This window comes from Cynocephalus volans, chromosome 14 (assembly GCF_027409185.1).
Source record: "Cynocephalus volans isolate mCynVol1 chromosome 14, mCynVol1.pri, whole genome shotgun sequence".
Taxonomy (NCBI): domain Eukaryota; kingdom Metazoa; phylum Chordata; class Mammalia; order Dermoptera; family Cynocephalidae; genus Cynocephalus; species Cynocephalus volans.
This window is the reverse complement of record NC_084473.1, coordinates 87,336,094-87,408,182: the sequence shown is the minus strand read 5'-3', so window position 1 is coordinate 87,408,182 and position 72,089 is coordinate 87,336,094.

Here is a 72,089-nt window from a genome sequence, read left to right as displayed (position 1 = left end):
CTTTACTTCCTCTGACTTTTGTCAAGGAAAGCCTTTGTCAACCAACATGTCTTTGCTCTCACCGTGTCCTGGGTGCTTCTCTATGCGTTAGTGGGGTACTGTAGTGACTGCAGGTACTCTGCCTTCATGGAACTTATACTCCAGTAGGATGAAGGACAGTGGTCATATTGACAATCCCATGAGAAGGACCCATGAGCAGGTGGGAACATGAGGAAAGATGGGCTGAGAACTTCCCAGTACCCTAAAATCCCTCCAAGTGGGTGGCCATTGTGGGGACACCCAGAGGCCACCCTGCTTTGGACTGTGGGAAGAGTTAGTCAATGGCACTGAAAAGGCTCCTTGAGCCCAGGTGAGGCAAGTGGAGCCAGCCGGGTGGGGAGCACTAGAACTTAGTGGCTCTGAGAGAGGTTGCAGCTGGCTCTGCCACAGCTCCCTCTGCCCTTGCCAGCACCAAGAGTGCTGCCTCTCCCCTCCCCTAAAGGAGCCTGCTCCCAGCACCTCACTGTTCCAGCCCATGGACCCCTAGGTCATGCATCTTGGGGAAAGTCAAGATTCTGCCCTGGACTCAAATGTTTTCCCATATTGTGTTATGGAAATTTTTAAATATTCAGCAAAGTTGAAAGGATTTTACAGTAAGCATTCAGGTTCATGGAAAAATAGAATTAAAAGGTAATACGAAACTTTCCATGAACTTCTTTCAGTACCTTCAAATCTCTCCACCATGGAGATTCTGCTACTAACATGTTACTGTGCTTGCTATGTAACTAACTATCACATATACATATATAGATATGTAGATATATATCTCTCTTCATGTATCCCTCCCTCACCTCACCCGTCAATTCACCTTCTTTCTCTTTTTTTAAGTTAGCACACAATTCTGAACACCTCTTTTTGATGCATTTCATGGTAAACTGCAGATATCAGCATACTTCTAGGTAATTCAGCATGAACATCATTGACTTCAGTTCAATATTTGGTTACAGTTCTTTTACCTCTTATGTAGCATTTACACATAATGAAATTCATAAATCTTAAGTGTACATTCACTGAGTTTTGACAAATGCATGCACCTGTATAACCAAAACTGTTATTAAGATATAGGTCATCACCATCAGTCCAGAAAGTTCTCTCATGTAACTTCTCAGTCAATCCCTGTGACCACCACCCCAGATGCAGCCACTGTCCTGATATTTTTCCACCACAGACTAGTTTCTCTTTTTTCAGAATTTTGTGTATATGGAACCAATTTGTACCTTTCTGTAGCTGGCTCATTAACTCGGCATAATGCTTTTTGAGATTCATTCATGTTTTCATGTACAATAGTTTGTTCCTTTTTGTTGCTGAGTAGGAGTTTATTTTATGGATACACTAGGGTTTGTTTTTCTTTCTCTTATTGATGAATAGACACCTGGGATGCTTCTTGTCTTACATTCCTATGAATAGAACTGCTATGAATATTCTTATACAAGCCTTTTTGTGAACATATTTTTTTTATTTCTCTTAGGCAAATAGTAGGAGTGAAATTCCTAAGTCATAGGGTATGTGTTTGTTTAGTTTTGTGAGAAACCGTGAGAACTTCTACCAAAGTGATTTTGCCATTTTACAGTCCCATCAACAAGGGTGACAGTTCTGGTTTCTCCATATCCACAGCAACATTCGATGTCAGTGTATTTGATTTTAGTCATTGTAGTGGATCTATAATGCTACTTCATCATGACTTTCATTTGCATTTCCCTAATGACTAAGGATGTGCATTTTAATTTAATGTAAATTTCATTTAAATATAGAGTTATTTGGACCTTTTTGTAAAATATACGGTTACAAGGAGGTTGCCTTTAGCTGTATTCCTATTTTTAAGAGAGTATGCAGTCTTCTACACTGAGTGGGTTCCTAGAGCTACATGGTGTGGTTGTGCCTGACACATACAGGGGTGGGTGTGTGGGTGAGATCCGCTTCCTATTGCACAGATGGTTTACAACCTCAGGTGGACAGACAGTATTCTGTGATAAGCACCCCAAGAGAGGTATTTTCCAATAACAACATTCACAACCTCCAGGTTTCCTAGTATGACTAAAGCATACTTTTCAACAAAATATGAAAGTTCTTTATACCCGTTGTTAAATAGATTGAGGCAGAATCTCGGCCTTCTCAGCACTGGGCATTCTCAAAAGCATTGAGAATTGCTCATCCATTGCTTGTTAAAGTTTCTCTTGTGCCTTCTGATTAAGTAACAACAGCTACTTGGGTTTTTAATTTTTAGTTAGTGGGAATCTAAGTTATTTGAGTCTTAAAATAATTTGCTTCTCCAGAATGTGGGGTACGAGGAGAGCAAGAGGTGGCTGCACTGTGGGAAACCCTATGTGTAAATTAACCCTTCACCTGTTTGTCTAGTTTATCTAAAGGTTCATGGTGGGGAGGGCCCAAAATTAGCACAAAAGACAGAGCTGCATGATGAGAAGCCCTTGGGGTTTTGAGGGAGACTGGGGTTTTTAAGACTGTTTGTGCTTAAGTCTCTTAACTCCCTAGAGCCTCAGTTTCCTTATTTGTCAAATAGGGAACGTGGAAATTACTACCTTTTGCAGAAAGTCACCACCTCTGTGGCACACCATACCCTGTGCCTGCCCCCACCCTTCCTATCGCCCTCTGGGGCTTCTCTTCCCTTAAATGCTGCTGTCCCCAAGGCAAAACCCAAGCTTGACTGTGTTCTGCTTGTGTGACCTTGAGCAAGTTACCAAATCTTGCTGAGCCTCAGTTTCCTGAAATATACATTAGATAATTACATTATCTGCATCCTAGAATTATTGAGAATATTGAATAAATCACAGCAAATACTTAACACAATTTTTGATACATCATGTATTTAATAAATATTATTCATTGACAAGTACTTTGTAACAGATATATTCAACTATTAATATTCATTCATAATAATTATTATAATAAATGTCCAACAGTAGTTGAGTAAATTATTATAAACTCACTTGATGGATATTATATAGCTGTTAATGAAGAAAGACTATGTAAAATATTGAACACTACTTATAATACAGTAGTAACTGAAAAAAGCAGAAAACCATATTATCTCTGTATCACAATGACAGGCACCTAGAATGGACTAGAGCAAAACATTCATCAGAAAAATACTGAAAAGAAGCATGAATACAGCCAGTGAGAGGTGTGATGGGGAGATCATGTGTATTTACACTATTTTTCTAGGGAAACAAAATTGTTTTCTGAAAAACAAACCCTCTCTATTCCTTTTAAATGCAATTCTTTGGTGAGGCCAAAATAATAATGATGGCCACTCTGTTTTTCTTTCAGTTTCCTGGCATTTAACATGGACACAGTCGGTAATCTCACGTTTCTGTTGAAAGCAGTTAATTTTCGTGAAAGGGTTCTTCAGCGGGGTTTGATGGCCAGAATTTATTATAAGGTAAAGACACATTGTGTTATATTTTTCCTTTTGATATGGGTCTAATGCATATCCTTGCTGGTGAACTATGTGGTGGCTTTAGTAGACGATGAGTCAGCTTAAATGCACGCTTTTTGGAAATGGCTGGAGTTCTCACACGCTATTTTGCATGACAGCTTTCCTTCTCTGGAGACCAGGATGCTACTGTTTAACCCCGTTTATATCATCTTTTAGAATTCCTTCCACAAGCATCATGTGGCTGCCATGGGAGTTGATGAGTGGAGTAATTTTTATCCATTATTAGAATTGAAAAATCATTGCTTCATACGAATATGTGTAACACATATACTGTTCTCTGGAGGGAAAAATGTGCATCAGGCATATGTAAAAATTAACATTGGGTTAGTCTAAGATACACTCTATTATCTACTAAAATATCCACAATGCTTTGCAAAAACATAAAACCTTGTATCAGAATTGATAGAAATCTAGAGGGAATTTCCACCAACTACAGTGTCATTGGGGTTGGTGTGAGGAAACACCTCCTCCCACCCCGGCAATATTTGTTTCATCTTCTGATTCAACGAGGAATAGCCAACAAGACCCCAGAAGCTTTTACTCATCCCACTCTCTGTCCAAGCTGAGGGGCTCGGGGCTCAGGGCTGCTGTAACCAGAATACAGGCTGCTGCTCTCCCTCTGTGTGAGAACTAGGTTCTAAGAGGGCCAGAATTGGATCCTGTAACTCTCCCCCTCCAGTTCATCTCTTTTTATGTCAATTTCAAGGTCATGTCTGCCAGTATAACACAGAGGGGGTTGAAGGTAAGCAGATGCATATACATGGGGATGGGTATTCTTTTAGGGAATGACCTGGAGGCAAAAGAGCCCTGGCAAGCAGTAACAGTCAAGACTCACCCTTGTGGAACAGGAGCCACACCGGATGAGAGCCTGTTGGAGGTGGGGCCAGGGGCTGTGAAAATCTATCCATTATCCAGGCGTAGATATGAGGGGAGGTTCTTCTAGACCCCAAGGGCATGTTCAGGTGGGTTTGAGTACTCCACATACCCTGCCCTTCTTATTGAGTATGGAGCCAGCCAAGATAAGGGTGCAACCAAAAGCAAAATGCTGCAGACGAACTAGAGAGCAGAATTAACAGTGGAGAAAATGCAATCTGTGAACTAGCTTTCCAAGACTGCAGAGGAAAAGGCTAAAGAGGAAATGTCAAGAGAAGATAATAGACACAGAATGAAAGTGGTAGAAATCTAATCCACGGACAACAAATACTCCTGAAAATGCTGGGACAAAGGGAGCAGAAATAATAATTATAGACATAATAGAAAAGAATTTCCTTAGTGTAAAAAAAAAAATCCAGATATTAATGGGAAAAGAAGTGCCATACCTGGGCATAACCTGAAAATCTATAATGAAGAGAATATCATATAAGCAACCAGACAGAAAATAATAGTTTTCTCAAAAAGAGGAAAAAATTAGGCTAGTTTTAGTCTTTATTAACCAGCTCCAAATGGAGTGATAGGTCCTCCTCTAAAGAGGAAACTTCATGATCTAAGCATACTATTCCAAGCCAAATGTGATTCATGAGTACAGGCAATGGAAAAATATTTTCAGATATTTAAGAATCAGAAGCAATTTCACTCATATGGTCTTCCTTAAAAATTATTTAAAGAACTACTCCACAGGACATTAAAAAGGATCCAAATTAATAACTCAAAAATAAGGAAGTCAAGATTTAAGAGGATTAGTGTTTCCTGTGAAGCCAGAATGTATGTATTTCCAGAAAATAGTTGTAAAATTAAATGCAGAAGCTAACTGTATTAACTGTTTAACTGGTTAACTGGTTCCATCTATAGTATATTGGGTGTAAACTATTTTTTAAATTTATTTTTTAATTGACACATATTGATTGTTCATATTTATTGGGTACCGAGTTACATTTCAATACATGTATACAATGTGTAACAATCAAATCAGAGTAATATATTCATCATTGCAAAAATGTATCATTTCTTTGTGATGAGAGCATCTGAGCTCCTCTCTTCTAGCCATTTGAGAACATACAATAAATTATTGTTAATTATAGATGCCTAGAACTACTGTCTACCACTAGAACTTATTTTTCCTATACTATTTTTTAAAGGTGAGATGAAAGATAAAGTAAAAACATGCTGAATTTCTTATTTTAATTGCAGGGTAGTCAAGAGACCTTGTTTTGTTCTGATTTTGATAATTAGAGAAGCTGGGTTAAAATACATGTTTCATTAAACCGAAAGCTAACATGAGTACCAAACACTGGATGCTTGTTTTCCAAATCACTGTAGAAGACAAAGCAAAGGAGATACATAAGTGGCCAGATGTGTGATTAATCAGAGGCAGAGCAAAGAAGAACAAATCAGAAAGCATGTTCCGAGGAACGCTTACAGGAATGGCACTGGAGTGTCTTCTAGGACTGGGAGAGCTGTTTAGAGAGCTCCCGCTGCCAGTTGCTCCTTGGTTTGAAAATTTCTCTAGGTTTGCTTTCCAAAATCTGCTTCCCATTAATTGCAATATCCCCTTTGTCTCTGTCTAGTTTGACTCAGCACAAAACCCTTTGCCCTGGCCCTGGAAAATTAGTCCTTTGATCTTGAGCTGGTTGATCTTGTAATTGCTTGAAAACAGCATTTCCATTACAATATGATCCATTAACTCAGCCCATAATAAGTTCCGGAGAGGCAGCTTCTGATCCGTTTATGTCCTAGGCGGCCATAAATCCCTCCAGCTCCCACTTCTGAAAGATGGGAGTATAGATTTAAAATGGGCTCTAATGTAACATGAGATGAAAAAGGTTTCAATCCTCCTAGTGAAAGCGTGGACTCTCAGATCAGATTAGAAACAAATCTAATGATATACATTTTGTATAGAAACAAACCTAATTATATACATTGATATTTATATACATCAGAATAAAGACGGTTTTTAAAAAGATTTCAAGTTAAAAATAGGATTAGAAAATGTATGTTGGCCAAAAGCAAGAAATTTTTAGGTGTCTTTCAGAAGGCTGGAGTATTAGTTAGCTCAGAGCACCATAACAAAATACCACACACTGGGCGCCTTAAACAACAGGAGTTTTTCTCCCAGCTCTGGGGGCTGAAAGTGCAAGATCAAGGTGTCAGCAGAGTTGTTTCCTCTGAGGCCTCCCTCCTTGGCTTGCAAACAGCCACCCTCTTGCTGACTCCCATGACCATTCCTGTTTGCATTTGTGCCCCTGGTGTCTCTTCTTCTAAGGACACCAGTCATATTGGATTAGGGCCCCACCCTCATTTTAACTTAATCACCTCTTTAAAGACCTCGTCTCCAAATATGGTTATATCCAGAGGTACCAAGGTTTGGAACATCAACTGAAGCTTCCTGCCGACAACGCTGAGGATAAAGCCAAGAGCCGTGGAGAATGATTACCCCTGGGTACGAGTAGAACTGAGTACTAATCAAGGAACTTCCAACATTTGCCTAGCTGGATTTCAGAATTTCTATGAACTACTAACTCCTGTGTTCCTCCCATTTTCCTCCTTTTTGAGCAAATGTGTATACAGTAGTTATCCTATGTTGTCCCACCATTGCATGTTGGCCATGTGGAGGACAGAAAACTTGTCTCTTTAGTTTTCAAATCAAGAGGATCCGTAGTTAAGGAACAACACCTGAGGAGCCTTATCGGCACCTAAACTGCATTTAGATGATGAGATTCTGGACTTTGAGCCAAGGCTGCAATGGGATGAGACTTTTGTAGGCCGTAGGAAGGGATGAGTGTGTTTTTGGAGGAATGTGAATCATCGGAGGCCTGAGGAAGGGCCGTGACATCCAGGCTCGAAGATGGCCCTCAGTGATGCCTGCTTCCTGGTAGCCACACCTTCAAATTGTCCCCACATTGCACCAAAATTGGTCTGTGTAACCAACAGGATACTCCAGAAGTGATGGTATGTCTCTTCTGTGATTGGGTTATGAGAGATACTGTGGATTTGCCTTAGTTTCTCTCTCTTTCTCTCCCTCTCTCTTCTGTAACTCACTCTGGGCAAAGTCATGTCATGAGCAAGGAACCGAAACTTCTTGCTAAAAGCTATACAAATGAGCTAAGACATGTTCCCTCTTGCCCTAGTCAAATCTAAAGAGACTGCAAGGCCTGGGACAGTTAAATCCTTGACTGAAACCTTGTGAGAGAGCCTGAACCAGAGCCCTCAACCCAGACATGCCCAGATTCCTGACCCTTAGAGACTGTGCGAGATAATAAACTTTTTTGTTGTTTTAAGATGCTAAACTTAGAGATAATTGGTTGCACAGCAATGGATAACTAATACAACATTCAAAACCAGAAGCTCTTCAGTAGTTTTGGCATTGATACATTTTTTGAAACAAAATATGAAATTATATTCTTTTTTAACCAATATTTCCATTTAATAATACAAGGTGACACTATTTCTATGTCAATAAGAACATGAGTACACAGGATTCTGGTGCTTCTAGTCTTTCAGTTATTATAGACAGTGCCATAATGAATATTCTTAATCGTGTGCAGTTATTAGACTTAACATACTGCAAAATTGTTCTCTATACATGTTGAACCAAATTGTACTTCCCCAGCACTGTTTCACAGTACACATTTCTCCATGCTTATCTTGCTAACACTTTACCTCTCCAACTTTCTAATTTTTATCTTTAGGGTTTGGGAGTCTATCATCTTTTATTTTCATATTTTCATTTTATTGGTATTAGGAAAATAGTCCACTGTAAAATACTTACTTTTAATTCTGTTTTCAGCATGGTATTAGATGCTGTCTGGTACTTATTAAATATTTAGAAGTATTTTCTACTTGTAGTTGTTCTCTGCCAGAGAACAAATTATTGATTTTTGCATAAGTATCTATTTTCTGATTTTGAGAGAAAAGAAACCTTTACACACACATGAGTGTGTTTTCCAAACATAAAATAAACATTAGGCATGTGGTGTGGTAAAAAGAAAAACAAAAAACAAGAGTTTTAGATCAGACAATTATATTTTTACCACTTCTGAGTTTCAGCTTCCACATCTATAATTTGACATTATAAGAGCAGGTACAAAACAGATTTGTTGTAAGGACGGAATAAGATAGAATGTGTCAAAAAGCATTAAAAAAAAAAAAAAACTATAAACCTTGCACTTGTGTTATCTTAGTTATTACCATTAATGCAACCATTTTTATGGTCAATTCAATTAGATATTCGTTGGCCACATACAGTTTTGTAGGGCTAGGCAGAGAAGACCATAAAGATTATTAAGATATGCTCCTGCCTTGGGATAAGTCCACATCCAGTTTTAGCCCAAGGCAAAATGAAATATGTGCTAAATTAAGACAAAACCTATAAGCTTAGAAGAAATAATATAAACTTTTTATAATTTAGTTTGTATTTTTGGCCTAGCTTTTTGTTCAGCTGCCTGCATTAGTGTGGTGTATCTTGAAATAAAATGATTCTGTTCAGCAATTTGAACATGTGACCCAAACAGAGTCTGGACAATAGTGTTTGGACGGTGTCCAAGGGAGGGTGATTTCATCTAGAATTCGAGGATCTTCTAAAAATAGCCCTGTAATTGGGCTCAGAATCTTTAAGTAAAAGGGGCAAAAAAGACTAGTGGGCTTTAGAAATCTGCTTTTCTTCTCGATTCTTCAGTAATGCTCTTTAATATTCTTCAAAAGTACATTTTACTTCAGAGATGCTTGGCCACTCCTTCTCAGCACAGTGGATAGCCCATCTGCCTCTTACACTGGAGTGACCACTGGGTTGCTACCATCTGACAATGCGTTCCCCTCCTTGGAGCAGCCAGAATTTCACTCCAAGCAGGGCTAGGAGATGCCCTTTGGTGGCCGGTGGCTATGGAGGGAGCCCAGCCTCCTAGCTTCCCTGGGAAGCCCCACTTCTCCAGATTTCCCAAATCATGTTGCAAATGACTGCTCATCTTGGTCACTGTGTCATTTCCCCATTAGTGGAAAGTCCTCTTGCCATATACCCAAATCAACTCAAAATGTAGTAAAAACTTAAATATAAGACCTGAAACTATAAAATGCCTAGGAGAAAACACAAGGAAAATACTTCAGAATATAGGACTGGGCAAAGACTTTATGAAAAAGACCTCTAAAAGCACAGGCAACAAAAGAAAAAAATAAAGAAATGGGATTATATCAAACTAAAAATGTTCTGCACAGCAAAGGAGACAATCAGCAGGGTGAAAAGACAACCTACAGAATGGTAGAAAATATTTGCAAACTATGCATCTGACAAGGGATTAATATCTGGAATATACAAGAAACTCAAACAACTTAATAGCAAAACCCACAAATAATCCGATTAAAAAATGGGCAAAGGAGCTGAATAGACATTTCTCAAAAGACATACAAATGGCCAACAGATACATGAAAAAAATGCTCAGTCTTACTAATCATTGGGGAAATGCAAATCAAAACCACACTGAGATATCATCTCACCCCAGTTAGACTGGCTATTATCAAAAAGACAATAATAAAAGCTGATGAAGAGGCAGAGAGAGGAGATCATTTATACACTGTTGGTGGAACAGTACAGCTGTTATGGAAAACAGTATGGAGGTTCCTCAGATGATTATAGATATAACTGCTGTATGATCCATAAATTCTGCTGCTGGTTATATACAAAAAGGAATGGAAATCATCATGTCGAAGGGACACCTGCACTCTCGTGTTTATCATGGCTCTGTTCACAATAGCCAAGATATGGAACCAACGTAAATGTCCATTGACAGACGACTGGATGAGGAAAATGTGGAATACATACACAATGGAACACTACTCAACCATTAGAAAGAATGAAATTCTGTCACTTGCAGCAGCGTGGATGAGTTTGGAGAAAATTATGTTAAGTGAAATAAGCCAGGCACAGAGAGAGAAATACCACATGTCCTCACTCATAAGTGGGAGCAAAAGAAAGAAAGAGAGAAAGAAAAAGAAAGAAAGAACAACCATAATAATACATGGAACTTTCAGAAGGGGAGAGCAAAACTGGTTTCTAGAGACAGGAAAGGGGGACAGCAAGAAATGGGTTAACAGACAAAAAACAGCTAATTAAGAAACATAAGCTGTACTGATGTACAGTCAAGCTGGGCACCTACAATTAGCAATAATTTACTGCATGTTACCAACTGACTAGAAGAGAGGAGATCGAATGTCCTCAACACAGAGAAATGATTGCACTCTGTAGTGATGACTATGCTAATTATGCCGACCCGATCATCGCACATGGCACACAGGTACTGAAACTCAACTCCGTACCCCACAAATGTGGATAATCAATTACATTTCAATTTAAAAAGAAAAAGAAAAAAGAAACTAGTAAACAATGGCTTGTCATTCTGGGAAATTCTGTTAGGGACTTCTACCATTCTATGGAGAAAATCTATGTAGTCCTAGTTAACCAGGAGTTCATTCCTGTCCTGTCTCTCCTCACCTACAACATTCTCCCTCCACACTAGTGGTGCTGCCACTTCAGGGTGTGTGAGAATCACTTGGGAAAGACTCATTTAGAAAGTCTGCTGCAAGTTGCCTTCCACCGCGCCACAAGGCCGAGTCGCAAGAAAAAAAGAAATGGTTTGCAAATGAACATCATGAATCATCCTCAAAATCCAGGGGCAGTATGCTAGTAAGTAGTTTGGGAACTACTATCCTAAGTTATTTTCCTTTTTTCAGAATTAGAGATTTGGAAGGCAGATTGGTTAAGGCTGGAAATAAGATTAACTAGAAACGTAACTTTCTAGAGCTTTCTATATAGAAAAATTACGGTCGCCTACAGTTTTTATTGTTGTGGTCAATGTGCAACCTGACTACTCTTTGAGTGTTACTTAAAAGCTGTTAATTTAGATCTTTAAAACATAATAGAACCATAGTACTTCTGTAAAGGTTGTCTTTCTAACAGACCATGCCAGCTATTCTGTTGGCTGTAATTATAGGCTGACAGCATCTTTGCTCAGGTCACCTGGCTGGGGTTCGGGATCTCTTCTAAATTCTTCTGTGTGGAAAATGCAAGCTGTCTGTGTTGGCACTTGTATGGCACACACATGGCACATGCCCGGGAAAAGGGCCATCAGAATGTCCATCAATCATGGGTCTCAAAGAGCTCTGGTCAGGTGGCAGCTGGTAGCCAGAGAAGAGCTGGGAAATGCCATTACAATGAATCCAGAGAGAAAACCCAGTGCTGGTCTGCTCGTACTGCACTGAGAGTTTGAGGGAACGGATAGGGAACAGAGAGTGCTGGCAGCCAGTCTGTGTTTGTTAGATTTCTAAAAAACCAATACAGTGGCCTGAACAGCAGATGTTTTACTGAAAATCTCATGGCACAGAAATGTCAAGAGCTTTGTTCCAAAGACAGATCATCCAAAGCAGGAAGTAGGATTAGAAACCAAATTTCTTGAGTGCATAATTTGCATTGAGCTTGATGTAACTTCTTCCTCCTGTGGTTGAGTTGGGTTGAGAAGACCGCCTGATGGAGGGACCCTCTTTGTATCTGCAGAGCATGGGTGGCCTGTGCAAAGGCCACCTTGTGCAAAAGTGAGGCTCCCTTGCTGCTGGCTGGTGTTGAAAAGCCCTATAATGGGAACATATTTCCATTGCTCAGTGAGAAATAGAGCTTAAAATTCTGAAACTCCAGAGAGAGGAAAGGGTGACATCACCATAAGCTATGCATGGTGGCTCAGGAAGGGATAGATGGTGGTCTGGAGAGACCCAGGAGTGGACAGGCAGGAAGATCTGAAGTCAAGTGTGCCCACCCCCAAGGGGTACAGTGTCCCCGAGCCTTGGCAATTCTTTCTGTCATGGCTAGTCTTAGGAAATGTTCTCATTTTGTATCATTTTCCTCTCTCTTGCTTCCTTCCCACCCCTTAACAACCAAGACATTTCTCTTTTTCTTTTACTTCTAACTTTCTCCATCTTTCTCTCATATAGAGAACCCTTAAATTTTCATCCTAGGGAAACCTACTATGGAAAGGAATGGAATGGAAAGGAGGAAGGGGAAAGCAAAGGTAAGGGGAAGGAAAAGGAAGTCATATTCTTGATAATTACTCAGGACATGCTGCTGTTTTCATAGGAGCATGACAACTTAAAAGGACCACTGGAGTCATTTAGTTGAACCCACTCATTACATAGGCAACCTGAGGATCAAGAAAGTTCATGGTTTCTTCAAGGTAACACAGTCACCAAGGGCAAAGCTGGGACTGATATTTGACTATGCAAAGTCCTATTTTTCCTTAAACTTTCACCTACTATTTTTAGCATCCATCAATGGATCTTCCTGGAAATAATTAATACTGTGGTGTTTGCCCAGTAGGGATTTTCTATTTTCTTCCTTCTTACTACATTTATAATTGGAATCAAGAGTTGTCCCTTCTTTCCTAATTAGTTATTTATTCAATTAATTATTATTTATATCTGTATGGATTCATAGATATCTATTTTATGCTTTGGGTTACAATCCAATACTATCAAATTATTTATTTTCTTGCTCAAATTGTTCCAAGCTTTGGCCGTGGAGAGCTCCTTCACGTTGGCCCCCGTGTCCCTTTGGTGTGCCTCCATCCTTTTGTGAGAACTTTTTTTACTTTCTATCTCATCTTGTAGTTTCCCGGCAAGTCCTGTAATCAATTGTTTCTCCAAGGAGCCCTGGTTCCTTTCATTGGACAATGGTATTTAAAAACCAATGTCTAGTCATTGGGTGTGCTCATTGCTACTGGGTTGTCTACTTCCAGGCCTGTCCAAAGCTAGAAAACATATGTATGTGTAACTCACACATTCTCACACATATCTGTATGTGTGTATATTAGAAGTCATGAGATTATACTGATAGCTCTGATTCCAGCACAAACAGCAGGGTTCATTCTAGCCTTCCCTCTTTCCTATTTGTAACTTCTTTCTCTGAGAAAGTGAGAAACCTGGCTTTCATGATCTACTACGTGTTTAGGTATTTGTTCATCCCTAGTATACAATTAAGTAGTTTCAGCATTACTAACTCACCTGTGAGAAACACTTTTACTATCTAAGATATGGTATTTTTCTTTGTGACTTTAGCCTTATAGTATCTAGTCAAAATACTATTTCCAAAGTTTCTTTAACTGTTTTTTTCCTTCTCCTACCCAGTGTATTTTTCTTTCCTAACATAGTTAGGTTCATTTGTTACCATTTGGGTTCCCCCTATATCCTGGTTGATATTCATTCTTTATTTTTTGGCTATGTGAAATATTGTTGAGTTTCTAAGACTCGATGCTATACAAAAACAGTACACTCAGAGCACCACCACTCACCCCGGCATCCTGACCATGCCATTTCTACCTCTTCCCTTTTTCCTATACACCTCATACGGGTGGCAAATCTTTTTAGTTTCTGGATTATTCTTTCAATATTTCACACAAGTGGACAGATACATGTATATGTTCTTGAGTTACCCTCTTCCTTACATGAAAGATTATAATTGTAGTATAATATGTTAATATTATACTAGAATATATACTAATATATTATACTACTATATATTATAGAATGCATTATAGACCATCTCATGTACTTTTTTTCCCCCAGTAAGAACATGGATGACCTGGACATAACTCCATATTCATAGTTCATAGAGCTCTATCTCATTCCTTTTTTACAGCTGTAGAATGATCTGCTTTGTGGATGTACCATAGCTTACTCAATCCCTATTTTATGTATTTAATTATGCATTTAATTTCTCTTCCCAACATTTTTAATTACAAATAATGTTAAAATGAATAACCTTGGGTATGTAAGTTTTGGTATTGTTTGATTTGTAGCTTCAGGGTAGGTTTCTAGAAATATAATTGCTGTGTCCAAAGATAAGTGCATTTGTAGTTTTGTTCGGTGTTGCCAAATTCTCCTTCAGAGCGTTGCAACAGTTTGCATTCTACCCAGCAATGTCTGTTTCTTCACAGTTTAATCAACAGAAGGTGTTCTCATACTTTTTGATTTTTTTACCAGTTTGATAATAGAGAAATGGTATCTCCGTGTTGCTCTGACTATGAGTGACTTTGAACAGTTTTTCACCTGTGTGAGGGCCACTTTAATATATTTTCCATGTATTATCTGCTCATATCATTCTCCTTTTTCTCCATAGGATTTTTGGTATTTAGTCCATCCGTTTTTATAAGTACTTTCCACATTAACGACTGTAGCCTCTTGTCATGCTGCAAAAATTTTCTCCCAGTTTTTCTCCTGTCCTTTGATTTTGTTCATGGTTCTTTTGGCCATGCAAAAATGTCTGTATGCTTTATGTGATAATCTTTTTTATTTCCTCTGGATTTTAACTCATGGTTAGAAAGCCTTTCCCTATACTTCAGTCAAAGATGAATTTACCCCATGGAAACCTCAATATTAATGTCCAGAAGAGTCAGCAGATGGAGTTTGGGACTGCCAAAATGACTGAAAAATAAAGAGGAATATCAAAAAAAGGAGGAAGACACAGAGGGAAACTGATCCCTGAAATATCTATAGGTGAACAAGATGTCGAAGAGCTCAAGAGGTTTTTAAGCTAGAAGGCTTAAGCTGAGCAGAAAATTCAACTGTTATCCACCTCCTAGGAGTCAGAATTTGTAGTTTGAATCCTGCCAAGTTAGAGAGGTATGATAAACTCAATGGCTTTCCATTGAAACCCAGAAGTACCATGCCTTGGGAGTAAAACTATGTCCCATGAAGAGGGATTTGCCTAAAGACTAAAGCTGAAAGTAAAAGAAACTAAAGGCAAACCAAAGCAGATTCTTCCTGACAAAGCATAAAACCAGGAATCCACAAATTCAAGTTTATCTGGTAATGATTTAACCATATACTACCATAAAACCCAACACTCTAGAGAAACATAACAGATTTAGAATCAGTGTCATTACAGTGTTCAGTATGCAATGAAATATTACCAGATCCATTGTCAAGAGAAAAATCAGTCAGTAGAAAGAGATGCACAAATGGCCTAGATATTGAAATTAGCAGACAAGAGCTTTTTAAAAAAATATGATAAATTTATTAAAGAGTGGGCAGAAACATATGTATGTAATGGATGAAGAGATAGGGAGTTTCAGGAGATTTTTTGGAAACTAAAAAAATAATGAAATGGAAATTCTAGAAATGAAAAGTACAATATAAATGAACAATTGATTGGATGGTATTAACAACAGACTGGACATAACAGAGGAAAGTATCAGTGAACCTGAAGTTAGATCAATAGAAATCATTTGAAATAAGCCATGGGAGAAAAAAGAAATTGATAAAATGAACAGAGCCTCAGTGGCCTATAGGACAGTATCTCACACACAACTGTACCTATAATTGGAGTCTCAGAAGGAAATAAGAGAGAAAATAGGACAGAAAAAGTACTAGCCTATTGAAAACCAAAGATAAAGAATAAATCTTAAAAGTGGCCAGAAAAGAAAGAAAATTAGATACAGGAAAGCAATGATAGGAAAAACGGTTAACTTCTCCCTAGAAACTGTAGAGGCAAAAGACAGTGAAAAGATATCTTCGAATTGTTGCTGAAAGAAAAAAAAATAGTCTACCTAGAGTTCTAGATCCAGAGATATATACTCTTGTGTGTATCAAAAAAAAGCATTTTAAATAGGGGAAAGCTAATAGAATTTGTCACCAGCAGACCTGTACTACAAGAAATGTTAAGGAAAATACTTTAACAAAATGAAACTAAATGGAAATTCATATCTAAAGAAAGGAATGAGAATGCTGACTGTGTAGGTGGATATTAATGACTACTTTTAGTTCAATTAGGTGTTTAAAACAAAAATACAATTATTTAGTAAGGGTTTATGACATACATAGGTGTGAAATATATGGCAACAACAACATAAAGAATGGATTGTAGTTTAAATGGAATTATGCTATTATAAGGTTCACACATTATATATGCAGTGGTATAATATTAATTCAAGGAAGACTGTTACAAATAAAAATATATATATTGTACTAGAGAAGGTGGACTGACGCAAAAGGAAAAACCCTTAGTTAATAAAAAAAAAAGTCACGGAAGAAGGAACAAATATCAAAGAAGACAGACTATGAATAGCCCTGTGGTAAACTTATACCCAACAATATCAATAATTACATCAGATGTAAATGATCTGAACATTCTAATGAAAAGGAAGACATTATCATAGAAGGTCAAAAATAAGCAAGGCCCATCTACATGTTTTAAATGTAAACATAAGAACAGGAAAAGATATGGCATGCCACTGCTGAATGTTATAGAGCCCGTATTAATATCAAATAAAGCAAACTTTAAGACAAAGAGTATTACCAAAGATAAAGATGGTCATTTATGATTAAAGGGCTATTTTATCAAGAAGGCAAAATAATCCTAAATACATGCACACCGTGAAAGGAATTTAAAATACATGAAGCAGAAACTGACAGAACCTTGGGATAAGTAGATAAATCTAGTAATTGATGAAACAAGTAGATAAAAATTCAGAATGACTATAGAAGATGTGAACAAGACTGTCATCCATTTCAACCTTCTTGACATTTACAGGCATTTATTGGAAACCATACCCCGAGCTACAGTGCTGGCCATAAAAATAGTCTCAATAATTTTTTTAAAGATTGAAATAATTCACAATATATTCTCTGTTGACAGTGGAATTAAATTAGAAATCAATAACAAAAATATGTCTAGAAAATCTCCCCAAAATTTGGATATTAAGCAACACATTTCTAAATAAACTGTGAATCAGAGACGGGATCAAAAAGGGAATTAGAAAATATTTTAAACTGAATAATAAGGAAAACACAACATACCAAATTTTGTGGGGTGCAATAAAAGGAGTAAAGAGGGAAATTTGTAATTTGAAATGCTTATCCTAGAAAATAAAAAAAATTTTAAATAAATGATGTAAGCTTCCACCTCAAGAAGCTAGAAAAAGAAGAGCAAAAGAAGTAGAATGAAGATAACAATAACAATTAGAGAGGAACCAGTGAAGTAGAAAACAAACTATATAGAGAAAATCAACAGACCTAAAAGTTGTTCTTTGAAATGACTCATAAAATTGATTTATTCCTAACCAGACTGATCAAGAAAAAAAGAGACAAAGTACAAACTAACAACATCAATAATAAGAAAGGGAACATCATAGCACATACTACAGACATAATAAAACACAATAAGAGAATATTATGAACAACTTAATGCAAATAAATTCAAGAACTTACTATAAATCCCTGGAAAAACACAACTCCCCAAAACTAGCAAAAAATGGAAGATCAAAAAATACCTATTAAATAAATTTAATTTGCAAAGAAAAGCTGCAGGTCTAGATGGTTTTACTGTTGAATCCTAACAAACATTTAAGGACAAAATAATACCAGTTTTACATAAAACTCTTTCAAAAATCAGTTTGAGATTGATACCAAAAACTAATAAGTACAGTACAAAGAAAAAAATTGCAAATCAATATTCTTTATGAATATAGGTAAAAACATAATAAAATATTAATGACTGAATTCAGCAATATGTAAAATAGGAAAATGTACCATAATCAAGTAGTGTTTATTCCAGGAAGTCAAGGTTGGTTTAACATTTAAAATATCAGTCAATGAAATTTATAATAGTAACAAAATAAAGGAGTAAAATTATGTAAGCATATAGTGTGGAAAAAAATTTTGACAAAATCCAACGTGAATTTATGATTAAAAAATCTCAGCAAACTAGGAATATAAAGACATTTTCTCAATTTTGGAAGAGCACATCTGCAAAAAGCCTATAGCTGACATCATGCTTAATGGTGAAATATTATATGCTTTCTTCCTAAAGACAGAAAACAAGGTGTGAATGTCCAGTTTCACTACTTATATTTGACATTGTACTGGAGGGTCTACCCAGTGCAATAAGGCAGGAAAAAAGAAATAAAAGAATTTACCAAACCAAACAAAAAACAAAACACTACCAGAACTAATAAATCAATACAGGGCTATAGCATACAGACTCAATATCCAAAACACATTTTGTTTTTATATGCTGTCAATAAACAATTGGAGAATAAAATTCGATTTACAATATCAATAAAAACATGAAGTTCTTAGGAATACCTTTAACAGTAAAAATCCAAAATATGCAAGATCTGTATACTGAAAACTACAAAACATATAGAGAGTAATTGAGGCAAGCCTGCCTAATCATAGAGATATACCGTGTCTGTGTATGGGAAGACACAATATCGCTATGATGTTAATCCTCAAACTGGTCTATAGATTTAGCACTAAGTCAAAATCTCAGTAGAAATGTCTGTAGAAACTCACAAGCGGATTTGATAATTCCTATGGAAATGCATATGACCTAAAATAACTCAAACAACTTTGAAAAAAGTTGAAGAAACATGGAGGGCTTTTACTCTCTGATTTCAAAGCTTGTGCTAATGCTGAAGTCATCCAGACGGTATGGTGTTGACATAACGATAAGCAGATAGGTTAACAGAACACTATCGAGTCCAGAAATCAACCCACAGGTATATGTTCACTTGATTTTCGACAAAGGTACAGAGGAAATTCAATGATGAAAACATAATTTCTTTCAATAGTGCAGTAAAAACTAGATATCTGAATGGAAAAGAAATAACTATGGATTATTTACCACATAATACACAAAAGTTAATTTGAGATTGATCATAGACTTAAATGTAAAAGGGAAGACTATAAAATTCTTGGAAGAAAATGTAGAAGAATATCTTGGGGAAGTTGGAGTAAACTAAGATTTCTCAGAAAGACAGAAAAAACACTAATCATTAAATTAAGTATTGATCTTTTTCAAAAGTAAAAATTTTTGTTCTCTAAAGATACCATTAAGAACATACAATGGCAGTCCATAGACGACTGGATAAGGAAAATGTGATATATTTACACAATGGAATACTGCTCTGCCATAAAAAAGAAAGAAATACTGCCATTTGCAGCAACATAGATGAACTTAGAATTATGTTAAGTGAAATAAGCCAAGCACAGTAAGAAAAATACTGCATGTCCTCACCTCTAAGTGGGAGTTTTAAAAAAAAAGAAAAAGAAAGAAAGAAAGAAACAACAATCACAATAATATGTTGAACTTTCAAAAGAGAACAGAACCAAGGTTAGGTAAAGGGCCACAAAAATTGATTACATTGTATAATGTTGACTATACTAATTATCCTCATTTGAACATCACATCTTGCACACAGGTATTGGTAATAAGTGCTGTACCCCACAGATATGTACAATCAACTATGTTCCCATAAAAAGTTTAAAAAAACCAAAACATACAAAGACAAACCATAGCCTTAGAGAAATGATTTGCAAGATGTGTATCTGACAAAACGCTTTTATCCAGTATATATAAAGAACTCCTACAGCACAATAATGAAAAGAAACACTCCAAGAAAAATTGCGCAAAAGACTTGAAAAGACACTTCATCAAAGAAGATGAAAGAACAGCTAATGAGCACATGAAACTTTGCTTGATCTTATTAGTCATCAGGGAAACAGAAATTAAAACCGCAGTGAAATACCGCGACACGCCCACTGAAATACTTAACAACACTCAATCCTGGCAACGATGCAGAGCAACTCAAAGTCTCGTACTTGCTGGTGGCACTCTAAAATGGTCATAAGCCCTCTGGAAGACAATTGGGCAGTTTCTTGTAAGGTTAAATGTACACCTATCCTACGACCCGGGAATTCCCTCCTTAGATATTCAAACAAGAGATGTGAAAAATATATGCTCACTAAAAGACTTGTACAAGAATGTTCCTAGCAGCTCTATTCATAATAACTAAAAACTGGAAACTGGAAACCCACTGTCCATCAACAGGAGCCAGATAGACAAACTGTGGTATGTTTCATGCAAGGGAATATAACTGAGAAACCAAGAGGAGTAGACTACATGTGACAACATACGTGAATTTTACAGACATTCTGTTTAGTGAAAGAAGCCTGACACAAAAGAGTAAATACTGTATGATTCCATTTATGTGACATTCAAGGAGAGCAGAAGCTAGCTGATGGTGACATGGTGATCACAGTCAGAGTGGGAGTGGGTGGCACTGCCGGGGGAGCACAGAAATGCTCTGGGGAATGCTGTGTGTCTTGGTCTGGTGGCTCCATGGATATACACATGTAAAAACTCATCAGGCTATAAACTGAAGATTTTCTGCATGCTCCTCATCTGACTGCATGTGTTTTATACCTCAGTGAAAACAGTTTAAGATGTAACTTAAGCGGTGCCTCACAGCAGTTAGGTTGTTTGTGTAACAGGCACTTCATCTTTTCATGGAAGAGATTGGAAATTTAGAAGTCCGGAACAGGAGGCCTCAGCTCCTGAGTCTCAGTACATGGATTGGGAGAGAGAAGCCATGGCGAGTGACAGCAGCTAAAGTCCCCCAGTGGCAGTGTTGTACCAGGCTCTGTGCTAGGCACTTTTCAGGGTCACACTGAAAAACAGCATAGCGTGGAAGTGACATTTTTTTCTGGCTTACCATGCACCACTCACTAGTGAGTTTGACTTAGTGTAAGTGACTGAACACTCTATTATGGTTTCTTGAAGTCACCCCTGATTAGGGAGCAGACTTGTTCTGGGGATGGTAGCTGGTGGTGGGGACAGAGGTCTTACTCACCTAGAATTCCACGTGGCAGCTCCTGGTGACCTGCTCAGATTCCTGCCCCGTCTCCTCTGTGCACCAGCACCTGGGACAGTTAGAAGAGTCTGGTTTTGTTGTTGTTGTTGTCCTTAGTTCACCCCTCATGAGCAAGTGTCCCAAACCCTTCTCCCCGCCACGTGCACAGAAGCTCACAGGTTGTCTCGGAGGTCTGAAATGTGTGCTGGTTTTAGAATTCCTAAGGCTTAGCCAAAAACACCAGCCCCTTAGTGACAGTGATGTGAATAAAAATGCTTAGCTGAAGCTTCAGATACATCTTTAAATAAACAATTAAGGAAAAGAAGACCTGGAAACATTTTTATTTTTACTGACTTGGTCCTTGTTTGAAAAATGTTGCTCCCCAGTGACTCACCTTGTGCCTGGTGAGTTCTGGAGTGTGAAGGTAACTAAGCACAGTCCCTGTCGTGCCTGGACTCTCAGACTGGGAGGGCTGGGTGGCAATAAGCCTGCGCAGGGGGCAAGCCCAGGCAGAGGGTGCGCAGCGGTTGGGGGGGGACCCCTTTCCGCAGACATCTTGAGAATGGAGCCGAGTCTGTAGGACAAATGGAATTTCCTGTCATCCCAGGCAGAGGGTTGGGTTGGACCTTCCAGGCAAGGTCTGGGGTGTCAGCCAGTGACAGCTACAGTCAGCCTGAGCATTGAGCCAGTCTGCAGGCCTGTCACGGCTGGAGAGGCTGGTGAGCGTGTGACTGGCGACTGGTAGGTCCACAGCCTGTGTACCCTATGTGTGGGACTGAGGACTTTCCACCTCCCACCTCTGTGCAGGGGCCATAGCCTAATCACCTGCATGTCACAGAAGATCCTTCTGCAGTCAGTGCTGAGAGGGTGACCGGTTCGAAAGCCACAGTAACAAACACCCAAAAGAGTAAGGATGCAGCCTGCACTGGAGTGGTGGCAGAGAGTCTGGGGAGGTGGACGATGGGATTTGGGGATGTCCTATGGGGAGCAAACCAAAGGAGGGCCCTGGCTCGCACACTGGGAAAATGGGATGCCTTCAGTGGCACTGGAAACGCAGAGCCCTAAGGCGTCCCCAACTGCGGTGGGTTAGTGCTTTCCATGCTGGTCGCCTGTTCACGGTATTCAGTCCCCCGTGGAGCAGGCTTTCTGCACGCTATACCCATCGCCTTTTACTCAGGGCCCCCAAGAACGCCTCCTCCAGCTGCCTCTTGGGTCTAGCACCAGCTGAGCTGCTGCAGAGATTCAGGAAACAAAGGTCTTCGGGTCTAATTTCTTTCCCATATTCAATGTACGTTTTTCTGCCTTATGTCAGCTTTAAGCAGTCACTAAGGGCAGTCAGGTTCCATAACATCGTCTTCAGCTGAACGTGAAGATCATATTATTGAAACAAGATCTTTCTAGCTGACCATACTGCAAAGGCATGCTTTGGTGCCTGTAAAATCTATTTAAGGCCTCCTGATTTCCCCCCCATCTATTCCTCCATCCACCAGAATAGTTAAGGAGGAACTTTTAAAATGAGGAAGCTGGTATCAAACATTTATTTACATAACTGTTGTTGGAAATCATCAAGATCGATTTCAGGAGCGTAGAGTTCAAATGCATATCATCCAACAATCATTTTCTATTCTGAAAGGCTAAGTAATGAAAAGCAGACTCTTCATTTGATTTGAAATGGGGAAAGGAGGAGAAATTAGGAAGTAATATATTCAATTATAGAAGCCCTTGGCCAGGACCCTATTGATTTCATGTTCTGACAGTTTTAGTTCAGCCTCAGTAGGGAAAAGATTCAGAAACAGGTCAGAGTAAACACATGAAGGTTCCCATTGCTAGAGCCCTCTGGGTGACAAAAATAGCCAAGTCTCCACTGGGAGACTCCGTGTTTGGGGTCTGTTCATACTGCCCGGCCCCGACCAGAGCTTGGAGGACAGTGTTGGGGAGAGAAGAGGCTGCAGAGACCATGCAGACCCTGTACCTGCCGTGCAGTGAGCACCTGACCCTCTATTGCATTCATGCTCACTCTCTCTCTGCCCTCCAAATCCAGCTTCTTTCCCACTCCCCCCTGGGGTCCACCTCTACTCTCACCACCCATCTCTGGGAGGGGGTTCCCTCATGGGGTCATGGCCCTGACCATGCACTGGCCCTGTGCTGGGTGCTGGGGTCCTGCCCTGGTCAAAGCAGTGCCCGCACTCCATCGTGGCCAGGACTTCCATGTTGGATGTGCCAGTCTGGTGGGAGCCCAGAGGAGGGCACTTAAACCATACGGGGGGAGGGAAACTAGGGGGAGACTTCCTGGGCGAGGTGATGTTCTTGAAATGAGGAGGAGGAAGTCAGGTGCAAGAGGAAGGCATTCTGGTGGAGAGAATGGCATGTGCAAATATCTGAAGCAAGAGAGGGTGGCCTGTGCTCTGGAACTGGACATAGTTTGGGACAGAAGGGAGCCGTGTGTGTGCATGTGTGCGTGTCTTGAATGCAAGTTTATTGAGAACCTACTCTGCACCAAGCACCACTGGGCAAGAAGATAACTCTGTTGCTGTGCACCAGACTATCTCGGGGTGAGTATGTGTGCTCCGATACAGCTGGGCTGAGCTCACTGTGTTGGGGACTGGGGATAAGGAAGGCCAGCAGGGGTTCACCAGAGTCTATCTGTGTTCTGGTGTGTGACCTAGGGACAGTTACTGGACCCTTCTGAGACTCCTATGTAAAATCAGGACAAGCATTTCAGGGCACATGCTTGGCACATGGGGTGTGCTCAGTGTGTTCTAGTTGCTGGGTGCTTCATACTATCACGTCACTCATAATTTTTGTGTTGTGTTTCTCTTGGGAAATGTATTGTGAATTCCAGGCTTGCACCTCAGGGGTCACCTCCCCAGACGAGGCCTGTTCTACCCACTTCGCCCTGCAGAGCTGCCACCTCCCACCTTCCGAGGGAAGGGAGATTCTGGTGTAGCAGAGGCTGGTGAAGAGCTAGGGACAAGCAAGAGTCTGGGGATGGGTATGAGGGGGCAGGAGAGTGAAGCAAAGTGCCTTGGTCAAAAACTCTGACCCTGGTCAGTGTCTCCCTGGGCCTCCGAGACCAGACAAGAACTGTAGCTGGCTCTTCCCTTCCGGGCCCCGGAACTAGGACACAGTCCTGCCTGGGGCATTTGGAGGACATTCCCTTCTCCTTCTCATAGGAAACAAGTGGAACTGTAGACATAAGGGTGCCTCTCTGCTCTTTCTTTCATGTTTTCTTTTTCTCATATGTAGCAGGATGTTGAGCGAGCTTTGTTTATCCTGCGGTCTTGGAACCGTAGCTTAAGTTCAAAGCTTAGGGAAAAGGTGCAGAGAATCCCACATTCCCAGTTCAGAAAGCACCAGTGAGCTGCCAGATGTTGGACCCAGCCACCCTTGCTGTCTGGGAGACTCCAGCTGAGGACCAAGCAGCACCGTCCCATTGTGCCCATCAGTACGGGAAGAGATGTTGGCTTTGGAGAGCACAGAGTTCAGGAAAAGAGGCTCCTGGTGGAAAGGAGAGGGCTCGTCTTCCCAAAGTCAAGCACTGGAAACCAAGTTCAATAGGGAAAAAATCTAAAAAGAAAAAGGAGAAATAATTTGGGGTGCAAACGCATGAGGGAAGAGTAACAGAGGGAGCAGTTGAATTAACCCAGGAAAAAAGACAGAACAACCTGGAGAGGGGTGGGCAGAATACAGAAATAAAAAAGCAAAAGGGGAGGAAAACACCAGAAAGACCCAAAAAATACAGAAAGGCAGAAAAATAAAGAACAAATTTAAATATAAAAGAGTGAAAAGTGGTTAAGTAAGCCCAGAAAAAAACACAGAGACAGAAAGAACTCATCTAGACAAGAGAGACAGACAGACAGACAGAGAGAGAGAGAGATGAAAAAATGTATAAGAATAGAAAAAAAATAGATAAAACTACGGGAAGGCAGACAAGTATATAAAGACACATGTGCGCACACACACGAAAGACAGAAAGTCAAACAGGAAGAGAGACAGGAAGGCAGTGATGGGGGCTGAGCCGGTGAGGAAGGGTCCCTTCCTGGCCATGGCCCAGGTGGGTGGGGCGTGACATCTGTGAGGATACCCCTGGGGCAACCAAGGGCATCTGGAGGGCAGCCTGGGAACTCTGGAGGGAGGCAGCCTATATTCTTGCCCACACCAGCCACTGCAGCCACAGAGAGATGTGGGCATGACCCAGAGGGACCCTCAGGCCTCCCAGCCAGGGCAGAGGGGGTGGCACAGGGATCTGCAGCACAGGAGGGAGGCCAGGCATTCACTCTGCTGGAGGGGCCAGGCCTGGGGAGCAACTGCACAGAAAAGAAGAGAAAGGAAGGAGGAAGGAGAAAGAAAAAAGACCTTGTGGCCTGGGGAGATCTGGCTTGTGACATTTCCCATTACTTTATGATGTGGTGTCAGCTGGGCATTTCCAGGACTTACTCCCTCCTGAACGATAGGCCTTCAAGTCCAGCAGATGGGGACAACGGGAGAAGCTGTCCTAAGAGGGAGAAGTGAAAAGTGGGGAAGAAATCATTGTTTGACCTACTTTTACTTACCTATAAAAATGTTTTAAAATAACTGCATATTGTATTATCCTCCGTTTTTGATGGGCATAGTTAAAGCCACCCCGCATCTAATGTGTGTCGTAGACTCTGATGTCCCAGCTCAGTGAGGTCCTTCTGTCCTCTATGCATGAGTCGGGTTAGTCGTCAGGACTGGGCTCTTTTTTCCTTCTGATCTTTCCACAGTGAGATTCAAAGGCAGCGGGCAGCTTTAAGAATAAGCAAAGTCAGACAATTCAAAGGACATACGAGTACAAATAGATCTGGGGCTGAGTCCAAAGGCAGGACATTTGTAAAAGCTGCTGAAGACAGGTGGCTAGAGAGCTCAGAAGGTGGAAGTACAGAGATGAGGACATGGAATGAGCCTGGGACACCGACTCAGATTCTGTGCTCATGCTAATCACCCTACTTTAATCAAAAAATGGAACTTCCGAGTGGACATCTACAGCCATGGAAGAGGCACTGGCCCGGGGGCTGCCTGGGGGCAGGGGGTCTGGATGGGTGTGGGAGCATGTGAGAGGAGGGGCCCTGCAGGAATTGATAGGCCAGACGCAGAGAGTCGTGCTAAGCCTTGGGTGGTTCTGGGGATGGAGGAGGAAGGAGGACACTTGCCAAGAGGGACGCTGAGCCCATCTACGTGGCTGGAGAACATGTGAGCACAGAGCACAGGGCTGGAGACATGAGCCAGGCTAGGAAATGGAGGCAGTTGTGGTTGTGGGAGCCACCACAGGGACATTAAAGTGGCTTGCTCGGGAGAAGCCCAGGGACTTAGCAGACTGGGGAGGGAAAGCCGAGGGTGGAGATGGTGGAAGGGGGCGTGGCTGGGCCAACAGAGCCTGGCAAGGAGGATCCAACTCTGACTTAATCGCCTCGGGTCAGGCATTGTGAGCTGGGCACCGTCCTCCTGTTGAACAGGTCAAGGAGAGCCTGTGATGTCCTTCAAACCTTCAGAGGAGGGGTGTGTATCGGCTAAAACCCGTGACAGCAGTGGTCTGCTGCACAGGGACTTGTGGCTCTCCCGCACTGGAAGGCAGAGCTGAGCAGGCCAGGGCCCGGGCTCTGCCTGTCCTTCCTTCCCCTCCTCCCCTGTATTGTGGGTTGAATTGCGTCCCCCGAAAGGATACGTCCAAGTCCTCACCCCAGTCCCTGTGAATGTGAGCTTATTTGGAAATAGGGTCTTTGCAGATATAATCAAGTTAAGAGGTCATACAGGAATGGAGTGGGCCCTGATCCAATGTGACTGCTGTCCTTGTGAGAAGAAGAGACACAGGGAAGACACATTCTGTTGACGGAGGCAGAGATCAGTGATGCAGCTACACGCCAAGAATGGCAGAGGCTGGGAGAGGCGGGAAAGCCTCCAGAGAGAGCACGGCCCTGCCCACAAGTTGATCTTAGACTCTGGCTTCCCGAATTACGAGAAAATAGATTTCAATTGTTTTAAGCCATGAGGACTGCAGTAATTTGTTGCAGCAGCCCTCGGAAACCTTCATCATGCAGCATTGAACTGTTGCCACAGTTGCAAGACAGCTGAGTTCCAAGCAGGTAGATGGGGAAAGGACAAAGAGAAAAAGGCACATGCCAGCTCAGGCTGTCTCTCTTTATCAGGAAAACAGTATCTTTTGCAGACACACTGCCCAGTAGCCCACTGCCTGCTCTCATTGGCCACAGAGGCTGCATGTCTAACCTGGTGAAGATGGAGCCTGGGGAGAGGAGCATTTTAAAAAATCAGCACACACATACACACACACACACACATAAAATACATAATAACACATATATAATTTATATATATTAAAATTCACCAATTTCAAGTGTATAATTGGTGATTTTTGACAAATGCACACAGTCATATATCCACCACCACAATCTAAATACAGAGCATTTCCATCACCCCAAATAGTTCCCTCATACAACTTTGCAGTCAATCCCTCCTTCCCACCCTGACTCTTTTCTTTTGCTATAGATTTAACTTTTCTATAATTTAGTATTAATGGAATGGCATAGTGTACAGTCTTTTGTATTTGGTCTCTGTCGCTTAAAATACTTTTGAGATCCATTCAAGTTGCAGCATGTATCGATAGTTTGTTCCATTTATTGTGAAGTAGTATTCCTTGGTGTGGCTACACATAATTTGTTTATTCATTTAACCAGTCAGGGGATTCCCATCTTGGCTATTATGGATAAAGCTTCTCTGAACATTTTCATATAAGTCTTTAGGTGGACATATCTTATTTATCTTGTAGAAATACCTAAGAATTGAATGGCTGAGTTCTGTTGCAGGTATATGTCTAACTTTATAAGAAACTGACCAGCATTTCCAAAGTGGCAGTAACACTTTGCATTCCCACCAGCAATGATGTATAGCTGCACCACGTTCTTGCCAGTACTCAGTGTTGCCAGTCTTACTCATTCTAACCATTCTGGTGGGCGTGTAGTGGTATCTCACTGTAGTCTTAATTTGCATTTCTCAAATCTTTTTCATGTGTTTATATGCCATTCATAATTCTTTGGTGAAGAATGTTCATATTTTTTGCCCATTCGTTAAACTGGATTTTATTTTCTTACTACTGAGTTGTCAGATGTCTTTATAAATCCTGTAAAGAAGTCCTTTATTATATATGTGATTTACAAATATTTTCTTCTAATCCATTACCTGCCTTTTCATTTTCTTAACAGTGTATTTAAATTTTAATTTTGATAAAATTTAAGCTTTTTGTGCTTACCTCAAAATCTTTGCCTGACCCAAGGCCACTAACATTTCCTCCTATGTTTTCTTCGAGACGTTTTGTAGATTTAGCTCTCATGTTAAGGTCTATGATTCACTTTGAGTTAAATTTTGTATGTACTATGAAGTAAGGGTTGAGGTTCATTTATTTTGTTTGTTTGTTTTTTGCATGTGGGTGTTCAGTTGTTCCAGGGCCGTTTGTTGAAGAGACTGTTTTTCCCCCATTCAGTTGACTTGGTCCCTTGTAGAAAATCAGTTGACCATGCAAGTGTGGCTCTCTTTCTGGATCCTCTGATTGTTCCATTCATCTATATTTCTATTCTTATCCCAGCACCATGTATTGTATTTACTATAGCTTTACAGTAAGTCTTAAAATCAGGTAGTATGAATCCTCCAAACTTTTTTTTTCCCTCAGAATTCTTTTACCTATTCTAGGTCGTCTGTATTTCCATATGAATTTCACAGTTAGCTTACAGTTTTTTACTGAAAAAAAAAAAAAAAGAAGAAAAAAGAAAAAGTCTGCTGGGATTTTGACTGGCATTGTGTTGAATGCATAGATCAATATGAGATGTAACATCTTAGCATCTTAGCAATATCAAGTTTCCTGACCTGTGAACACAGTCTGTCTCTCACTTTTCTTAGGTGTCTTTTTAAATTTCCTTCTGCAATGTTTTTTCAATTTCATGTTTAGCTTTAGCATGTATTTTATGAAACATATCCCTGAGTATTTCATATTTTTCATGCTATTGTAAATGACATTGTTTTTTGAGTTCCAGTTGTTCATTGCTGGAATATAGAAATACAATTGATTTTTTATCTTGTACCTTGTGACTTTGCTTAATTCACTTATTTTTGTAGTTTTATATATATTCCTTAGGATTTTCTACATAGATTATTAAGTCTTTTTGAATGAAGACAATTTTACTTATTTTTTTCTGATCTCTATCTTTTAATTTCTCTCTTTTTTTTTTTTTTTTTTTTTCTTGCCTTATGGCCCTGGCTAAAGCCTCCAGTACAGTGCTGAACAGAAGTAGTGATTAATGGACACATCTTCTTGAACTTAGGGGGAGAGCTCTCAGGCTTTTATTACTAAGTATGATATTAGTTGAGGTTTTTCTCTGTAAGAAGTATTTTTAAGCCTATATGAGGGTGCTTCAAAAAGTTCATGGACAAATAGAATTAAAAGATAATACTAACCTTTCCATGAACTTTTTGAAGTACTCTCATATCTATTTGAGATTTTTTTTTTTAGAAAAGAAGAGGGGTGAATAGACATAGGTCTCCACCATGGGGAAAGTGTTTCTTCATGTATTCAGCTCTGAGCTTTAACTATGAGATGATTTATTAGGAAATAAGCACATCTTTTCGTTAAAGGCTTTAAGTGTGGGTTGTAAAAAAAAAAAAAAAAAAAACATTAGATGTGACCATGTGTGAAAATACATCCCTTTGCCAGGAAACTAACTCATCCTCAGTCCATCAGGAGGCAGTGTAGCCTGTGGTTAGGAAGGTAGGCTCAGTCCTACTGGGCGCACAGTCTGAATCGAGCTCTGCAACCTCGGGCAAGTTACTAAACTTTTCTGTGTCACAGTTTTCCACCTGCAAAATGAAGATATCAATAAAACAAACCTCCAGGGCTTCTGAAGACTAAATAGCAAACACAATTAAGTGCTAAAAACAGTGCCTGGTGTCTGGTGCATTTTAAGAAGACTTAGTTTGCGTAAGGCTAATTTACACACAGGTTTTCAGCAGCAGTTTTACTGCCTAATGACCAACTGTATCATTTTAAAAATCCTTTCCCCTGAAACCTCGTATTAGGGTTTTTTGAGGTGGTAGGGTTGATTTCTGTTGTTACACAATATTGTTTGTGCACTGAATACATTTTAAAATCTTGTGCATCGCATAGGCAATTATAGGATTATAATTTTGGGCAGCACACTCTGGAAGTTAACACCGTCTCTACACTTGGAGGCCAAGCCAGAGTTTGACTTTCTGATCATTTCATTTGACCACTTGATAGTGGGATGGAGTGTGGACCCCACACTGCTTCTGGGTCAGCCCACCTGGGTGTGTGGACCACTATGCAGTACCCAGTTGGTTTCAGTCTATTGTTTCCTACCAATAAACTCTAATTCAAGGGGACGGAGGCTTCTCAGCCAGCTGCTTTCCTGGGCATCTGCCCTACTAAAGCCGCCTTTCTATCAACATGCTCCAAAACCTGAGCGCTCTCCTTCCTGCCTGGGGTGGGTTTGGAGGTGGAGGGGGGCCACTCATTGCAGGGATGAGGTTACACTGAGCCTGCTCCAGCAGCACCGTGATGTTAACATATAAGGAAAAGCACTTAGGAGCTGGCTGGCAGGCCTTCAAGGGGCCTTTCCCTTAATCTGAACTTGCTTTTTCCTTTTCCCTCATACTTTCTGAGTGGTGTAGCCACAGCAGGCTTTGCAAAGGGCCCTCTGTAAAGTTTTCCCATCTGCGGTCCCTTCTTCAGGCAGGGTTCTACACTGTCTGGCCAGTTATCTGTCCCTGGCTTTCTCTTAATCAGGCCAGTAAAAAACTTACTCTACACATTGAGATTTTAAAACATTAAGAAGTGCCTTTGATTCTATTTGGACACATCTGTACAGTGTTTTATTCTTCCTCTCTGCCTCCCATGCAATGGTGGGAGACAGGAGGTGCATGTTTAGGATTTCCTGCCTTTATCCTCTCCAGTCTGATGGACAGCATTTCAGGACCTCCTTCCAGAGCTCCTGGGAGTATTTGGCCAGTGCTTGTCCTCCCCTCTGCCGAGGATGTTCTGCATGCTGTTCCCAAAGAGTTGCATGCCTCTGCCATGCCTTTTCAAGTTGTCATCATGACACCAATGCAGAAAGGTGTTTATTCAGAGAGCGAGGAAGACACTACCCTCTCCCTCGACTATCATGAGATGCCCTGGTTAGGTGTGGAACTCAGTGCACACATGACGTTGTCCTCTCCACTGTGCCCGCTGCCCCAGGCGATCATGCTAAATTATACATGGGTGGAAGCTTTCTGCAGCGCTGTTTTTCCACTGGAGCACAAAGCACTCTGTTACAGGAGGGATTTTACAGAAACTGCAGAGCTACAGGGAAGCAGGTTACTTTCCAAATGAGAGAGCTCATCACTGTGTGAATTTAAAATAAAAGGGAAGCAGATACGTGGAGTTCACCTTTCTATTTGAGTGTTATTTCCTTGAGCACACACACACAAAAATTGCTGAAAGTTTAAATATCAAACCATTAGTTTTTTGAAAAAAAGAAAGGCAAGAAGGAACCAATTCAGAAGTGCCGAATTTAACTCTCTGATCAGATAAGAATCTGCCTTTAGCCCACCTGAGTGACGGTGACAACGTGCTCTCTGATCTGGTGTCTTTCTCTTCTCTGTGTATTCTCTTCACTCTTATTTCACTCCAGTTAATTTCCTCACTTCTCTCCAAGTGAAAAATGAAATGCACAAACGAACGAAAAGCCTCCCTCATTAGACCGATGGAAGGACCATCTTCGACAAAGTAGACCCACAATAGCTATTCGTCAGGTGAATGAATGACATACTGTGGATCCAGTTTCTGTGTTAATTCCTCATATGTATCAAACATGGTGACGACCCCATGCTTTGGCGGTTCACGGAGGCCAGCCTACGAAAGGCCTTGCACTATGCCCTGCTTAATGTTGTATTGAAAATTTGGATTTTTGCTGTCTGTCTCACTACCAAGTTCAATTCTCTCAGAATATCCTCAGCAGTTATTTTTCTTTGTCAATTTGACAGGTGATGGCCAAGAAGGAGGAATTTTTCAGTGCCTGGAACTCGTGTCTGCACCACGTCGCCTCCCTGTCTCTGGCCCACACTCACAGAGGTCAGTTGGCGCTTACTGAATATTTGTGATTGAGTTGACTCAGGGGTCTGCAGGTCATCCAGGAACATGATTCTGCAGAGAAAGGAGAGTTTCCATATCCATCTGAGCCCTCGTGGTGAATGCAGGGACCCCAATAACTTACAGACTGGAAGCTTGTGGTAAATAAACTCCCAGCTTACTAGGAACACTGACCAAATGACACCCACAAAGCCCAGTGCCTAACCCATCATGACCAGCTTGCTGGCCACCTGACAATTGCAAATGACACTAGATAGGAGCCAGTTGTTAAAATGTCGGCCCTCTGCCCAACAATGACTGTCATTCCCAAATAATCAAGTGGAAGGGTGTGTATGAAGATAAACTAAGGAGAATTTAATAGAGCCACTGTCTGAAGAATTTTAAGTACCAGGACTAACTACTTAAACCCAGTCCTTAAATTAGCAAGACATTAGTTCAGACTTTTAAAGCAGTGGTTCTCAACCAGGGGAGATTTTTGCCCTCTTGGGGATATTTGGCAATGTTTGGAGACATTTCTTGTTATCGCAATTGAGGGGGCAGTGCTACTGGTGGGTAGGGGGTAGAAGGCAGGGGTACTGCTAAATATCCTACAGTGCACAGGCCAATCCCCCACAGCAAAGAATTATCCAGCCCAAAATGTCAGTAATGCTGATATTGAGAAACCTGAATATTCATTTTGGCCTCAGAAGACCATAACAAAGTAAAATGAAACACTGAAAACCAGGTAAGATCCATGGAAGATTATCAGTGAAATTATTGTTTAATCTCAAGAATCATTGTTTTGTTCACCATCATGACTTTACTCCCTGGGGAAAAGTATTAAAAGGGGAAGGTCAGGCACTCGCAGAGCTTGTTTGCTGGCGGGGTTTTCCATCACACCAAGTCACTGCTGGCCCCAGGAGCTGGTCACCACTGCTGTGGGACCTGGTTCCTAGTGCATCTCAGACACCATCTCATGAGCTGGAAGTGGAGGCCCCATGATGGGATCTGTTAAAAGTCAAGGCAGGTATTATGGCTAGAAACCCAGGATGGCCTACATCCAACCCAGCCCCCCAGCCTGCCCACCACCCTCCATCCCCAACCAGGCAGTTCCAAAAGAGCAAAGTGCCACATGATTCAGTGCCATGTGATTAAGAGCTGCAGGAATGCCCAGCACCCTCTCTAAGAGCTCTGCTGAGAGCTGGATTGGATTGAGTGGTTTGGGCTCAGGCTGAGCCTGGCCTCTTCTCTAGTGCAGCTCTTGGGGACCTTGTGCCTGTGGGTGAGCCTCATGACACAGGGCTTGAGAGTGAGGGCTGGAACGAGCACGTGCTAAGAGCACAGGCTCCTCATGGGGATGGGAAGCAGGAGCTCCACAGGAGAACCACCTCCAGGGCTGGCCTTTTCCCACAGTGACCACACCCTGGAATGCCCACAACCACAGTAGCCTCCCTGATTTTCACTGAGTTCCACCTTCTAATCCCTGGGGCAGTGAGGAGAGGAACCAGGAGGCTCAGGCACAGGGCGGATGAAGGTTCCTTCCCCTATAGATCATTAAGGTACAGGATTGGGTTCCCTTGTTTGCAGATCCAGGAATTTTAATTTATTTTCACGGCCATAGTATATCAGGCTCAGGGAAACTGACTCATCTTAATTGAACTCACAAGTGACTGACATATCAGAATGCCAGTTTATTTATCACAAATCAAAATTCAACTGCCAAATCATGCATACATGCCCTGTCTCTTCTATGGGCAAATCTCCATACAGAATTGCATTATAACTAGGAGGTTGCAGCAGGTTGTACCGTCTGGACAGCTCGTGTCCACTGTGTCCTGGTGCTGAAGCCCACAGGGTGTCTACTTCCCTGCACTGTCTTGGTACGCTCAGTACCAACCTCCTGCTTTAAGAAATTTATGTAAACCGCCCCTCTTCTGTTGGTGGGTTATTTTTTCAGACTTTTTGATCGGGCTGAGACTTATCTCTGACAGGATACAGCAGTCAAGGCACTTTTATTGAAGGCAAGTAATTCCCAGGCCTTCCCATCCACTGTGTGTGGACTTTTAGTGGTTTCACTCAAGGGGTGCTGTGGGCTGGGTGCCAGGACTCCTCCTTCTGGGCCCCTGTGTACTAACTGCAGATGTTGCCTGTCCTGGGACATGAGGATGAAGCATATGGACTTCCGATGAAAAGCTAATTAACGTTCAGAGATGTGATTAAGAGAGAATGTGACTAAAAGGAGCCAGGAATTGCTGCTCAATTGCCTTTACCTTAGAAGGATGCCAGTTAGGCCTCCAGCTGGTCGGCTTGTAGAGAGCACAGCTGAGCTGACTATGAGGATTGAGAACGTGGGCTCCAGAGTCAGGCTGTCTGAGTTCAGACCCTGGCTTTACCTCTACCAGCTGTGCGACTGTGGGTGAGTTGCTCAACCTCTCTGAGCCTCAGTTTCGTGCTCATTTACAAAATGTGGATACCGTGGTATTTACCGAATGGGGCTGTTGAAAAGATTAAATGAGAGGATGCTCCAAAGCCCTTACCATAGCATCTGACTCATAGTGAGTGCTGAATAAAAAAAATTCATTGGTGCTAATCACTACTCCATGAAAACCTTAGTTCACATAACCAAAGTAGAACATTTAGACCCTTGTTCTTTAAGAGGGAGAAAAAGAAGGTTAAACAGGCTAAGTCTCAATGTGTGAGCTCGTATCAGGAGGAAATGGCAAGAATTGGATGCTGACCCAACACAATAGAAATCCAGATCGATTCTGAACCTTTATGGTCAATAACCACAGTAGCAAAAGTGATTACTTTCAGGAAATTAGCCTCAGGTTCAATGTCAGATAAAGAGGATTTGGATGAATAATGTAACAGAAGAAAAATAATAAGAATTAGTTCAATGGCAGCATTTAGAAAGCCTGGGAATGTTTTGAAATAGAGAAATCCAGCTATAATGAGGAGGTCTGTACCAGTACAGAACAGGTCCTAGTGATAAGAGTGCTCCGAGCCTGCACTAGCCAGGAAGGACTTAGTCAGTGGGTCATTCCATTCAAACAGCACGCTACCCCTCTGGCAGAGGTCCCCAGGGGATGGGAGCAGAAGTGGAAGGAGCCCATCAGTCTTCGGTGACCGGGTCCAGATGTTGCCTTTGGAGACTTCTGAAGGAAGAGCACATAGGAAGAAAGAGGAAGATCGGTCTGTTAAAGCACAGACCTTAACGTCACCCCCGATGAAAATGAACTCAGAATCTAGCCGTTTTTATTAGGAACAAATGGAAAAAAGCCTTCTGGCATCAGTATCCGTTTGTCACCTGAAGACTAGGGAAAACCATGTTTGAAATAAAAATGTTAAGCAGTCTCTAGTGGTTTCTGTAGTAGGATGAAATCATTACAATGATAAATTGTTATTTTTCTGTGATACACATTTTTCTCTTGCCCTAGAAATAGCAGTTCTGAAGTTTGGTGCTGTCTGAGCTCCCAAGGGTGTACTAATTCCTAAGCCAAAAAGGAGAAGCTAAGCACTTTTATTAAATAAATTACATCCCCCATTTTCCAGCTCTGTGCAGAATTGTCTCTTGCTTTTCTCCTTCTCAGAGCCTGTGAGTGGTTCTCATTATGCAGCAAGAAGCCCCTTTTTGGTTCTTAATAAAGTGACTAATAATTTAGAATGTTCACATTAAGAGCAGGTGGTAATTGTAATTAGAATATATAATAGTGTAGATTTCTGCCTATTGAGAATTAATTTCAGACTCTTCTCAAGGATGTTTTGTTTTGAAACAAGACTTTCTTTGTTAATAAAAACATGATCACATGCATTATTAAAGTATTATTCTTCTGTTTCATCCATTAGTGTTTGTTCCAATATTCTTCATGGGATCAGCAGTTTCCTCCCATGGTTAATGGAGCTATTCTTTATACAAACTACATTCACCTTGATTTAGTTTTAGCTTTGGCACTCATCTTCTAGGAAATTATGGGAATATACTTACCACCTCCTTGAATGTGTGTTGCATTACACAAGCTCAGAAAAGTTAAATGCCTCAACTTCAACCAGAAGTCCTGTGTGAACCTGGGTACATGTTGTCCCTTTACATTCAACTGCAGAAGTCACCCAAGACCCTGCGTCTTCTTGGCTCAAGGGCAAACCTGACCTGGAGTGGAACCAGCAGTCTCAAGTCAACACAGCTTATTCTTTGAATAATGGGTTTCTGCAATATTTTGCTGGTACTGCTGGAGGAGGATGTCTGGTGGAGTGGGGAAGGAAGGGGAGAACCAGAGGAACCATGTCGTCTGTGACATCCCATGCACCTACTTTTCCCATTGGCACCCATCTGCAGGTGGGATGAGCTTTAGAGCAGTCTCTGTGTGGCCCAAAACAGGTGGTGGGAGGGAAGGAGGGAGCCCTGGGTACTGCAGACCCTGAGCCACCCTCTCTCTTTGTCTAGCACCAGTGAAATATGTGGAAACTGGTGAGGGGGTTTAGTGAGCCAAGAATGGGCAAATGCAGTTCACTGCCAGATCCCAGTAGAATCTTGAGGCCCCCATATTGGGGGATAGGAGGAATGTCGCAGTCACACAGCTGAATCCCAGACGTATGAGCAGTTCCCATGAGCAAAAGACGCATCTGGGAGCAGGAGATCACCATTTCAGAGAGTGCACAGTGGCCAGGAGCGGTCCTGGTGAATGTCTGCACGCTCTGCGGGAGTTGAGGAAGGCCGGAGACACAGGCACTGTAACGCCTGAAATCTGGGAAACCCAGGAGGTGGCAAGATTTGGGGGGAACGAAAGCGAGAACTCGCCTTCTGACTGCACTTGCATGATGTTGCTTCAGGAGGCAGCGATTAAGGTGGTGGCCAACTGGGTGTCTGAGGGAGGCAACTAGTAAGATGGAGACTGTTCTAAGTAGGAGCAGGGGCTGCTTTGTGCCAACATCAAGGATGGCTCTTAAAAGAAAAAGAAGATGAAGAAATTTGACTGAACTTGAAGCATCACAGCAGTAATCCCTTGATAGAGCATGCAACTTTGCCAAATTGGATTTTAATTTCGTGTCTATCAGCAAATAGACATGAGGGAAGAGAGTTAAAAACGTGAACTGCGCATACTGCTCCTAGCCTTTCCTCACTGGGGGACATGGAAGAGAGGGAGTGTCTGTAGGGCAGAGCTCTTCTCTGACATCATGTGGTTGCACCTATCAGTCATAACACTGGGGTTACCTCCCAGAAGCCTCGCCATCTCCCCACGGCCATGGAGGTGAACTTGAGGTTCGGGTCAGCTGGACACTAAGACCCCAAGAGCTGTTTTCTGAAGAAGTGCTGTCACACCGCCCTGGCTAGAGGGCAGAGCCCCTGCGTGCCCTAATCACTCCAGAACTTGGGATCTTGTCACTGAAGAAAGCTGTCCTTAGAAACTCAAGGAGGTGACAATTTATGTGGTAGTTTTATCACAAATAACTTAAGGACTCTGTTGCATTGGGAAGAGGAGGAAGAAAGGAAAAAGCAAAGTCTAACTCCTGGATGATATTTATTTTGTGGAGGGCTGCTAAGAACAATTTAGCAACTGTCCTTGACCCAGATGCTAATGAAATGTCACTTATCTGTTGGGCCTCAGTATATTGGCCAACTGTAATGATCACAGCAGTCTCTGTCTGTCGAGTGTTTCCTCTGTGCCAAAGCCATGCTGAGTGCTTGGCTCTTGTAATTTGTTTAATCTCCACAATAACCTCCCAAAGCCCAATGAGGAAACTGAGGCTCAGAAGGTGAACAGTCACCTGGGATCACACACAGAAATAAATTGTGGCATTATGACTTTGCCCCGGGGCTGGCTAACCCCAAAGCTTTGCTCAGACAGGCTTTTTAGACATCAGAGCCCCCAACCCCTATCCACCCCGCCCCTTAAGGACTTTCCTTCCTACAGGTGAATACCAGAGAATGGGAATTTTGAATGTTTGGAGGTTTCCCTTTATGTATTTATTTAGCAGACTTTCCTATATTAAAGTCGGTGTGCACTGCTTTTCACTACATCGCCTCTCAATAGTGCTTCTTATTATTTTCTATCTCACAGGGTTTCTGTGAGGATTAAAAGAAAAGGAAAAAAACCAAAAAACAAAAGTGTGGAAGCCCCATGGCCATATCATAGTAAGGGGGTCTACCATTCAGGAAGTGCTCAGTGTATCAGACCCTATGCAAGACGTTATGGTTGGAGTGACTCTCAACCCCCCCAAGGCAATGAAGAAGGAACCACTATCTTCCCAACTTCCATATGAGGAAACTGAGGCACAGAGAGGTTATATAAGTTGCCCAAGGTCACACAGGTAGGAGGGGCAGAAGGAAGATTCAAATCCCAGCAAACTGCTGCTCTCTGCCCATGTTGCAGGGCCCATAGTGCTTGTTGGACCCAAATCTGGTAGCTCAGCATTGCTAAGGAGGCAAGGAAAATAAGCTCTTGCCATTTTTAAAATGTGTTTTTGCCCCTTTGTTTCCCAATGTGTGATTGGAATATTGTATCTTGTATGATGTACTGCAAAGATCTGGTCCACACTCCGTGCTGACTTTACATCTTCTAACACTTAAGTAGTTTCAAAATAAGGTTAGGTTAATGTCCAAGCTAATGGGCGCAAAAAGTAAAAAAGGAAACAGTCTGTACTGAGTATACATTGTGGGTTTTCCACTAGGAATAGGATTAAGAGTAAGATCTTCTATACTACAAATAAAAATATAAACATAGGAACCCTTGTCTTATCATAGTGACTCTAGGTACGATTTTATATTCAAAAAATATTATCCCATACCACATATTGTGAAGTTAAACACATTTGCAATAAATGTAAAATTAAATTTAGGCCTTGAAGGACAACATGTTCTAATCTCACAAAACATTTAGCAAATAACCTTTGAGTTCACATGAGCCACCCACACAAAAACCAAAATGAACTACAGAAAAAAACAGAAAAAGCAACTGTCTGTTGACAGCCAGATTTTCTTTCAGCTCTTTTTTTGAGTTTTTTGTCTATAAATAATCTGTATGTTTCAAATGTGATCATTTTCTTTAAAGGTGCCTCCTGGTGTGTTCTCACTTCAGTGTGTCTTGAAAACAAGGATTAAATGTGTAAATCATGGAGTCTATTGAGTTTTGAGAGGGGAGATCTTTAAGATACATGCTTTTTAGATACCAAAAGTGTCAAAATGAAGCATTAGATGAAGTATTCTTTCTTTAGTGCATCTGTTTATCTTTTGTGAAATCTAGAGTTTGACAAATCACCAGAGATAAAAACATCATTTTTAACCTATCATAGATCCCAAATGCCAGGAGGAAAAAGTGCTGTGTCTCTTCTTCATGAATTTACCTCTCTTTTTGCTGTAACTTATGAGATTTTATTTGCAGAGAAAACATAATGCTCTACTGTCTTGAAACTGACGGCTTTTACTCAGAAACATGAGAACCAAAAAAGAAAAAAAGAAGTATTATTCCTCTGAGATGTAATCATTTAACAAGTTTTGATATCTGCTTAAGTGGCACAGAATGTTAGATGGAAAAAATGATCTCAAGACAACTAAAAGCGAGGTTTCACTAGTGTTTCACCTTCATCTACTGACACTTAGAACCCCTCACTTGGTATATAAAAGTGGATATTGAATATTTGATGGGAAGATTTAATTTAACATCAGTGTAAATAGAGATTGGTAAAGCTATCTCTTCTAATTTTTTTTTTCCCCCTGAAAATTACTCAGAAATTCTCTTTTATTGGCAGCCTGGAAAATAAAGGAACTCCCATAGATTCTATAATTACATAGAGCTGAAAATTCTTCTGTGTCCAAGAGTGCAGCAAAAAGGACTTGTAGTAGAGATGGTTCCTAACCAGTTTTTACTGTGAATGGCAGAATTAAAATATGTGAATCAAATAAGTAAGTTAGTCGAGAAAACATAACATGGCAGAAAAAATAACTTTATAAAATATTCAAAATAGTGGTTTCTCAGTATGTAACAGCTTCTCAGTGCAGTGAATATTAGTTCTTTGGCTTGTGCATATTTTATCATTCTTCAGTCTTGAGCCGTTTATGACAATTTAAATTTTATGCAAACCCTTTCCAGGCTGTGGGTATGAGATTGAGTTTTTCTGATAACTGTTACAAAAAGTTGTTTTAAGGAGATGCTCAGGTTCTGTCTAAGCACCAGAGAGATGCACAGGGCCAATGGCAGCTGTGAGCATCTGACCCCAGTTTCTCTGTTCTTTCCTTTTGCAAAAAGCATGCATTGGTCCTAAGGAATGCAGTCAAGGCGTTACCTCAAACCATGGGACTAAATGGCAGGATGTCCTGGAGAAATCCAGATAGTGCATATCTCAAACTCCTATTGCTGCATGAAAAACAAGCATTTAAACTGTGGAGCTGCCCACCAGAATCCAGGATCTCCTCAGCTGTCCTTCGGAAACAAGCCTGATGTGGAGTACCCTTCCTTCACTCTCTGTTCACCAATCTTCATCCAACATTTGCAGAAAGTCTGCTGGGTGCCAGGCACTGTGTGAAGTTCTGGGGTTAAAAAATCCAGTAAGAAGTGGATGCTACTCCCCAGGAGCATTAGTCAGAGCTGGGATGAGAGGGCAAATGTAGAAGAGAGGAAAGTTGGGTGAGGCATGCAGGGTGCCCGCAGCTCCCACAAAGCCCCAGGCAAGGCCAGCAGCAGTGGTGACCATGCCTTTTTGAAGGGCAGGGAAGATATACCTATATTACAAAGGTGGAAGGGGCGCTGCACACAGAAGGAGCGAGCAGGGAGGCGTGAATGATTTGCAGGGAGGCGTGAATGATTTGGGAAAGTGCTTGGGGGTAGGCGTCGCTGGGGTGCAGAGCCCACGTGCGGGGAGGTGTCAGGGGCCCACGGGCCTGTGTGCCAGTCCAAAAGCTTTTCTTCTCAGCTTCTGTGTCCACGGGGAGTCTGGGGAAAGGTGGGACATGGCTGGGGCTTTAGGAAGGTTGCTCAGCTGTGGTGTGGAGGTGAATTGTAAGGAGGGAGGCCGGGCTGTGAGGATGTGAACTGAGCACCACAGCAGGACTGCAGATGAGGTGGCTCTGGAGGTGAAGGCGAAGGACACTGTAGGGCTTCCAGGGCACAGTATGGCAGGGCTGGTTCTGGGCAGCAAGACGGAGCTGAGAAGACTGGATGGAGTTCAGGTGGGACTCAGGGAGCACACGGGACCTGGGGCGTACACGAGGAAACACTGCGATGGGGTGTGGCAGAGAGCCTGCGGGGCACAGAGATATTCAAGTCCTGAGCGTGAGAGGTAAGTTCAATTGAGAGGTGAGGCCCATCTCTGCAAAGTGGAAAATCAGGTCAATGGCATGCCCCAGGCGATCACTCACAGCTGCCTGTCCTTTATCTTCCTGATTTAAGTGCTGGGCCCAAGTCCACAGCTCTTCATTTTCCAAAATTGGTAAACTCCTGTTCCCCTGCTGGGATGGTGGTGGTGGGATGAGGGGGTCACCTCCAGCTGAACGTTGTGGTTGCAGTCGTCTGTTCACGCAGGTGGGAGGGGATCTGCAGGTGGGATGGGGCAGTCCTGCGGGGAAGGCCCTCACTGGTAGGTGGTGATGACCCTGGGGAGAAGATAAGGTGACACTGGCCACCACCAACGGCCACTTCCAGCTTTCCATCCCCGCCCTCTCTGAGCTGGGCGCAGGCCCCAGGAGGAAGTCCTTGTCAGTGAGTGAGAGGGTGCCGCGCCCACCTGAGGGGGTCCAGATGAGCCGCGCCCTCATTTCTTCCTGAGTGAATGGCCACATTTGCTGACAGGACACTGCCAGGGAAGTGGGTGACTACTGTGCTCCCGTGTGTGACTTTGTGCCTGAGCCAAAGCCACCGATGACTCTCCTTGGCAACCAGCTTCACAGGAAAGAACCCTAAGAGGGTGGATGAGTGTCTTGGGTGTGCATGACCCACGCACGAAGAGAGGGAAGCTGCTTCTCTCTGCAGCCCAGAGCACTGAGGCAGGGTTTGGCGCCTTCACACGCCCCCACCTCCTCGGCAACTGCCCACTTCTGGGCTGCATCAGCCAGTCCTGCACATGTCGCTGCTGCGGCTCAGACTAGAATCAAAGCTTCCAGGAGGTCAACAAAAGAGATGGCAGTGCTGTTCCCATCCCAGGGACCTGCCAAATGGTATTTTGCTGCACAGAGAAGTCCAGTCTTGGTGGATACGTTCCCCTTCTTACAGGTTTCAAAGGAGTGGGGAAAAACACTTGTTAGTTTATTTGCTTGCAACCTTTTCAGTACCTTCTATTTGCAAGACTTTGGGCTCGGCTTATCAGAACCGTGCAATACTTTTCAACCTAGCAGAAGGAATAAGATGTGAACACAGTGTCCTCACATGCATGGGACGTGAGGAGCCCGTGAGAGACGCCGGGTGCTTGCTCACATCTCAGGACTGACAGATGGCTTCACAGGAGCCCCGTCGGCACTGGGTCTTGGAGTGTGAATAGGGTCCCAAAGTTGGGATGTGGCAGTGCATCCCAGGGAGAGACCACAGTGGGGACAAAGGCAGAGGTGACAAAGTGAAGGCTTGTTCAGGGAATGACAAGGGCCTGTTTTATCAGAAGAGATGTGTTTGGGGAAGAGGCCGGGAAACAGTACTGAGAGATTGAGACTGGAAAAGCGGGCCGGGGTGGGCCGTGGGGTGTGCTCAGAGCTGCCTTACAGAGCGGAGCGTGGCTTCTGCTGGGAGGCATGGGAACCTGGGAGGGGCTGAGCTGGAGGGCAACTCTCACACCCTCACACCAGGCTCCCTTGAGGGAAATTGTCCTGGCCTTGGGGGTCATGGTTCTTTAGGGGGGTAGAGGGAGAAAACAAGGGGGTAAGGCAGAGGGCAAAGATCTGCAGGAACGGTGGCAGTGGGGGCTGGAAGGAGGGTTTGCATGGGAGAAGCAGTGGCCGCATCACCATCCTGGAGGGGGCTGTCCCTCGGAAAGTGCTGAGATCCCACTCAGGGTGGAAAGTGTGTTGAGAGTTATGGACGGAGGGCTTGTCCGCCAGAGAAGAGGTGCCCACTGGCTCCCATGGGCTCCCAGATGAGGGGTTGGAGAAGGGGCCATGTTCAGCTGCTTTCTGAAGTGGAGGGCGTGAGCCAGGGGCCACGACAGGGCAGGCTGGGGAACGGGGCAGGGAGCCACCCTCGCCCTGCGTAGAGGTCCCCCGAGGTCAGCGCCACACCCTGCACTACATCTCAGTGCACCAGAGGCTGTATTCACGTGGCTGCCAGTTGCCAAGAAATGAAAGGCCCCTGTGTATCTTCCGTGTTGATTCTGAAAACAAAGCTAGAGTTCGTCCTGCAAAACGAAGCCTTTTGTTTCTCTCTTTCAACGTGTTGTGAAGTAGAGGTCGGTGGGGGACTTCAGAAGCCTGAAGTGGCAGACAGTTCTGCAAAATGAGCTGTGAGAATCGGCCTTGACAAGTGTGGTGTCATTCATCCAGAGTCTTTGTCACACACAAAGGTCCAGTGAAGGGAAACTTGACTGTACTCAGACGGGTAGAACCCAGGCAGCCCAGTAAAGAACACTTAAGAGCAGTTGAAACAGGGAAGGCTGAATCCAGAAAATGCCTCTGTCCGGAGTCTTTTGGGGAGGACGGTGCCCAGGGCGCTGGGGTCTGCCAGCGCTGGCTCTGCCCGCTGTCTTATTCTCATTAGGCAGGCAGCGCCCTGAGTCAGCAGTGAAGCAGAGAGGAGATACCACAAATGCTTTCATTTTGAGTTTTTTCCTATTTAAAAGTCGAGGAGGAAGGAGGGAGAGGGGCATGAGACGTCAGCTTGTCGTGGGGCTTCTCCCCAGGCCATCAGTCAATGAGGTCACCAGGGAAGGTGGCCACGCACAGCTGGTGGACAAGAGCTGCTGGCCGCGAAGCTCCCCTTCCTGTCCCCATCTGGGATGTGGTGGGACCAGAGTAGGGTGAGGTGAGAGATAAACCCGCTGTTGGCGCAAGAGCATCCGCCACACTAACATCTAAGGCGGGGGGACAAGAGCCAAGAAATAGGTGCCTCTGCCACTGTTTGACCTCATTCTCAAGGCTGGCTTTTGCTGTCTGTGGTGTCACTCATATGTGGGAGCTAACAATGTCAAGCTCATAGAAGTAAAGAGTATCATGTTGGAACCTGGAAAGGGGGCCCGGGAGTGTGAGAGGTTGGTTAAGGGATACAAACTTACAGCTAGACAGGAAGAATAAGTTCTAGTGTTTTATAGCACTATAAGGTGACTATAATTAAGAAAAATATGTTGTATATTTTTAAATAGCTAGAAGAGAAGATTTTGAATGTTCCCAACACAAAGAAATGATAAATGTTTGAGGTGATGGATATGCTCATTAACCTGATTTGATCATTACACATTGTATCTATACACATAATATCTATCTATATATGTAATAAAAAACAATACTGCCACACCAAATCAAGTCATAATAAAAGTCCAGAACATCGCTGATGACAGGGTTGTAGGGAGGGGGTTTGTCTCCAGGGTCTTTCATGGGCTGGTGTGCTCTGAACAGGTGAGGGCAAACACGTGTGTATGAACTCAACAGAGTTCGGACTCATTTCATTCTACAGGTTTCTGTTGAGCCTGCTTATGGGAAAGTTAACTCAAAAAAAATGGACGATTTTTATGTAATTAATATATAATTAATTAAGCTATGTAATTTTAAAAATTTAGGTAATTAATATAGTGTTAATACTTATGTAATTAATATTGGCTTCAGCCAGCTAAGACTGGATGGGCATTACATATTGGCAGGAGCATGTAACGCCAGCAACACCCGTCCCTCTATTGATCCTGAGCACGTTTTCACTTGAGAAGAGCAAAAATTTAGGCTTGGAAGAAATAGTGAGCACAAGATACAACCAATAACAGTTAAGACTGCATAGAGTAATTTAGTCATAGATGAAAACGGTCTAAAGACTTGTATTTTATAGGTAATACAGAAAACTACAAAAAGAACCTAAAAAATGAAAATTACCCGATGCTTTCTTGATTGAATTCATCATTGCTGATATAATTCTCTTTAAATATCTGTATTTTTAAACATGACATCCAGACATCCTTGGGGTCAAAACAGGCTTGTCCTGTGGACTCAGGCTTGTCCTAAGGCTGGGCTTAGTTCTGCTCACCCTGTGGGGTCTGTGGAGGTGGGGATGGAACCGGGGGGTGGCATGGCTTTGGGGCTGGATGGGCAGGCCTGTGGTGCTCATGTGGGGGGGAACCTGAGCTCTGCTCAAAGGCAAGGGGCGGGACTGTTCCCAGCAGACAGCAGTGAGGGGATACGGCAGGTAATGAATGAGTGAACGCAGCTTTGAGCATAGTCAAAAAGGCTAATCTAGACAGAATGACTTAGTAAAAGCCTTAATAGCTGTCAAATAAGTGGATTTCAATCTGAGGGGGCAGGGAATCATGAGAGCATTTTCAAAAGTGAAACGTTGTAGTCAAAATAGCATGCAGGGAAGGCAGTCTGTGGCTTGGTGCTTATACGGACCAAAAATAAAAACTAGTGCTCACATGGGTGGTGAGAGCTTTGACGAGCGCTTGTCCACAGATCTAAAGAAGGGAAGTGTAGTCGTGTAAACAATCTAGTGTAACATTCCTAGAGCTTTCACGGCCAATTTAAATGGATTGTTAAAACATGTTTTTAATAAACCTTGAGTTTCTCTCCACCATTGTTGGAGAAGGTTGGTTGGGGAAAGATGCCTTAATATGTTTTGGGGAGTTCGTGGTGTTGGCTTGAATCAACACTTGGGGCCATATCATGTTCCCACCAAGAGAAGAGTTAAAGCCGTGGAAGTCATGATGGAAGACTGAGACAGAGCATTTAGCACTGCCAGACTTACAAAGGCAGGTGGAGTCCTCTAGATGGAGGTCACAGAAACAGGGATACAATGTGGTCTTTGGGGAACAGGATGGCCCACGTGGTGGCTGAACCCAGGACCTCCCTGCAGTTTATCATGGAACTTTGCAATGGCAATGGCTTTGTGTTCTGATGTAATGATCCAGCTGACTGGGTGGAGAAGTGACTGTGTGCAGGCCCTGATCCACACAGGGCACAGGGGGGGAGCTCTACTATGTCACCAAGGAAGGATTAGCAGCATGGCATTTTTATCTGTTATAACCAAAATGTTCTCCTCCATATCAGAAATGCTCAGAGTCTGAAGCACCATTTCCATGTCTTCCCTTCCAGTCACGTTAGAGCGAGCAGTTCTCCCTGGCCGTGAAGACATGTCCTGACCACGAGGACCAGGCTTTGTTAATGAAGGTAGGTTATCAGATAAAGTACTTCTTTCTTTAAAGGCTTGTGGCATTTTTATTGCCATGAGGAGAGTTTCATTTTTACAAGCAGTAGTAAATTTATCATCTCTGAATTTTGTGCTCCTCAGGGATAAACTTGTCACCGGCGGGTAGGAGGGTTGCTGGTTAATGAGCACAGCCGCCGTCCGTGGAGTACAGAAGTGACAGGAAAGTGGGTGTCAACTACTAGTGGGGAATCTATTTAATTCTCCAGAGGGCTCAGTTAGTTCTATTTAAACTTATCTGACAGAGTCTTGATATTTTAGCAGATTTATGAGGTTTCGCCAAATTCCATGCCTCTCTCTATACTTTTTAAATTAAGACAGAGGATTCCGTACATTCTGAGTCTGCCACATTGTCCCTTTTATCACCATAGGGAATGCTGCACAAATTAGACTGTTCATATTAACCACTGGAATGGGCATCCTATGTCATAGATTCCTTGCCCTTGAGTGGCAGATCAACTTCTTTTGTCTCAGTAACAATTGCTTTATTTCCTTCCAAATAACATGAGCAGAGGTTGGTATAAGCTACATTTGGGTTGCACTTCTAGGTGAGCCAAAAGTGTAGAAAAACCTGCCAAAGAGCTGCATGAATATAATTAAAACTTTGTTTCTCAAGGAAGAAAGCAGTAGATGCGGGCAGATCACAGAAGCATCCACACGCACACTTCTCCCTGGTGACTGAGACTCGTGCTTTCACCTGGAAACTGTACTTAGACTGACCTTGGGGCACATGCATTTCCATGATGTCATTTCCATCCTGTACCGTCAGGAAACCGCGTGGACCAGGAATTGCATTTCTTTACCTAAACACCAGTTGCTTTGCCAGGTGTTCTCTGACTTTAGAAATGGGTGGAAAAAATAGGGCATCACTCTAAGGGATTTTCAACTCATTTGCCTAAGATGTGATATTTTTGGTCTGTCTTTTAAAAAAAATCTTTCAGTGATGTAAGCTTTATCATGAAGAAGTGCGGCTGCTACCAAGTGTTGGGTTCATCTGGGAGACCTGATTCACCAGAATCCTGGGTATATAACACACCGACTTGGAAGTGCATCAATTCAGGCACATGAGCTCTTCTTGGTACTTCGAGGTTTATCACACTTAGCTCTTCCTTTCCTGCCCTGAGGTCCATTCCCCAAGGACCTTTCCCTCTTCCCAGGTGCAGGCTGGCTTTCTGTGACCTTGGAGCAGCTCTTGAGCCCCAGGCACTCACCTCTGTACCCCACTCACTGTTCAAGGTAACAAAGAAGATGCAGGGCCCTTTTACCCCTCTCTCCAGTATTTTCTCCTACCATGGACTCCTTGCTTCTCTCTTATCCACCTCCTGTCCCTCTATCCCCCATCTTCAGGAGGCAAAACTCCTGTGCCCTGCCTGGAACTACTGGTGGGCCCAGCAAGAGGTGACGTGGGCATCTCAGAGGCAGTGTGGGCTGACAGAGCAGAGCACGGAGCTGGCATCCGGAGGCCACACCTCCTGCTTCTAGCTGTGCTCATGTCTGTGCTATTTGGGACACTGCCACTCCTCTCTTGAGTTTCCTTGTGTCTAAAGCAAGAGGGTGGAAAGAGATGCTACCCAAAGCCCCCCTCCTCCTCTCAGAGTTTCACTAACTCTCATACTGTCCCGGGCCGGCTTCTCTAGCACATTGGTTAGAAACTAACAGTTTGGGGTTGGGAGATGAAGGTTGAGATGTTCTCAGGTGTCCTAGAATATGCACGATCTCCTGTGATATTTGGTAGTTCTGTCTTCCCTGTTGGTTTCTGCAGCCCGTGTGACCACGGCAACTGAGGATGACGTCTGTGAGTGTTTTCTAGATATTTGCAGATATTTGAACAGGCATCATCAAAGAAGTTTCACTGAACAGCACATGTGCTCAGTTCATGTATACCGAAACTGTTTCATGATTTTTTTTTTTTCAGGAGATTGAGGTTTATTTAATGTCACATATCGAGGGCACCATGTGGGTGTGACAGTGGTATGCAGGATTTTTGTATATCTTCTGTGAGAGAACTCACTCAAGGTGGCCGTGGATATTTTGCCTATGGTCAGCATGCAGTTTGCTCGGGTGAGCTACTCACTTTGCAAATTATCTGCAATGAATTGAAATATTTAACTCAACCTCTTGAAAGTTTGTTGGAGGCAAAACAAAACAAAACAAAACACAGACCTAAGCCAAATATGATATTTTTTAAAATTATATTTGCATGCACACTGTCGCCTCCATCCCTACGTTGTCAGAGTAATTGAGACCCGAGGACAAATACTGTGTTCTAATCTGTGAGGACGCTCTCTGCACGGAACACATAGCCAAGCAGATGGTTGAGCCAAGCTCAGATACCCCTGGGAAAACAGCAACAGTGAGACTTTGGAGATGGCAGAGTCCAGGAAGAGCAGGGGGGAGAGGAGAAGCGACACGCTGCCATCCCACAGCTAGTTAGAAGCAGTGGGACTGGGACTAGAGAGCCAGGGTCTCCTGACCCTTGGGCCAGGCCTCTTCCTATGGCAACAAGGAATGAGCAGATTCACAGAAAAACTCCACTACCCTGTCCCCCCGCCACCACGAGAGCGCACAGGGGCAGTGAGGCTGAGGTGGCCCCGGGAGCTGTGCTGCTGAGCTGCCCTGTGGGATCTCTCATGGCCTGTTAACCGCTCCTGTTACTGAGGGTCCAGTAAGACGGGGAGAGCCGGCTTCTCTGTGACTCATTTTTTCCATCTGCCTAGCAGAGGTCAAGGCTATTACAGATTTCAGCTTTTCCTACCACTGCAGACCTGTGAACGGGCTTGGGAAGAGGAACACAGGGTAAGACAGCTGCTTTTAGGGGTTGGCTTTCAACGAGATTTCACTACTATTTGAACCATAGGAAATATTTCATAAGTTACTTATTTGGTCCCATTCAGCTTCTGTCTTCATACGTACCTGTTCCTTACTTGTTGTTAGGTCTATTTGCCAATTACTCTCTTGGGTCCCGTGCAGTCACTATTAATGGGAGAGCCCATTAACCCTTGGCTCCACCCACCACCCCCCTGTGACTGCAGGTCTCACCTAAGTGCCAGCTTCATGTCCAAGCAAGCTCGGTGAGTCTCAGCCTCATGGGTCTCTGTCCTTCCCAGCCCCAGCCTCAGCACTGTGGGGTAGTCTGTGACAGTTCCCTGTCCTGGGGCTGCCAGGCCAGATCCCACATGTCTAGTTATCCTTTGCAGCATCTTCCAGAGTCATCCCTCCCCTCTGTCACAGAGAAGGGCACCAGGCTTGATCCCTTAAGGGCAAGTTCTGATCCCTGCTCTGCCAGGAACCAGCACGTATGTAACCTTGGGCAGGTAACTTTTATCTCTCTCAGCCTAATGTCCTCTTCCAGCAAAAGAGAAGGTAAATTAGGCGATCCTATAGATCCTTCCAGCATCTACACTGTGCAGTGTGTGACTGGCCATCACCAACCCTGCAATCCTAAATATGCTTGAGGATGAACCCTCCTGGCCCTGTACCACCAGTCTCTCTCCTTCAGCCTCTGCCAAATTAACCTTCCTGGAGCCCCACATCCTACTCTGGATTACTTTCCAGCTCTAACTCCCTCTCTGTTTTGGAATAGGATGATCACAGAAACTATCATCCAAACTTGGACTTTTATGAGAGTAAAAGGGGACACCATTACACATTAAGTTTGGATGACAGGCATAAGCCATGACTGTCCCAGGCAAATCAGGGTGTCTGGTCAGCCTATTTTTGAATCAAGTCCAAAATCCCTCTCTCAATTAAATGGCTCCACCTTGCCTATCAAGCTTCACTCTCCGTGCCTGGCCCAGACCCTGCCTGGCCCTGGTCCTACTGCGACTGTCTTTTAGAAATTATACCCTCTTTTCAGCATGGAAATTGGCAAGAAGACAGATCTCTTGGTGCAATCCATAATTGGACCATCATTTTCTAAATTGAATATAAATGAACACGTCTCCTCATTTTGTTCTCCAGGGAGTTTTCTACCACCCGGCAGCAGCCACTTCCAATCTGGGTGGAAGACAGCCGGCTTAGCAGAGGTCCTCATTGGGACTAAAGCTTCTCTGAGGCCATCATCTGCAGGGCCTCCGAGGCCTCCCTTGGATAACCTGGAAAAGCCAGTGAGATACTAGGGGCAAGTAGCCCTTCAGGGTAAATGCTGCCCCTGTCAGGAGACAAGAGCTAGTGTTGAGGGAACTGTGCTGATCTGTTATACCTGGAGCAGGACAGTCGAGCGAGTGTTGGCTTGGAGCAAGTCTTCCACACTCCAGTGATGCCGAGTGCCCAGAACATTCTCTGTGCTGCAGCCCCTGACATGGCCCAGGTCGACCACCTGCCTCTGGCCTCTGCCTGGAGGCACCATGGGAGGGTCCAGGCAGGCCTTTCCGTAGGTGGCATCTGGTAATACCACATGAACTGTAGAAAACAGTAACAAAAACCAAGCTGCCTATACAAAAATAAGTAAATAAATAAATCGGCAGCCAGCAGGGCTTGTTTACTGCACTGCCTTGAATCTCTCCTCCCCAAACTGCAGACCCTTGGCAGTGCTGTTCTCTGTGGAGTGCTAAGGGGAAGACTGTCTGCTGGTGAGACGGGTGGTGTTCTGGTCTAACGAGACTCATGGAGCAGTTTCCATATCTGCTGTCTACCCTGCAGTGCAGGCAGGGGCCCAGAGGGTGGGTGAGCAGTGGCCGGATGCCGAGGTTCAGGTTGAGCAAATCTCAGAGATGATTGCCCGAGAAGGCTCCACTGAGGGACGTATGCAGGGCCAAAGCCTGCCCGAAGCTTCCTTAGCATTTCTTGCTGCCCACAGGTACTCCTGTCGTGCCCCACGCACACAGAGGAGCCTGGGTGGCTGTGGAGGACGAACACCGGGCCTCCCTCCCACACATCCCCTCGCCACTGTGGTCTGGCCAGATGCAGCCCTTCCTCTGTCTAATGATGTTCTGGGAGATCAGGCACACTTGAGTCCTTCTTGGATCCAAAAATCTCTGAGTGACTGACACGACCCAACCCTTCAGTGTTCCAAATGCAACTGCTTCCCAGAAACAGGCACTTCATCCTAGCCTGATGGAGTCCTGTCAGGAATTAGGGTTTTCACAAGACAAACAATGACTTTACCTTAGCCTGGGAATGACTGGGCACTGAGGAGAAAGGGAATTTTCCACATGACCGCCCCACAGCGTCACCTCCCCCCAGAAGGTTTAGAAGCACCCAGCAAGCTGGTTGTCTAGTGTTTCTTAAACTGTCTTTGTCACAAAGATTCTTTCTGCTTCGCTTCCCCCAGAGTTCTCCTCCCCACCCCCATCCCGGCTGGCCAAGGACTAGTGACTGAGTGTCTGGGCCTCAGCATGGGGAGCAGTCCGTGCATCCCGTGGGTGCCCCCCATCTGCCTTGGTGCCTAGAGAAGGCCTCGCACCTTCGTTCCCACAGGTGCTCACCACAGCAGCCCAAATGTCCCAGCAGGGCGTTTGCAGGGGACTGTCCCGCCTCATAGGCAGCTAGCAGTGGCAGTTTGTGTCTGTCAAGTGGGCGAGGTGGGGTTTTTCCCTCTCTCCTGCATTCTAACTGCTCTTTCTTCCTTTTCTCAACACGTGTAGGTGGTAGCTAGTTTAAGCACCAAACCTAGCAGCCAATAGTTAATTACAAGCACCTCCCATCATATGCAGGGCAAACTGTGATGTCCCCTTTCCGCAGGTGGCCCTCTTCATGTCCAGAGACCCCTATCCTAGCCCCTTGCCTTTGAAAGTGCCCCAGGCCCCTCAGCAGCGAGGGCTTCCCTCTGCCTCTCAAGTCGGGGCACTCAGGGGCTGCCACGGCCACCACACATGCCACAGCCACCATGCAGTCATCTGGGGCTGCTCATGGGATCGGGCCTCCCACACAGGAGAAAGGGGGTCTTCCCAGGGGCTTGACTGCATTTCCATACCTAGTCCAGGATGAATAGTGTCAGTTCCTGTTCTGAACTCCATTAGCACAGATGATCAAGGGGGCAGGGGGCTGTGGTGTCGAAATCCAGCCCTTGTCCCCTGTTCTTTTCCTTCTACCCCCTGCTCCTTGCTAGCTAGAGCCACCCAGAAAGAAGTGGGTGTGGCTGGCAGCGTTCCTAAGATAAGTTGTTCAACAAATGTTTACTGAAAGCCTATTATGTCCCAAGTCATGTTTTTCCAGTACCTGGCTCACTTGAAGAATATGTTTCAAAATTTTTGTATTTAACAAGGGGAGAGAACTACTGGTGACATAAAAATCAAATTTCAGGGGCCGGCCCCATGACTTACCCATGGCTCACTTGGGAGAGTGCGGTGCTAGTAACGCTGAGGCCACAGGTTCGGATCCTATATAGGGATGGCCGGTGAGCTCACTGGCTGAGCGTGGTGCAGACCACACCATGCTGAGGGTTGCAATCCCCTTACCAGTCAAAAAAAAAAAATAAAAAATCAAATTTCAAACCTAACCTTCCAGAAACAATGGTTTTCACTCATTCCTGGGCTTCTCTGCCATCGAGACTCTGGAATGCCTCCCTACCTTTACTCCTGGAGGTCTCCCCACAAGTGCCAAGCTTGCCAAGGTTCTGCAGGGCTCCGCTCCAACCAACCCCTCAAATCTCAGTAACAGTTATCCCTCCTAGTGAAACTTTAATGTTGGAAAGGGATCTTGGGTGCATAGGACTAACTTTTTAACTCAAAGGTATAGATATTAATGTAGAATGTCAGGCTCCACAATAAGTCAGCAGAAGAGTTTTTTGGGTGTCTGTCTGTATATACCTGCCACAATTCCTCCTTGGAGTGCCTGTGACGGGTCAGGCACTGTGCTAGGCACTGGGGTTGCAAATATCAATTAGACCTGGCCCTCATCCTCAGGTAGCTCCCAATAGATAGGTGAGATAGACACATCATTGCACCGCAAAAAGTGGGTAGTTTGTAGTGGGCTAAGTACTGAGAGGGAGAGGATTTGGGGGGCTAATGGAGCACTCAGATGGGCACCCAATTCAACACTGGTTTAGGGAAGTCTCTCCAGAGGAGGTGGCATTTGAGCTAAGTCTCCATGTCTATGCAGGAAATTAAATTTAACCAACTGTGTGGGTTCCACTGTGCTTACTGTTGGTGTCGAGGTGACAAGTTGTGTTCTGAGTTTTCCATTTATAGAGTGTTTCAGGTGCAGCGATGCATGCCTTGAGAGCTGGTTGCCAGAATAGGGGGCCCAAACAGCTGCCTCTCCAGGGGATGGTATCCAGAAGCTTCTCTTCTTGACATGCACATTTCCCCAGCCGACCTAAAGCTATCTTGAAATTACAGCATTCAGTATTCCTTACTTAGTGTGGAAGCCTCTCTGGTCTTCCAGTGGTTAATGTCAAAGTCAGATGTCTCTAGGAAGGAATGCAGCAGAAGCCATCATCAGCTAATAGCTACCCTAGAATTGTTCTGAGAGCATGGTCTCCAGGCCAGGGGCCAGGGACAGGAAGGGAGAGGGGTGGTAAGGGATTAGGAGGAGAAAGGCAAAGGGGTTTCCTGTCTTGCAACCAAAGGGTCTGCTCTGCTGTCTGAGAATCTGCAGTTCAGCTAGCTCCTCCAAAAAGCTATCCTATTGGGAGAAATGGACCAAGTGCCACCAGGAGCAATCTCTGCATGTGCCTGCTCACCTACGAGGAGCATGTGAGAACATCATACCTATTCTGCCCCTTGACACTTCATTGTCAAGCATCTAAGTAAATATCCAAGTGGAGAAGCAGCTGGGAAGCAGCAAACCTGGTGTTTGGAGAAGCAGCAAACTGCCTGAGCATGGAGGCGCAAGCCTCTGGGGATTCCTGCCCATGCCGGTCTGGCACAGGTTTGCAGGGGAGTTTTCCTCCCTGAGCACCCCCATTTTCTCCATGCACAACTCTGGGGGGCATATTTTATTTTAGGCTGCTTTAGAAAACAGGACAGCAGGAGAAGAAATCACTTGAGATGAAAGAAAATTAAAAGGATTTAGTGGAAGTCATGTACAGGACACAAAGAGTAAAATTTGGCCCTAGGAGACTAAAGTTAGTAGGAAGAGAAAACAGGCCTGGCCAAGACATGTCATTTCACCATTTAAATAGAATCAAGATGCTGAAGTGCCCAGGAGACATCTCTTTTGTGACTTACAGACCATAGAGAAATTCCATCAGAGGAATTCTGTGATATGGATAGAGGCTAACAGACGTACAGAGAATTACCAAGTGGCTAGAGGGATCGCAGATTTCCCAGCACACAGGGAAGGGTATATTGGCACTAAAGTCACGTCGAAGTCATGCTGGCTGGGGCTAAGGAAGGCAGTGAAACCCAGCTCCCACACTGAGGCAGCTCCCCTGCACACAGCCAACCACATTTGCACCCTGATTAGAAACTGGAAGTGTGATGAGACTTGAAGATTTCTGCTCTCTGAACCTGACTAATTCTTCCTCTTGCTCTTACTAAATTTTAGCTGCTTTCTTTTTGATTAATTTTGCAACGTTCAAATGAACATTGAGAAAAAAAATACACATAACACCATGAATCTCAACTCTGAGATGGGAAAAAAGAAAAAGATTGGTTAGGTCTATGCCCTCTACCTTGCAGAACCTGGAAAAATGCCCAGCACACAGAAGGAAGGAATAGAAGGAAGAAGGAAAGAGAGAAGAGACTGGCTGTGGGTTAAATGCCAGCGTGACGGCATCACCAGCCACTCACTGCCTCTTCTCAGGGTCTCCTGATGGAATGTTTTTACCTTCAGGAAACTCTTTCTACCTTTATCTCTTCTAGAATTGTAAAAAGGACAGGATGGGGATGAGGCTCCTTGATGTATTCCTGAAACCCTTGCCTAATGGGAAGATTAACATGTCACATTTTGAAAGTACTTTCACAGAAAATAGAACATTAGATGTCAGGATGAGGACCAATGACATAAATAAGATAAACCTACTATAGAAGTGGAAGACTCTCAGAATGGGTGAAAAACAGAATTCAGCAACATGATATATTAAAAAAAATGCAGACTTTCTCTCCCAAAGATGGAGTAGGTGTACTCATCCCGGTTCTTTCTGCTAAGGACAGCCAACAACACTGGACGTTATGTATAAAACAAACATAAGAAGATCCTGATAGGTGGAGACTAGAAGGCAGATTGGTTAGAAACCTCAGGACCTGGGGAGTGACACAGCAGAAAGCTCTCTGGGTTTTCTCTATGCCTCATATATCCCAGAGTTGGAGCTAAAGAAGATGGCAATCCCGAAAAGGATAATGCACATACCCCCCTAACCCCCCCCCAAAAGCCTACACTAGCCAAAGGACCGGAAAAGGGGCAGCCTGGCAAGATGGAAGACTTTTAGGAAATAACTGCTCTATTCCAGACACGCAACACAGAAAAATCTGTGTCCCCACCTTCACCCATTCCTCGAAAGGCCAAGTGGAAAGTACAGACTTACACGCTCACTAGGCTGCAACAAGGCAAAGCAAACCCACCACCATGATAGTATCAGAGAAGGCCAAACAGGGAGTGAGGACTTTTACCCCCACCCAATGGTAATGAGACCACCCTGGGGAGGGGTCCTTAGAGGCCATGTGGGGAACAGAAATGAGGTACTCCTAACTCTGCTAGCCAGGGTAGCATCAGCAGAGGCCTAGTGGGCAGTGAGAATTTCCTCCCCACCCCAGCAGCCATGAAGAGCACTTCCCCCCTTGGTTGCCAACAGAGGCTGAAGGGCACCCCCCTGCCACCTGCTGGGGCAGCATCACAGGAAGTTAGCTAAGACAAGCCTTCAATGAGATCCAGAGTCTCATCATAGAATACCCAAAATGTGCACGTTTCAATAAGAAAGTCACTCATAGTACCAAGAACCAGGAAAATCTCAAACTGAATGAAGAGTCAACACCAACACCAAGATGACAGTAATGTTAAAATTATCTGGAAAATGTTTTAAAGCAGCCATTACAAAATGCTTTAATGGGTAATTATGAACATGCTTGAAACAAATAAAACAATAGAAAGTATCGCCAAAGAAATTGTTGCAGCAAAGAAATAGAAAATATAAACAACTTAATGGAAATGTGAGAACTGAAAAATACAGTAACTGAAATAAAAATCTCAATAGATGGGCTCACAGCAGAAATGAGGGGACAGAGGAAAGAATAAGTGAACTGGAAGATAGAATTATTGAATCTGAAAACCAGAAAATGACTAAAAAAGAAAAAACGAACAGAGCCTCAGGAATGTATGGGACTATAACAGAAGACCTAAATTTGTATCATTGGGGTTTTAGAAGAAGAGGAGAAAGAAGGTGGGGCTGAAAAAAAAAGTACTGAAAGAAATAATAGTTTAAAAATTCCCCAATTTGGCAAAACAGATAAACCTATAGATTCAAGAAGCTGGGTGACAAACAGGATAAACCCAAAGAAATTCACAGCAAGACACATCATGATTAAAATTCTGAAATTAAAGACAAAGAAATAGTCTTGAAAGCAGTGACAGAAACAACGCATTATCTCTAGGGGAAAACCAGTTCAAATGATAGCATATTTCTCATCAGAAACCATAGAAGCCAGAGGAAGTGACACAACATTTTTAAAGCATTGGGAAAAAAGAACCATCAACCAGAATTCTATATCTAGTGAAAATATGCTTCAGGAACTAAGAAGAAATCAAGATGTTCTTAGATGAAGGAAAACTAATAATTTGTCAGTGAAATACCTCCACAGAAGAAGTGGATGAAAGACGTTCTTTAAACATAAGGGACATGAAAGAAGTAATCATGTGACACCAGAAAGGGAGAAAGAATATGGTAGATGAAGATAGTAAATTCAATCAGCTTCCCTTCCCCTTTTGAGTCTTGTCAATTATGTTTGATAATTGAAGCAAAAGTTATAATACTGTCTGATGTGATTCTCAATGAATGTAGAGAAAATATTTAAGACAACTGTGTTGTAGACGGGGAGGGTAAAAGGATGTAAAGGGTGTAAAGTTTTTACACTTCACTCAAACTGTTGATATGAGTAGACTGTGATAAGTTATGTAGATAAAATGTAATACCTAGAGTGACTACTAAAAACTACTAAGAGACACACCTGAAAATGCCATGTATAAACCAAAGTGGGGGTGGGGCTGGGGTTTAATTGGGTAGGGGACACAGGACATAATCGCAGTTTGTGGTAATGGCATGCCGATAGTATTGATCTGGCTATTGCATCTTGGGCACACATGGTGACGGTCAGCTTTGTACTCCATGAATATGCATAATCAATCAATCAATCAATAAATAATGCTCAAGTCACACACAATAAGGCAAGGAAGAGAAGACAGAAAAGAAAAATAGAGAGAACAAACAGGAAACGAAAAATAAAATGGCAGCCTTAAGCCCTAGTATATTAATAAGTACATTAATCTTAAATCATCTAAATGCAACAATGTAAAGACAGAGATGATCAGCGTGGATTAACAGACAGGAACAGCTATGTGCTATCTATCAGTAACGAGAAGTGCTTAAGTTGTTTCCCAAGTTTGTGAATCTCCTACTGATGTCAACATTTTCGAACTTCATGCAGAAATATATTTTGTAGGATAGAGTAGAACCATGTTTCATGTTTAATTTCATGGATCTTCTTTTTCAGAAGGCAGAACACAAACCTGACTCAAGGTTTTGGGGAAACAGACCAAATCTGTTTCCTTTACAATCTTGAGCAGAGATACGTAATGCCACGGATGTAGTGCATTAGGTACTGCACTTTTTATTTAAGCCTGTCATATCTTGTTTTTTCTTTCTTTCCTCCTTTCTCCTGTGGGTATGCATGCCTACATGTATTCACTGTTTAGCTTGTGGAGTTTTCATTTATCTAGCAAATGCCTTACTTTACTGAACATTTTGGCTATTTCCTTGGACCCTTTTGTTGTGAGAAATAAATGTCGTTCTTTAAAAAACACGCAATTGCATGTGAATCTGTAATTATCTTAAAATAAAGTTTCATTTTATTTAAAAAAATCAGAAGCTAATAAAATGCGCTAAGGACAAAGTGGTTCAGAAAAGCTCAGAGTAAAAGAACAGATGACCAGGCAAATTCTAATAATAATAACAAAATTAGGGTTATGGTATGAAATACTGATCTGGGTTGAATTCAAGGCAATAAAAACCATTAAATGAGAAAAATCACAATACTATAAAGGTCACAATCTATAATGGGGATTTAACTCGCACATTTTATGTACAATGTTAGACAACATAATGATACATAAGATATAACTGTAGGAAAATCCAGAAGAAATGCCAGAAACTCCAGAGTGCTATGAGAATTTCAATCTACCTCTTGCTGAGCCATGTAATGACTTGAGTGGTGACAATACAGTTGACCCAACAGACCTATGTTTGGAATTAGCTTCTCTGACACTGGATGCTGCATCTTCTTTACAAAGTCTCATGAAAAGTTTTTACAAAAATGGATCCTATATTAATCTATAATGAAAGCCTCAATACATTCCACAAAATAGTTCAGGTGACATTCTCTACATCAATGAGATAACACTAGAAATAATAAAATAGAACAACAAAAACCTCACCTTAGTCACTTAGAAATTTACCTTTTAAAACTAATATTTAATCAAAGAAGAAATTAAAATTGAAAATGCTAGCTAAGAATACTAATAATGAAAATGTTAAATAAAAAAATGAAACACACCTTTAAACCTTGATGAGAAAGGAGGAATTAAGTATCCAGTTTAAGGAGTATTTTTATAAGTGCTGTAAAAATGGAAAGATAATAAATATGAAAAACATAAATAAATGAACTATAAAACAGTAGATTGGATTTTTCAAAAAAATCCAAGCTAATTATCTAGAAAATAAATGAGTAAACAATGAACTAAAGAAAACACTGTCTCACTTGGTCAAGAGAAAAGGGGAGGAAATACAAATATCCAGAAATAGAAACAAAAACAGGAAAATAAATGCAGGTACCAAGAGACTTACAAGCAACATGCGGAGTATTCTACAGCATTATTTACAACTGAAATTCGAATGCTAGATGCAATGGGTGTTGATTTGTGCAAATATATGTTTCTGGAGGAAACTGAAAATCTAAGTTTCATAGCAATAAAATATCAAAGAACAGTGCAGTCAATAAACATTCATTGAGTCTCTGTTATATGTTGGGGCACTGTGAAGTCCAGGGGAGGGGTAATGGCTTTGCTTTCAGGATACGCTGAGTTGGAGGTGCAGGGAAGATAAGGAAACCCTTGATTTCACAAAAGCTCGGTGGCCAGGGGCCAGACAGAGGGTGGGGAGGGAGAGGCCTGGGTACCCATCGTGGCCCTGCCCTTTACAAGCTCATTTCCTTCTTGTCAAGAACAGCTCCATCCAGAGCCTCTGTTTCCTACCAGGGTAAAATGCAGCCCCTGCTGCCTCCTCTCAGTTGTTGGAAGAATAAAGAATCATGTACATCATGTGCTCCCCATGGCCTGGCACCTGAAATACACCCACAAATGGAAGCTGCTCTTGGCTGCCCCTGTACAGCGAAAACTGAGAGACGGCAGATGACGAGCTGCCCTCCAAGGCCATCAGGGAAAGCTTCCAGAAAAGGTGGTTGTGAATCGCAATCCTGAAGGATGAATTGGAAGCAGAGGGGAAAAGGGGTTCCATGCTGAGGGAGGGCAGGTGCAGCAGGCGTGGGGTGAGGAAACGGTGGCACGGTGCACTGGGGACTTCCCACATGGTTTTCTATGACTGGAGCATGGGGTGGGCTGGGAGTGTGGTGGGGAGTGAGGCTGGGGCCAGGTCACAGAGGGTTTTGTATGCTGTGGTAAAGAGGTCCGCAAGATTTAGCAGAATGTTCTTGGACACACAGGTGTAAAGTAAACCGGGTAAGCCTTGAAATTTTAGTGCCTGAAACTGTCCATAAATGAAACAGCTTAAGCTTCTTCACAGAGGTTCAGGATGAGTCTGAAGGGGCCCACTCCTGGATGCAGAGAAGGCTCTGCCTTTCCATGTGGCCCCACAGATGGAGGCGGCAGAGCTAAGACTCAGTGGCATGGTCTGAGGTCCAGCTGCGGTGGATGGGAAGGAGGCCTTTCAAGTTGTTACTGAGTGGGCCAGGCCAGAAGATTCTTCCAGCTCTGCCTTCAAGAAGTCTTGCCTAGCAATTAATCCAGATGGTCACTGAGTGGTTCCTTTCACCTATAAATACTTGAAGCCTCCTTTTGACATCATCACTATGAATACAGACTTCCTCTACTTCCCTAAAGGAGCTAGAAGAGACTTCTCAGCTTGTTCTGGCCTTTCCTACCTAGCTGCTGTTGTATTTGATGATGGAGGAAAATTAGCAAGGAAGGATGGATGGATGGATTCCTGCATACCTACATAAATTGCTCTTGCTTGAGGAAAAGAGATTTCATCTGAATTTGCATGAAATACAGGTGGATCTCTGAAATAAAAACGTTCCAAGGTCTTTGCTCACTCATCACTAATGCCCTACCTATAGTGTATTAGTTTGCTAGGGCTGCCATAACAAAAAGCCACAGGCTGGGTGGCTTAAACAAAAGAAACCTATTTTCTCACATTCTGAAGGCTAGAAGTCTGAGATCAAGATGTCAGCAGATTTGGTTTCTCCTGAGACCTCTCTTTTTAGTTTGCAGATGGCTCTCTTCTCGCTGTGTCCCGACCTGGCCTTTTCTTTGTGTACACGTGTCCCTGGTGTATCTCCTTCTTCTTCTAAGGACACCAGTCCTATAGGATCAGGGACCCAACCTAACAGCCTCACTTTAACTTAGTCACTTCTTTCACAATCTTATCTCCAAATATGGTAACATTCTGAGGTTCTGGGGGCTAGGACTTCAACATATGAATTTGAGGGGGGAAACAATTCAGCCCATAACATATGGCTTTTAACCTTCTAAGTAAGAAGTGTAAGTCCAGATCCAAGGACAGATGGGGAATAAGGTGTGGTAATAAGTCAAATTGAGATTAACTCAATTCTGAATGAAAAAGAAAAGTCAGGGAGAAGAGCCTGGCCGAATGCTTTTCCCAAGTTGCCCAGCCTCTCTGCATGCGGTGGGGTATGGCTCTGAGCCAGTCTGCACAGTGGGTTATGCAGGAGCCCCAGAGGGAATAGCCTCATCTCTGCTTGCAAAGCTGTGCTTTCTGAGTTTGCTCACTCCCCTTGGGCATGGTAAGGCCAGTGCCCCGCAACACCACTTCGTGGAGAGTGGGTCTGCCAGAGCATGACGACCTCAGGATTCTGCAGCCAGCCCCATGACCCGCAAGTAGAAGAAAGAGCCTCTCCCTATCAACCTCAAGTTCAGAAGCAGCAGGGCTCCAGTATCCCTGCAGTCCAAGTGCATTCAGCATGCCAGTAAAAAGATCTTTGTTTACCTTTTCCAGAGCTTTCCCTCTATCTCCCTTTAGGCTTATTGATTTTGTTTCCGGCAAATGGATTTCTGTACTTTTTATTTCCCATCATCTGAGGAGGCCAAGACACAACTATGTCTAGGCTTTTCCATAAAGAAGAAAACAGCATGTGCCTTGGGTCTGGCTGTCTGTGGCCCATGCCTGCCTTCTACCATGCCCTGTGCTTTTGATCTGCCATGACATGGACACATGGCCCACCATCACCTTACTGCGAAACTCAGTCCCCATGAAGAGAGACAGTTATCTCTGGGCAGAACAGGGTGGTGAAGAGAGAGCCAGCCTGGGCCTCTCAGGGTCCAAAGACTCAGAAGGAAAAGATCACCTTCATCCTCAGCCCTCCTCTCCCCAGAGCACACAGCTACCAGAATGATCTGGCTGCCTCTGCCCATCATCTTGTGTTTAAGACACAAGAGATAGGGAGCAGGTTGGATTTTTAAAATTGGAAAACATCTCCAGGCAGTTTGAAAGGAAAACAGACTTTGGTCTTAAACAGCCTCCTTGGGTGATCAAAGAAAAAGACACCAAAATGGACACCTTCCCCTTTCAGGTTAAATATAAATAAGCCTTCCTCATCTGTGGAGACCTGAGCTCACACCTGGAACTGGTAACTTGGAGGAGACTGGGCAGGTGGACTGCAAGGAATAGAGATGGGCATTGTTCCATTCTGGCCCAATTTTTATCTACTTTTTTATTGCGAGGAATGCCCTTAGAAGATGCAAAGCCAATATTTTTTTGCTAATGCTGACAGAAATCCCTTAAAGTAGGAGACGGTGCCAGTGCCCATCAATTTTACAAGGCAGTAACACAGATCCCAAGCGGCTAAAGGCTGAGGCAGAAGGCAGAGCACTTCATCACAGTGAGAGAACTGGGTTGTTGCCGGGGAAGCTGTTCTGTATCACGCTGCTATTACCGTGCATTAATAAGCTTTGTTCATCTTCTCTGACACTGGAGGGCCGACTCAGTCCTTCTGCTTCGTCGTCTTGCTTATTATGCAGCTCAGGCCATAAATACGAGCTGCCTGCCTGTCATAAATTGCAGGCAACCTCCCTTCTTTCTTCTGGTCCCAGTGGGCTTATGCTCCTGGGAACCGAGGCTTTCTGAACTCTTCCTGAAATGCACACGGGGCCCTGATGCTGGGCTAGGCACTGCGGGGATCTCCAAGACGCAAGAGCCACAGTTCCTGCCTTCACGATCAGGTATGGTCAGGGAGAAAGTCACGTGGCCGAATAATTACATCAACAGACAGAATGTGTAGCAGAGGAAAACACGGCTGTGGGAATTCGGGAAGGGAAGGAGCAATTTTCAGTGGGGGAAGGACAGGGAGGGGAACTCGGATGAGGTTTCAATACAGAGATCCTTTGAGAATATAGCCATTTTAGTCTGGAGTTTGCCATAACAAGGGGGAGCCTGAACATAGCAAGATGAGATGTAAAATACATATACACACATATATTATATATATATAGTATATGTACACACACATATATTTAAATTATTATATAGCAAAATGATCTTATTTAGGTGTGCATAGTTCTATGAAATCTGACACATGCATAGATCCGTGCGGCTACCCTCACAATCAGAATACAGAACAATTTAATCACCCTAAAAGAATCCCTTATGCTATGGCTTTATAAGTGTCCTCTTCCTTTTCCAGTAGCCCAATGATCTAGTTTCCATCACTATAGTTTTGTCTTTTTGAGAATGTCATATATGTGCAATCATATAATCTATAACTTTTGATACTGAATTCCTTCACTTAGCATGTCTTTGAGGTTTAGCCAAGTTGTTGCATGCATCAAAAGTTAACTTTTTTCATTGCTGAGTATTGTTCCATTGCACGGATGAACCACAGTTTGTTTATACATTCACTCACTGAAGAACATTTGATTTGGGCCAGTTTTTGATGAATGTGAGTGGAGATGCGATAAATAGTCATGTACAGGTTATTATGTGAACATAAGTTTTCATTTCTCTAGGACAGAGTTTCTCAACCTTGGGACTGCCAACCTTAACATTTTGGACCAGATGCTTCTTTGTTGTGGGGAGACTTGCCTGTGCATTTCAGAATGCTTAGCTGTGTCCCTGCCTCTACCCACTAGATGCTAGTAGAACTCCCCAGTTGTGACAACCAAAATGTCTGTAGACATTGCCAAATGTAAAAATCATACACATTTGAGAATGACTGTTCTCAGTTAAAAACCCAGAAGTGACTTTACTGAATCATATGGCAAGTGTATAACTTTATAAGAAACTTTATATTCCCCGTGTATGAGATCCAGTTGCTTAGCATCCTTGCCAGCACTTGGTATTGTCAGTATTTTTCATTTTTGCCATTTCGGTAGGTATGTGGAGTATCTCACTGTGTTTTTAATTTTCATTTCCCCAGTGGCTGATGATGTTGAAAATCTTTCTGTGTGCTTATTTGCCATCTGTATATCCCCTTTAGTGAAATCTGTTCAAATCATTTGCCAATTTTTATTTGGATAATGCGTTTTCCTACTGCTGAGTTTTAAGAGTTCTTAATAAATTCTGCGTTCAAATCCACTCTTGACTATTTCGTTTGCAAAATAAGTGATTCTCTACCAATATGTAGCATATCTTTTAATTCCCTTAACAGTGCCTTTTGCAGAGCAAAAGTTTTTTATTTTGACGAAGTCCAATTTATCAGTTTTTCTCTTTTATAAATTATGCTTTTGGTGTCATATCTAAGAGCTCTGTTTAGCCTCAGGTCATAAAGGTTTCCTCCCATGATTTTTTCTAAAAGTTTTAGAGTTTTATGTTTTATATTTATGTTTATAATTTATTTTGAGCTAATTTGTGTACAAGATATAGGGTTTAGGTCAAGATTTGTTTATCTTTTGACTATTGATATCCAATTGTTTTTAGCATCATTTGTTGAAAAGACTGTCTTTTCTCCATTGAATTCTTTTTGCATCTCTGTCAAACATGATTTCTGCACACAGTATCTGTGGGAAGATTGGTTCCAGGACTCCCCACAGAAACCAAAATTTGAGGATTCTCAGGTCCCTTACATAAAATGGCTTAGTATTTACATATAACCTGCACACATCCTCCTGTATACTTTAAATAATCTCTAGATTACTTATAATATCTAATACAATTTAAATGCAATGTAAAGTGTTGTCATTCCATATTTTTTAAATTTGTGGTTTTCTAAAATTGTTGTATTATTATTATTATTATTATTGTTTTTTTTAGAAAATTTTGATTCGCTGTTGGTTGAATCTGCGGATGCAAAGCCTGCAGATATGGGTCTGTTTTGGGGTTTTCTATTTGTTCCATTGACCTATGTGTCAATTCCTTGACAATGTTTTCTTGATTTCTGTGATTTTTATACTGAGTCTTAAAATCAAATAAAGTGATTCTGCTGACATTAATCTTTTTTTTACAAATTGTTTTAGCTATTCTAATTTCTTTTCCTTTTCATATAAATTTTAGAATCAGTTTGTCTCTGTCTACAAAATTTATGTTGTGATTTTTATTGGAATTATGTTAAATCTATGGATGAATTTAGGAAGAATCAACAAATATACTATATTGACTCTTCCGGTCTGTTTTATTAGTTCTTCCTTGATTTCTTTCACAAGCATTTTTAGTTTTCAGCATAAAGATAACGTATAAGGTTTTGTAGACTTAGACCTAAGTATTTCATTTTGGGGAGAGCTATTGTAAAAAGCGTATTTTTTAAAATTTTGCTTTCTAATTGTACATTGCTAGTATCTAGAATATAATTAATGTTTTACGTGTTGACCTTGTATTCTGTGACCTTTCTGAGGTCACTATAAGTTCTAGAGAATTTAGGTTTTTTTTTTCTTTTAAGATTTCTTGTAATTTTCCTATGTAAACAATCATGTTGTCTGTGAATAGAAACAGGTTTTCTCTTTTTCCTTTCCAATTTCTATGCCTTTGTTTTCTTTTTGTTGCCTTCGTGCATTGGCTAGGACTTCCACTATAATGATGAATTACAGTGATGAGAATCAACATCCTTGTCTCGTGAAAGATCTTAGGTAGAAAATATTCAGCCTTTTGCTATTAAATATGATGTTAACTGGAGGGTTGAGTGTATATGTGCGTGTGCGTGTGTTTCTTGTAGCTGTCCTCCATCAGATTTTAAAAGTTTCCTTTTATTCCTACTGTTCCTAGTTTCCTTAGAGGGGTTTTTTCCCCCCACCACGAACAGATGTTGAATTTTGTCAAATGCTTTTCCTGCATCGACTGATATGATCATATGCTTTTTTGCTGTTTTAGGTAGTTAATATGATAAATTTCAATGATTCATTTCTGAGTATGCAACTGGCCTTGCATTCCTAGGATAAAGTTCACTTGGCCATGATGTGTTACTCTTTTTATATATTGTCGCATTCAATTTGCTAATGTTTTTAGGGCATTTATGTATCTATGTTCACGAGAAATATTGGTCTGTCATTTTCCTTTCCTGTGCTATCTTTGTCTAGTTTTATTGTAGTGATGCTGGCCTCATAAAATGAATTGGGAAGGGTTCTGTCCTCTTCTATTTCTGGAAAAGATTGTGTAGAATTCATGTTGTTCCTTCTTTAGATGTTGGGTAGAATTCACCAGGGAAACCATTAGGACTGGAGATTTCTTTTTCACAAGGTTTTCTAACCATGAACTCAATTTTTTAAAATTTTGTAAGACTATTCTAGTTATGTATTTCATCTGTGTGACTCTTGATAACATGTAGTATTCGAGGAATCGTTTCATCTGAGTTATCAAATTTATGTGTGTAAAGTTGTTCATAGTTTTCCCTAATTATCTTTTTTATTTTGGGGGGCTTTTTTTTATTCCTGATGTTAATAATTTGTGTCTCTCTATTTTTGTTTTTGTAAACGTATTAAAACTTTATCAATTATATGGACCTTTTCAAAGAACAAGCTTTGATTTTTATTTTCTGTATTGCATTTCTATTTTCATTTTTATTGATTTCAGTTCTTATATTTATTACGTCTTCTGGTTGTGTTAGGTTTATTTTGCTCTTATTTTTCTAGGTTCTTGGGAGGGAGCTTAGATTATCAATTTTAGACTTTTTCTATTTTTAGACTTTTCTAAGTTTGCCTCTTTTTATCATGATGTAATTCCCTCTTTTTTCCCAAAGTTTTCTTTTCTCTGAAGTCTGATATTAATACAGCCACTGCAGGTTTCTTTGGATTATTTTTACACGGTATATCTTTTTTTATTCTTTTAGTTTTAACCTACCTCTGTCATTATATTGAAATGAGTTTCTTATATGCAGCTTGGGTTTTTTAAAAATTTATTCTGAGAATTACTGTCTTTTGATTAGAATGTTTAGACTATTTACATTTTATATAGGTATTGATATGTTTAAATTTAGGTCTACCACTTTATTATGTGTTTTCTGTTTGTTTCCTCTGCTTTTTATTCCTTCATTTCCCCTTACATGTTGTATTCGTTTCTTACGACTGCTGCAACAAATTACCATAAACTTGGTGGATTAAAACAACAGGAATTTATTCTCTCACAGTTCTGGAGGCTGAAATCAGTATTGCTGGGCCAAAAATCAAGGTGTTGACGGGATGGTGCAGCTTTTGGAGGCTCTAGAGGAGAATCCATTCCTTGCGTCTTTCAGCTTCTGGTGACTGCAGCTTTCCTTGGCTGTGCCCACATCCCTCCAGTCTCTCCTCTGTGGTCACACTGCCTTCTCCTTTTCTATCTGTGAAATCTTCCTCTTATAAGGACATATTTGATTGCATTTAGGACCCACCAGGATAATCCAGAATAATCTCTCCATTTTGAAAATCTTAACTTTTTTATACCTGTAAAGGGCTTTTTTTCTTAAAAAGTAATATTTGCATATTCCTGGGATTAGGGCCTAATATTTTTGAATGGCTGTTATTCAGCCTACAACACACACCTGCTTTTGGATTACTTGAACGTTAGATGTCATTTTGATTTATCTATATTCCTTTGTATATATTTTTTTTCTATTTAGTGATTGCTCTAGGGATTAAAGTATACATACTTAATTTTTACAGTCTACTTATAAGCAATATTTATCTCTTCAAGTAGAATGTAGACACTTCACCCACCATACATTGCTTTTCCCCTTTCATGTCATAGGCATCTTGTAAGTACATCTACATACATTGGTAACCACATCGGACAATATTATAAATTTTGCTTTCAATCACTGGGCATATTTTTTAAAAATTCAAGAGAAGAATAGTCTATCATATTTACCGTTTCTGTTGCTTCTTCCTTCATTTTCTTTCTGGCATCAAATTCTCTCTGGTAATTTCTTTATTTCACTTTCATCCCTGAAGGATATTTTTAGTGAATATAGATAGAATTCTGGGTTGACACTTGTTACTTTCAGTACTTGGGAAATGTCCCACTTCATATGGCCTCCATAGTTTCTGATGAGAAATCCAGTCATTTAGATGGTTGTTCTCCTATAGGTAATACATCAGTTTTTCTCTACCTGATTTCAAAATTTAATCTTGTCTTTAATTTCCAGATATTTGGTTATGATGTGTCTGGGCATGGATTTCTTTGTGTTTATTCTGTTTGGGGTTCACTGAACATCTGAAATCTGCATATTTGTGGGGGTTTTGGTCAAAGTTGAGGAGTTTTCCAGCCACTCTATCACCAAGGACTTTTTTCGACCTTGTCTTCTTTGTCATCTCCTTCCATGACTCCAATGACGTGAAGGTTAGATCTTTTGTTATACTCCCACTGGTTCCTGAGGCTCTGTTTTTGTTTTTGTTTTGTTTTTTTAACCAGTCTATTTTCTCTCTGTTGTTGAGATAGGATAATTTCTATTATTCTGTCTTGTAGTTCACTGATGGCTTCCTCTGTATCCTCTATTCTTCTGTCAAGTTCAATTTTATTTTGATCATAGTATTTTTCAGTTTTAAAATTTCCACTTGGTTCTCCTTTATGTCTTCTATTTCTTTACTGAAACTTACTATTTTACCATTTGTTTCAAGAGGGTTTATAATTGTTTGTTGGAGAATTTTTATATTAACTGCTTTCAAGTTTTGGCCAGATAATTCCAACATCTGTGTCATTTTGCTGTTGGCATCTGTTGATTATCTTTTCTCATGCAAGTTACATTTCTCTTTTCCTTCATATGCTGAAAAATTGGATCATTTCCTGGACATTTTAAATATTATGTTATGAGATCCTAGATGTTGTTTAAGTCCTGTGCAGAATGTTGATATTTTTGTTTTAGCAGGCAATGTACCTGGTTACGTTTGGGCTGAAAGCTTCAACTCACCCTCTGTTCATTGTGGTTCTAATGTCTGTTTAGTCTTCAAAGCCTTTGCAGCGTATTCAGATCTGTTCCGTGTATGCACCACTCACTGGTCAGTCTTGGCACCTAGATTCTCATCTTTCTGTGAGTTCAGTTCTCAAAGTCTTTTTATGCTCTTAACATCAAATTAATGCATATGCACCTAGGACTGAGCTCAGAAGTTCATAAACAATTTTACAGGGCTGCTTTCTCAAGCCTTCCCTCTCCGTGACCTCCCTGGTACTTTCTGGTTCCCTGGGGCTTCTCTTTGTTATTCTCCAGCCAGAGCGCTGGGGTTTAGTTATCCTGCTCTGCTACACGTACTTCCAGGGACAATTAGAAAAAAAATTATACTCACCACCAGTTTGGCAATACTTTGAATTCTGGTCTTCTTTCCCAATCCGCCTACCATTTATTTTTCGGAGTCTTCCAGTAGCTTCTCCATGCGCCCTTCCCAGGACTTAAGCTGCTTCAATGAGAGAGATGAGGGAAGTCATCTAATCCATGTTACCCAGAACTGGAACCCATAGTCTATATCTTTAGAAAGAGTTGTCAGTTTTGTTTTTTAAATTCTGAAACGTGGAGATGTTATGGAGTGGTAGACAGGAAAAAAAAAAATCTTTAATTTCTGAAAGACTTAATTCCAGTCCTTGCTTTATAATTTAACCTTTTTTGAGCCTGTGTTTCTTTGTGTATAAAATGGGGCTTCTGTTAGGGGTCACCAAGGCCACCCTCAGGTTCAGTGTTTGCTAGAAGGGTCCACAAGACCCAGACAAGCTGTTATATTCATGGTTATAATTCATTATAGCAAAAGGGTACAGATTAAAATTAGCAAAGAAAACAGATATGGGGGTGGAGTCAAGGAGAAACCAGCAAACTTCCAGTTGTCCTCTCCCAGTGGAGTCATATGGACAGCATGTCATACTCCCCAAAATGTGTGACAACATGTGCAAAGTATTGCCAGTCAGGTCATCCAAGCCTTAGTGTCCAGGGTTTTCATTCGGAGTCAGTCACATAAGCAGGCAGTGCTCATATTACTGACCTCAGCTCTCAGACCACAGCCCCCCAGAGGTAGAGCTGAAACTGCATGGCCCAAAGCCCTAGGCATCCCAAAACAAGCCTTCACCATAGATCACATTATCAGCATAAACCATCCGATATGGCTAAGGCCTCAGGCATTAAAAGACACACTTATCAGACAAGATACTCCAAGGGCTTAAAAGTCATCTCCCAAGAGCAGGCAAGGGTCAGTCCTGAAGGCCTTGGGATTATGCAGGATTTGAGCAGCCCAGGTTTGCTGAGTGAACCCTTTCCTGCACAGGCCTACATCTACCTTTCAGAATTATTGTGAGGACTAAATGAGGTAGATGTAGAATACCTTGTAGTGCATGACACACAGTAGGTATTTAATAAATATTGGCTATTGTGATTCTATGGGCAGAGATTTCAAAGAGTTATATGGACTTGAGAAGAAGAAAAACAGTAATGTCATTCTGACAAGACAGTACATACAGGAAAAAAGTTTGGTTTGGGACACATTTAAAGAATTCAGAGTAGTAGTAGAGGGGGCTCTTTGATGGGTCTAAGGAAGGATTATATAAGCAATGAGTGGGGTGCTGGTGGGGTGACACTTGTCCAAGGATAAACACAAGGAGTAGCATTTAATAAATGCCAGGATGGCCAAACCACAATATAACACAAGGCTTGACAAACAATCTGATGAAAATGTGAAGGCCATTTTTAGTTACATTCAAAAATCTGAAGAGACTGGCCCCTGGTTTTGGTAAGAAAGCTTGGATGTTGCTAGATGGTGAAAAGAAAGCAGAGTTGCTCATCTCCTGTAGTTTCCTGTCTCTCTCTGAAGGAATATTCTTCTCAATTGGGAAGGACTTGTACTTGAGGGAGATTTGAAACCAAGGAGGACAAAAGAGATCTCAGAAAATTATAAATTCCCATTTTAGAAAACAGGGAAAAAAAGGTAGATTTGGGAAACTATAGGTTCTGAGATTAATTTAAATCCAAGTTAAAATTCTACAAAAGGCTGCCCAAGATAGTTTATGCATGCTGAGAATAGAAAGAGACAGCCACTAGGAGCCCGTCTGTGTTCACAAGGCTAAGCCTTACTTCACTAATCCTACTTCCTTTCTTAAGCAAGTTACTAGAAGAGAAATTCTGGGGAAACTGATAATGTGTCTTGATTTTGGCCAAGACTTTCCACACTCTCAGGATATCCTTATGGACAAGCTAGAGAAATATGAGCTAGATGACATTTCATTAGAGAGGTTTTCAGACACTTGAATCAAAAGGTGAGCTCTATGGTATAAAGACATAGAAGAAACTTGACAAATTTAGTACAGCCATTATGGAGAACAGTATGGAGGTTCCTTAAACAATTACAGATAGAACTTCCATATGATCCAGCAATCCCACTACTGGGGATATATCCAGAGGACTGGAAAACATCAGGTTGAAGGGATACCTGCACTCCCATGTTTATTGCAGCTCTATTTACAATAGCCAGGCATTGGAACTAACTGAAATGTCCATCAATGGATGACTGGATAAGGAAATTGTGGTATATATACATAATAGAATACTACTCAACCATAAAAAAGAATGAAATTCTACCATTTGCAGCAACATGGATGAGCCTGGAGAAAATTATTCTAAGCGAAACAACCCAGGTATGGAAAGAGAAATAATGCATGTTCTCACTCATAACTGGGAGCTGAATCCATAAATAAGCAAATGAACAATAAAGAGAGACAGAGAGAAAGAAAGAAACAATAATCACAGTAATACACTGAACTTTTAGAAAACTAGACATGGAAAAGGGGAGAGGAGGGATAACGCAGGGGGGCTAATGAGGAATTG